Below are 71,587 nucleotides of genomic sequence, written 5' to 3' on the forward strand. Positions count from 1 at the left end.
TACAGGGGGTTGAAGGCAGGATGCAAGTGCGGACTTAACAGTTTAATGAACAGAAGAACTGAATAAATGACAGTACACAAAACATGAGACTAAGACAACTCCAATGTAAACCAAGAACAAGTGATATTACTAACAGAAAATACTAATGCATTGAACAGGTAACTCATGATACTCACAAACACACAATATAATACAAAGACATATCAAAAGATGTAACTGAATGAGAACCAAGAAACTCTAACTACAAACAAAACAACCTAGAGCATGACAGGTTCTCTACAGGTATACGAGTGAAAAACTAGAAGCAGAACATGATGACTAGAGAACATACATACTTACCTGCAGACAGACAATTACCAACAACCCAAATGGTAAAACACAGGACTCAAATACACAGGCCAAGAAACAAATGAGGCATACCTGAAGACCATGATGAGAGGGGCTGCGTACAAGGGAGGGATGTGAAACCATACAATGATGAATTTCAAAATAACAGTACACAAAGGGGAAACCAGGAAATAAACCAAACCAAAACAAGAGGGGTTGTTGAGGGAACCGTAACAAGTAGTGTATATGCAAACAACTACACATATAATAGACTGCAAAGTCATTCTTAATTAGCCATGTTTATGATACATTAATCAGTGAAAACACAGTGTTTTAATTTCATCACAGTTACTGCCAGAGGTGAACATTCTAGATTTAGAAATTTAAACTCCTTCCCAGGATTTTACTCAAGCTTGCTGGATGTTCTAATTAGCACAAGCCAGGTAAAATTAGTGGAATCAACACAATCCAGGAAGCCTGATCAAAATCTCGGTGAGCACTTTTACTTTCTGAACCTGGAATGTCCACCTCTGGTTACTGCCTTACTTTACACATGATAATGTTAAAATTTATTCAGTCTTTTTTCCTTATTCAGTCTTTTTTCAGACATTTTCCTTGTCACCACATAGATATATAAGAACACAATACAAGTCATGTGCAGTATAGAAACCTATTAGACACACCTATAAATACATCCCTAATAAATGGGATACAGTAGCATTGTGGGTAGGTTTAAAGCACTAAGAGAGTTTTAATTGGTCCTGGCTGACGAATATGGTTTGTTGCATTGCTCAGCATACGTGTACTGAGAAATGACTGGACAAGGCATTTCATTCCATTTTACTTTCACTCAAGAAAGATAACCTAGTTTCGAAAGTCTAGAGTAAATTTAGACACATTTTCAATAGACTGAATGAAGAAACAGAATGTGTATTGTATTAATTTACAATGTAAAATTACTTTCCCATTAAAAAACAAAAAACAATAATGTCAGATTTCTAATTGGGTCACAGCACTAAAACAGCATTAGTGAAAGTAGTAAATGATGAGAAAATTATTGAGGAATTGTTCTGAAATTGGTCTCTTTGCAACTGGTCTAAATTGAGTTCATAATATAAATATGTTACTGAAAGACAATATTTTTTTGAAAACAATGACATTTCCTTAATATTTTCTTTATATGATCCTTTCTTTGGTGTACAGCACGGATAAGTCCTTGGACCCATTTCCATTCTCCTTATATGCTGCATCAAATCATTGAAATATCAGCAAGCAAATGGTGAACCTGTAGAGTTGTACAAATGGTAGTTAGACCTATATGTAGTGCCTGATACAGTACATTAACTGAATGGTGAATTATATTCTTACTAAATGGATGAATAGTGTTTAGAGTTTAGAAACAACCAAAATCCTCCTCACAGGTAGTGAACAAAATAGAAACAAGATGTTAAAAGTGATCAGTGCTGTACACCAAGATGGCAGGTAGACATCTTAGTATTTTTCTTGTTGTTCTTGTCTTGACTTCAGTCTCACATTGTCACTAAATCTGCCTTTTTCACTCAAGGACCATGACATCCGATACCCTCCACCAGCAAGATGTTAAGATGTTCACTCAGGGTTTCATCTCGTCACGCTCAGACTACAATATTGCCTTGTTTATGGCTTTGATGCTTCCTGTATCTTGGAATCGCTAGCAGGGTAGATCTCCCCGTGTTGGAATAATCAAGTGCTGGCTTACTGAGCATTTCCAGAGGTGTAGGAGAAAGAAAGTTCTCACTCTTCAAGTGCTCTGCATATGTGAGGATGTCTTCAGCACTGATGGGAAAGCATCGTAGGTGTTGCTTCAGCTGGTCAACAGAACACCAAGAGTGTGCAAAACTGTCATCAAAACGTAGGATAATTACTTCTGAATCTGATACCTAACTTAGTTGATATTTGATTAGTAGGCATTACATTGTGTTATTTCATTGATTTGGGATCTTCATTGCTTTTTCAGTGTTGAAAATATTTAGAATAAACAGAGTAGGTGTGTCCAAAACTTATATATAGCCAAAACACTGAAGTATAGGCTATATATAAAGGCTATATATAATTCAACAACACACACACACACACACACACACACACACACACACACACACACACACACACACACACATATACAAATGTTCTCCTTGTCCTTCTTGCTTGCATTTCTGTTCTCTTTTTATAAAATTGTAACGCCAAAAGCACAGAGAGATCAGAAGACAGACACAAACGCTGAGAAAAGCGAGATTTATTAGGTCCAGAATCATTGTCAGTTTACTTATATGCACAACCAGGGCCATGTTGAAAAAAGAACACACTGAATCAAGGGGGTGTCCACATGGTTATTGGTGTTGAAGCATCATCAATGAATCAACACACTGAATCAAGGGGGTGTCCACATGGTTATTGGTGTTGAAGCATCATCACGTACATCTAATTCTAAGGGCCTAATTCAATGCCCTTACACTGAAATAACTCAATACTAAACACAAACACGGACAACAACAAGCTATATAGAAAACAAGATAAATGAACAAGATAACAAGAATACTAAACCAGAGACAAGTGGTAACACTAATGAGATGCAGAGTTGCAAATAAACAGGCCTGAATAACAGAAATGACAACACAAACACATGGAACTTGAAAACAAAGACATGACTGACAGGTGGACGGGGGCAGGCATGACAAAAATAATTATTCTAAATGATAAATGGTTCTAAATAATTATTATCTTCCCTTTAGTTTCTAATTAATATTTAAGTGTGAATTGTGATTATCTTGATATTTTATGCACAATAACAACATAAAGTTGGATAAAGGGAGTTCTCTTGTTAGGAACAGGTGAAGCAGAAAAGGAGATATATGGGCAAAGGAATGCTATGTGACATAATGCAGCTGTGTGTGTGTGTGTGTGTGTGTGTGTGTGTGTGTGTGTGTGTGTGTGTGTGTGTGTGTGTGTGTGTGTGTGTGTGTGTGTGTGTGTGTGTGTGTGTGTGTGTGTGTGTGTGTCTTGAGAGAGTCTTGTTCAAGTGTTAATGAAGACAGCAGTTAGAAGCAAGCAGACAGAGAGCAATCTGAGGCAGCCCAGATAGAAAGTTTCATTATCTAATTTGTGTGGTGTGTGTGTGTGTGTGTGTGTGTGTGTGGTGTGTGTGTGTGTGTGTGTGTGCATACATCTTGGTCCATTCAGTGAAAAGGAAAACTACCTTACTTATCCAATTTGAGAAATCTCAAAGTGACATGGACAGATATAATAAAATTACCATATTATCCCCAAGTTCCACAGTCATGCTGATAACATACTACTTTGTTTTATTTTAAACAACACAAAGCAGGCGGTGTTTGGGATGTTGAGGTACCATATAGATGACATACCCTCTCTGTACACAGGAGAACATTACAATTCAATAAATGTCCATGAACAGAAGACTGGATTGCAGTTAGATTGCGTCACAGTGCCCTCTGAGATATGATAAAACACAGAAGTGAAAGGTTCCTCTTTCCATGCAGCAAAAAACTCTCTACACCTCAGACTGCACGAGACTGTGGTTAAGAAGGTTGGTGCCTGTCATGAGTCCTTTTAAAACAGATCTGATGTGCACATTTGGAGTCTCAAAGAGATAAGGATGATCAATCAGATGTGCAGATGTGTTTCATGTTTTGATTGAGTTGAGTGATTGGTCAGTAGTAGTAAACTCAATTCTTCGTGAATATCAGACTGAACAACGTCTGGGTCTGAGGTGAGGACTTGTGAGAGAGGAGTGTAGGCATCTCTCTCTATCAATTCAGATAGTAACATTCCCATAGTCAAGTTACCAATTTGCCAGTTGTAACTTTCACCGCAATTGAAATTTGTTCTCCACATTTAACCCATCCATGCAGTGAGAACACACACACACACACACACACACACACACACACACACACACACCCTTCTGGTTCTGCCCTTTTAGCTAGGCTGTAATAATTTAATGCTGGAGTTGCTGTCACACAGGAATGTTTAAGTTTCCTTTGTTCCACATATGATCCCATACAGAGGTAAAATGGCTGCCTGCCTACCTGAGAACTAGTGAGACAAGGAGAGTCAAGCCTTTCCTCATATCCACCCTGGGTCAGCCACCTCCTGCTTAACCAGCTATGGATGTAGGATCAACCCTCTGCTTTGACCCCTCTTACCACCCCAAATTCTCCCCTGCTATGGATGTATCTGCACGGCCCTGGAGTACTATTACTGACAATCAAGAAATCTAGAATAAGAATTACATAGAGAACACATGTATAAAAATGCAATTACTTTTCATTCCCATCATTTATTTGATGTATCTGTCTAATTGTAGTCATGGTGACCGGCGTCGGCCAGAGGAGGATGGGATCCCCCCCCCCCCTGAATCTTGGTTCCTCTCAAGGTTTCTTCCTCTTGCTCTTTGGGAGTTTTTCCTTGCCACTGTCACCTTTGGCTCGTTCACTGGGGACTTGGGGGCTTGGACACGAACACTTGTAAAGTCGCTTTGTGACAACAACTGTTGTAAAAAGCTCTATATAAATAAATTTTGATTGATTGATTGATAATCTCTTGATGTTACATTGTGTCAATACAATAACTGTCAATGCAGTTAGCAGAGAAAATCAGCTAGAGTTTTATAATATTGCTGACACCAGTTCCCTATCAAACATTCAGTCTGTTTTGTATGCTCACTGTGTTAAACCATAAATTAGCCTAGCTGAACGGTAACCCTCGGACAGCTGAGGGAACTTTCTAAAGTATGTTACGTATATTCGCATGATGTACACCGGGCGATGCAATGGAATGTCCTCTTTCTAACACATTTTGTAAGTTTAAGTAGGCTAAATACATTAACAAAAATCCTTTAGCCACACATACACACACACACACACACACAGTAATGTGCACAGGCATCTGTTGACCTGGTAACTTTGCCCATAGTAGCACTGGGCAGGATACTTCTTAACAAAATGAGAATTTTACATGCAGCAGTTACTATGATAAATTAGGAGAGAAATTACACACACACACATACAGACACACACACACACACACACACACACACACACACACACACACACACACACACACACACACACACACACACACACACACACACATACATACAGACACACACACAGTGCAATATGATTATACTTTATAGTGCTGTTCCTCACTATTAACCTCTTTGTTTCTCATAGATATTTCAGTGTAGTAGGGAAACCACAGAATACATAAGGACAAAATAGACCGTTTCCACACATCTCTGATAATTACACTAATGGCCATTGATGCCTTTCTCCCACACACACACACACACACACACACACACAAATACACACATGCATGTATCAATGACAGCTGCTTAAGCTTCTGTGAGGCTTGGTTGTTAATGATTATCACTCTTCAACAATTTTATTTCCTGCAAAAATGCAATTGTTGGCAAGTGATAATCATTAAGAACTGGGTATCACTGAAGATTATGCAGCTGTTTCTGAACCTTTTGAAGAGTGGTGGCATTTTTGCATCAATATATGCATGAGAGTGGAGAGGAGTTGATATTTAGAGAGAACAGATGGATGAATAGAAGGATGGCTGGATGAATGACTTGATGTATGAGTGGATGGATAGATGGGTGGATGGATGGAAGAAAAGATGGAGAGAAGGTCAGATGGATGGATGGACTTATATGGCCAAAATGGTAAGATATCCCTAGTCTTTATTAGTCTGTATTTTCACCATACCTATCATATCCGGACACAAAAATATGGGTCTTTGTTCGATTGCGCATACCTTGGGAGAGTGCGGCTATTGCAAAAGCAGTTCTCCATTCTAAACAACTGTAGGAAGCTACTCACAGAAACGCAAAGTACCAAAGGTAAGGTTTGGTGGAGGAGAGATGCTGGCACTGTTTTTTTAGGGTTTGTGTTCGGCCCCTTAGTTCCAGTGAAGGGTATAATTGTCTTCTACGGGAAGAGAGGGGAGGAGAGATAAGTAAATGTGAGGAGAGGAGAGAAGAGGAGAGGAGGAGAGGGTAGGTGAGGAGAGAAGAGGAGAGGAGGAGAGGTTAGGAAAGCAGAGGAGAGGACAGAGGAGGAGAGGAGATAGGAGGGGAGGAGAGAAGAAAAGAGGAGAGTGTAGGAGAGGAGAGGAGAGCTGAGGAGAGGAGTGGAAAGGGGAGGAGATAGGAGGAGATGGGAGGAGAGGAGCTCACTAGCTGGTTTCACTGCTGCTCCATGCCATGTGCTATATGTAGTGCACATCCACTACAGAAGAACAGGACACTTCCTGCCATCTCCTTCAGCTCACACCTCAGGATCTTTCACACCAGCGGATTACTGGTAATGAAGGCCTTCCTGAGGCCTTCAGAGACTCCACAGCTGAAGAGGAACAGAAGTGTGGACAGAGAAGCGTGGACAGAGAGAGGGAGGGGAAAGGAGAGAGAGGGAGAGATGGAGAGATGGAGAACGAGGGACGAAGAAGAATGAAGTGGGACATGTTGTTCCCTTGTCAAAATCAGGAACTTACAAGAACTCTGTAGAGCGGTCGCAGGCTGAACTTACGCTGTCTCCTAGCAACAAGAGTATGTGTGTGTGTGTGTGTGTGTCTGTGAGAGAGAGAGAGAGAGAGAGAGAGAGAGAGAGAGAGACCAGTTTGCTACAATTAGGTGTCAGGTAACAGAAATGGCATTCAGCCCAACTAACAAAATTACAACAATATAAACATTTGTACACACTGCTAGCATATGAAACATTTGCACAAGCACATTCATACAACTTGCGTATTGTGGGGTCCACCTGCAAATATACACACAAGTATGAGCTCACACACAAGTATGAGCGCGCGCACACACACACACATACACACACACACAAATATGAGCGCACACACACACACGCAAGTATGAGTGCGCACACACACACACAAGCATTTATTGTGTGTATGTTCAAGCAAATATATGTACAAGGCGTAACACGGAATGTGTGACTATTATATATGCGCTCAAGAGAAAATGATATATAGGTATGTTAGAGTTTCACCCAGTGTCAGTCAAGTTCAGCCCCCTCAGACTTTGGAGCAGATGGAATTTACCAGCATTGTAACATAAGACAGCTCAATGGCACCCCCACCATAATACCATCAGGCATTTACTGCTGACACGTTAGGACTCACGCGCACACACACACATACACACAGACGCATGCATGAACACACACACGCACACACACATACCCACACATGCATGCATGAACACACACACGCACAAACTGATCCTTATCAACTTATCATAGAAAAGTTCTTAAATGGTTAGTGCAGCATTCAGAACGAGATATAATATCAGTCTGAATATTGACACTGAATACAGAACACACACATCACAATAGATATACACATACACACTCACACACTTAAATATGTGCTTACCCACACAAATCCTAGTTGTTCACATTTTCCCGTGGCATATTCATATTTTTTACATACATATTTTATAGTCTATGGATAAACTGTTTTTCATGCACACAAACTTCAACAACCAGCGCACACATACACACACAGACATGAAATATCCAACAATGAAGGAAAGAGTAGGAAGGGGGGAATAAATGGGGATGAAAGGTGGAGGGAGGGAAAGAGAGAGAGGAACAGAGAGTGAAGATGGACATTGCTCAAGTAGTATGTGCAGAGCCGGAGTGGCTAATCGGGAGATTCGGGAGGATTCCCGATGGGCCGGCTCATCTCAAGAGGCAGAAATGGCGAGTCAGGAGCAAGACGAAGAAAAATGATAATTTTCAAGGTGGCGATATAAACATTATTTAAGAAGATACTTTAAGTTCCTGAATGTCTACCAGACTGGGTATTTGATTTATTTAATTAAGAATAGAGGTTTTATTGTTAAGTTTACTTCTGTTCTGAACAAAACAGTTGTCTCAAGTTGAGAGAATTTAATTTAATTTGATAGATGTAAATGCACTTTATATAGTGTAACTGTTTACTTTTGCTTTTTTTTTTTTTTTTTTTTTTACAAAGATTTGGGATTTTAAAGGATTTTATCCTGCACTGGTCTGTTGATGTGCAATAAATATCAAAAGTTAAACTGTGACGCGGGAGGCGGCAGACGGACGAGACACAGATCCGCTGGTTCACTCACGGTCACTGTTTATTTTGTACACAGATATTTATTTATTTTATTTATTTTATTTAACCTTTATTTAACCAGAAAAACCTCATTGAGATTAAAAATCTCTTTTTCAAGAGTGTCCTGGCCAAGACAGGCAGCAGTACATTCACAATTTACAATAAAAACAATCATACATAAAGACAATAACAAGTTTTCAATACATCAGAACATAGAATCAAGACAATAAGTCAAATCAATTAATCAGTCAAAACATTTGCAACTAGAAGCATCCACCTCCAAGTTGCTCAACATCCTCTTAAAAGAGCCCAAAGAAACCATTGCGCAAAAGATAGATAGAAAGAAAGATATTGCACAATAGCGCACGTAGAACATTTAAACAGGCACGGCAACGTGTAGACTTTAGACAACGACGAGCACAGGACACTGCGCAAGCGCACATAAAATAGACAAACCACATAAGCCCCACGTAATTACGAGACAAGCCACAGGTGAGGCGGATTATCACAAGACACAACCACACCCACGGAGATCCACAGACGAGTACACGTGGACAACGTAAACACACGCCCAAAAGGGAGGGGCCAGGGTCCTCAACGTGACATAAACACCTTTCTGATCTACTCATTTCAATTGACTGTGAAAACTGCTTTTTCAAAAAATCCTTATTCATTGGCATATAACTTTTTTTTTACTGTAATGCAAATAGTTACTTTCCCTGGTAACGAGTTACTTTTATTATAGAGTAATTCATTTACTAACTTTTTTGAACAAGTAGTGAGTAACTATAATTACGTTTTTAAAGTAACGTTCCCAACACTGTATATGTGATGTATATGAGTATGATCATACATCTATGTGTTTGCTTCTTCATGTACATATAAGTATATTGTAATTGTAACTGTGTGTGTGTGTGTGTGTGTGTGTGTGTGTGTGTGTGTGTGTGTGTGTGTGTGTGTGTGTGTGTGTGTGTATTGAGAATGGCAGCTAAAGCAGAAGTAGCAAATCTTCAGGTGGCTGGGTTGAGTAGGGTACTGAGTTAGGGGTTGAGTATGGTACTGAGTTAGGGGTTAAGTATGGTACTGAGTTTGGGGTTGAGTAGGGTACTGAGTTAGGGGTTGAGTAGGGTACTGAGTTTGGGGTTGAGTAGGGTACAGAGTTTGGGGTTGAGTATGGTACTGAGTTAGGGGTTAAGTATGGTACTGAGTTTGGGGTTGAGTAGGGTACTGAGTTTGGGGTTGAGTAGGGTACTGATTTAGGGGTTGAGTATGGTATTAAGCAGTGTTACTTTTGTCAGCAATTTTTTGTCAGTCTTTTGACAAATATTTTTAGTTTTCATCATAATTTAGTCATAATTTAGGTTTTTAGTTTTAGATTTAAAATATAAAGGTGTAAAATTGAAATGTAAATGCTTTTTCTTTAGTTCCTTTGAATTATGTAAGTCATTACATGAAAGTAAACATTTGTAAAACATTTGAAAGACCAATAGACTCAGATACACTATATTGCCAAAAGTATTCGCTCACCTTCCTTGACTCACATTTGAGCTTGAGTGACATCCCATTCCTAATCCATAGGGTTCAATATGACGTTGGTCCACCCTTTGCAGCTAGAACAGCTTCAACTCTTCTGGGAATGCTGTCCACAAGGTTTAGGAGTGTGTTTTTTATCATTCTTCCAGAAGCCCATTTGTGAGGTCAGATACACATACATACTCGTCCATCAGATTGCCAGATGGAGAAGCGTGATTCTTCACTCTAGAGAATGTGCCTCCACTGCTCTAGAGTCCAGTGGTGATGTGCTTTACACCACTACATCCGACACTTTGCATTGCACTTGGTGATGTATGGCTTGGATGCAACTGCTCGACCATGGAAAATCATTCATGGAAGCTCTCTGTGCACTGTTCTTGAGCTAATCTGAAGGCCACATGAAGTTTGGATGTGTGATAGAAATGCAGAATCTGCTCTTGCAGAGAAGTATTTTTAAGAACATAGCATGCGACTGAAAGAGGAAATTTGAGGTCATCCTTTGGGTCAAGGAGACTAGACAGAGAGAAGGCGAGAGTGAAGACATGTTCCAGGCTGGTGGCATGTTCCATGTTCCAGACGGACAGCAGGCCCAGCAGAACATGCTCCCCTGAGAGTGCAGAATTTATTCTTACAATCCCTTGTTTAGCATTCATATATTTAATCCTGACATTTAATGACAACTACATCATCTGACTGTAGTTGTGCTGACAATGTTTCACATGACCGACCAGCCCTTACTGTATAAAAGGGTTGGAGGTTTGAACAATAAACTAGAGTGATTTGGTAAAGTAACCATCTTGTGTGTGTGTTGCTTTTGCTAACTATCACTCTCCGAGCTCGTATATTTTCTTACAGAGAGACCCCGGTTGTGACAGAATTTCCACGACAGATGTCTGTACTCTGAAGAAAGCTGGCGACCTCTTTGCACTATGCGCTTCAGCATCCGCTGACCCCGCTCTGTCCGTTTACGTGGCCGACCACTTCGTGGCTGAGTTGGCTCCCTAACACTTCCATTTTGTTATAATACAATGATTGGAACACCTGATTCCAAGGTAACTTTTGGATTATAGTGTATAACAAACAACATTATCATAATTTACCTGCCCTTGCTTATTGAGCATAACAAAATATTGATGACAAGTAGTCCTGCTCTGCCTGAAAAATTTATGCATTGTTCAAAACAAATTGAATATTACATTCTTCATAAAAATGGGAACCGTGAAAGCAGCAGTGGCACTTTCCAGGGTCATGATGATCAAACGCAGATGCCTGGAGTTAGCTAGCTAGTTTCTCTGGTCCAGATACACTGCCCTGCACATTATAGGGTTCACCTGCTTCCCACATACCTGATCCGACTAATCTCATCATCAGCACCACCTTGCTGAGGTAATACGAGCGTTTTACCTCAGGACATGCTCTAAAATGTACAGGGTAGTGTGCCTTGAGGACTAGGATTAAGAAAGGCTAAGCTAGCATTTGCAGCAGTAAAGCTATAATGGTGGCTGATGTCCAACCCCATGTGATGCTTTCTTCTAAACACAAATGCTAAACTGGGAAAAACACTTTGCCCTGCATGACATTAAATCATGAGTAACGACACAACAGGCTAGTATGGTATAATAATCCTGGGTTTAGATCAAATTTGTGGAAATGTGCATTTGATTGGATCTCTACTGAGTTTGCACTGCCTCTCCATATACGCTGAAGTAGTTATGATTGAGTTTTCCTTACCGGTCCCTGCCTGCCTTTCACAAAACTAAATCAGCTCTGATTGGATATTGGCCCTGCTAAACATTTTCTTCTCGTTTTTATTCACTGACGAAAGTGTAATTTCCTCATATTTTTTATCCTTTTATGTACTTTTTATTTAGTTATCGTCTTGTTTTTGTCATGAAAAAGGTTTGTTGATGAAACCTATGATGAAAAGAGGGGTAGGGGACTATGTAGTGGACGAGAGGGGGGGACTGGGTAGGGGACTATGTAGTGGACGAGAGGGGGGGACTGGGTAGGGGACTATGTAGTGGACGAGAGGGGGGGACTGGGTAGGGGACTATGTAGTGGACGAGAGGGGGGGACTGGGTAGGGGACTATGTAGTGGACGAGAGGGGGGGACTGGGTAGGGGACTATGTAGTGGACGAGAGGGGGGGACTGGGTAGGGGACTATGTAGTGGACGAGAGGGGGGGACTGGGTAGGGGACTATGTAGTGGACGAGAGGGGGGGACTGGGTAGGAGTGGTGTTGGCTTTACACTGCAGGTTCCTCCTCTCCCTCTGTGCCCTGCTACATCAAGCTCCTCTAGCCCCACTCACACGCACAGACGTGCACTCACGCACCCACACACACACATCCACACACACTGCCTACGCAGCAGACCTCCCGCTGCCTCCACATGGCCACCAGCGTCAGCGTCAGCTCCTACACCCACGCCAACTGTGCAGTCACTCCGCACTCCACACCGGCTGCGTTAGCAAGGCACAACGTGGTGGGACAGGTCAGCAAGTTCCACAAGTCGTGTCCCACAGCCATGTCCCGCAGCCATGTCCCGCAGCCATGTCCCACAGCCTTGTACGACAGATATATCCTAACTCTGCATTCTGCATCCATATCACTTGCAGAGACGGCAGAGAATCATTGTACCTAACAGAATCATTGACTTAATATGTTGCTGTATCCTCAGCCTGTAAATCCTCTGCCCACATTAAGAAATATTTCTTAAGGCAGTTTGGTTTAAGAATGTGTTCACAAACGTGGCTTGTTTGTGTCACCTCTCTGAAAAAAATGGTCGCTCTGGACTTGTAAATATCCTTCTTTTGTCTTTGGACATATTTTAGGCCTTTTCCCTGGTGTCTTGTTGACGAGGTGTGAAGAACGCACCTGCTATGGCGAATGAAGCAGCTTTTTTTCTGCAGTGTATTTAAACACCGCTGCGTTTAGAAGGTGGCTGTGATGCGGAGAGAGAAATAACTCTCAGCACGATTCCAGATTCATTCGTGCCTCCTCTGGGTTCAGGTGTTTCCACAGAGTCACCAGGAGAAGAGGGACATGATGTCATCTTGCACACTCGCATACACACACATGCATGTGCACATACACACACATGCACACGCATACACAAACATACGCGCACGCTCACACGCATGCCCGCACAGTGAGCGGGATGAAAGCACTAACTGGGTGATCTTTTAGGTAATTTCCACCTCAGAGACTCTCAGAGCGTGTAAAGACTGTGTTCCACTAATGAGAGGGCGGAGCCTTCAGGTTGCTAAGGGCCTGCTTCTGGAGCTTTTCGTGAGGCTTCTTAAGTAAACACCGCTAAATATAACACACCAGCACCTCTCCACAACACTGTATATAGAGATGATGACCCATGGCACACCAATGACAAGCTCTAGAACTTGAGATGTCACCATCTCAGCAGGCTTGAGGTAAGACAGGAGGCCTGAAGACAATGAGACATTCATACTGGTCGTGTATTCATTAGTCAAATCTACAATGAATACAATTGACATTTAAGGTCCCACTGAATGAAATTTGCTGTTCATTGTAAGTAAACATATACTTTTAAGCACCACCTACAATTCACCATCCCATAGAATACCTGCACTATGAAGTAAACATGACATTTATTCCACTGTACACATACATTATGCAGCACGTAGGACACGCATGTGCAAACGACGATGGTACATTGGTAACACGGAATTCTCATCTAGCATTCTGGTGTGGTACAAAAATGTCCAAAGCGATATTGTGGAAAAAACGCGAGCCGATAGCTGCAGAAATGACCCGCGAAGGAGTTCTGGTCTGCAGCCCAGAAGCACTCCTGTTGCTCACTGTAATAGTGAGAGAAGTTGTGCATAGTAACAGTTTGGCCAGAGTTGTCCTCACAACAACCGTCTCTGCAGAGTCCTGAACCTTAGAAGCAACCCAGCATCCTTCAGGATCTGGCTCAGTCAGTGAAGAGCAGCTCCTGGGCCCCAGCACACAGCAGCAGGTAAAGATCTCAGGATCAGCGAGCAGAGCTGACACTGGCTCTGCTGGTTCAGGCTGTGTTTAAGGTACATCCCAACTTGTGATATAGACAAACGTGCAGGTATCTGCAGGTCTGTACCACCTCCAGGTTCCTCTCTCTGGATCATAGCAGGAGCTTGAAGAGACTTCCTGTTGTCGACTTTCAGGCTGGAGATACCTGAGCTGGTGCCACTCCACAATGGTGATGTTCATCAGGCTCCTGTGCTCACCTCTTCATCTGCCTCTGGAATGAGAAGTTTCCACTGTAGAGCATCAATGCTTCCCATGGTCGGCTCAGACACAGAATTCACACAGAGACCTGTTATCAGTCTGTGATTCTGTGATTCTGTGATTCAAAACATGAGGACAGGTTTCTCTAGAGACACATTTAGAGGCCTACGGGGACGACTCACGTAAAAGGGGAGGGAGGGGATTATTCTGAGAATGGTTCCCTTAAAAAATGCAAAAATAATATAAAAATAAATATTATTATTATTATTATTATTATTATTATTATTATTATTATTATTATTATTAGTGTTATTACAAATATAATTCACTTGCATTTATGATTGTAACTTGTCAAGGGTATTTAAATCAGACCTCAAGAAAAATATTGAACAAAGAGGCTTATAATGTGAATGCACTCTATTAGGAGTGCAGTGCAGACTATAAACTGGACGCCTTAAACAACCTAAGTTAAATGCATTAGGAGCATTTAAATCACCAAGATTCTGTAATCTACTTGTTTCATGTCAAAATTATTTGAACGAACACCACTAATCATAACTGATGCATAAATCTATGATAGGAAAATGCAATGTTGAAAGAGATGGTCCAAAAATACAGTTACTTACACATTAACATGTTTGATAGTTGTGGCAATGCAATGTAACTAAATACAGTACATACCATTAGCTAGCAATAATATTAGCTGGCTAACTGACATAGCTTATCACCTGTATCTTTGAGTTGCATGTATGTATGAAAGGTGTTAAACAAATAAAGATTATTATTATTATTATTATTATTATTATTATTATTATTATTATTATTATCTATGACATTGTATTTTAGTTTATATGTTCAATAGATAATGTTAGCTGGAATCACTAAACAAACTGCAACAGAACATTCAACATTACTAACTCTCAGTAGCTGTCACGGAACGACAGGCCCCCCTGCTGGTCGCCCCAGACGCAGACCCCTCCCACATGGTAGTGTGTGTGTGTGTGTGTGTGTGTGTGTGTGTGTGTGTGTGTGTGTGTGTGTGTGTGTGTGTGTGTGTGTGTGTGTGTGTGCGTGAGTTGTGTGCAGGTTGACCCAGGTGGTGGATGGTGGTTTTTCTGGACCTTTTGTGCGGTGACCGAAGTCTGGAAGAGCCTCTCCCTCTAGGGCAGGGCCCCCCAGATGTTTGGGGACCATGGGGCTCCGGTCTGAAGAGCTCCTCCTGAAGATGAAGATCCTCCCTCCTGCCTGGGGTGACCAGGAGACCCTTGTGGCTATTCCCCAGCCTGTGATGGGGGTGCCATGGGCCTCGGTCTCTGGTGCTCATGAGATTGGGTGGAGGAGTCCACCTTGCTATGAGAGGCCCTAGGAAGGGCTGACTCCCCAGGAGGCTGGGGTGACCTTTTGCGGAAGGCAGGACTCACTCGTCTGTGGTGTGTCCACTTGTCTCCTCCAGGAGCTGACCCTTAGGTAGTTCCGGGAGGTGATGTAGCCATGCCCCAGGGAGGTAACCTGCACACACAGACACCACGGACGAGTGAGGAGCCGTATGATTGGGTCCTATGATCCGTCTCACCTGAGGGTCGTTTGTTTGTCTATACATGTCTTGTCTTTGCAGCAGTTGACTGCTGGTCATTATATCCTTCATTTGCATTGTGTCACGAGTTTTTGGTTTGCACACTTTCTTCATTAAACCCATTAAACCCTCCTTTTCCTTCTCCTTTTCAAATGTGTTAACAGGTTGAGATATTTTGCCACACGTGTAACATTAGCCACTTCAACCAAACGTGTTCTCTGACACTTATGGATTAGCTGTGATTGAATGGCCATTCAATCAATCTAACTTAACCTATGTGTGTGGTAGATTACAGGATCCGTCATCCTGACATGTGAGCACTAAGGAAACTGTAGAGAATCTATAACCATGTTTACCTGGGTTCTGAGGTGATTCAGGTATAGTATTGTGAGCAGTACAATTGTGTGGCCTTTAAGAGTTCTTTGAATTGGCCACTGGACACTAGACAGGATGTCCTCCACAGTCCGCGGTCCCTGTCTAGTCTCAGACTCTGGATATAGATGTTGTTGTATTACGGGTCCACACAGACACTGAGTATTTTGGAGCTGATACAGTAAGGACTGGGAAGAAGATGGTTTGAGGAGAGAAGATGAATGAGGAGATGCCTTGGGGAGTGGAGGTGAGGTGTTCTGCAGAGCGGGGGGTCAAGGACAAAGTCAGAGACTTTTTTAAAGTCTGGCTCTTCATCAAATCATTGTCCCCTGTCATTTTTAGACACTGTTCAGTGTTGTGCATGGGAAGTGGTGCATATTGTTGAACGCCACCACACTGTCAGCACAGAGATGCAGTCAGCCATGCCCTCAGTGTCATCTGCATAGGTTACTCCAGATAGTTCCTGTCCCAGAGCATCACAAAAGGCTCAGCAGACCACTTCCTCACGGTTCTGGTCGCCACTGGATGTCTCTGTTCTACAGGTTTCTGTGAGGTGCCCAAGGTTACAATCTAATTTTCAGAAGTATGAACAGAAGGAAACATAAGTATGGCTAAAATCGCCAAATATCAGACAGTGGTAGAGCATTTTGTTTGATAAACCTCACAAAATAAGCACACTGTATGAGCGCTTTTACAGAGAGAAACAGGTTTGTACTTTTGTCCATACTGCGGAAACGGAATAACAGGGCTCTAGTTAACAGTGCCCTCTGGTGGCCAGCTCACAACAGCTGCAGTATACAGGGCCTGATTCTTCAGTCTACAAAAAAGCTAATACTGTTACACCACCACACTCCACCAGCTCACTACAAATGCATGCACGCCCCATTGTCTTAGTACACGCCCTTAGAACCCCCCCCCCCCCCCCCCCACACACACACACACACACACATGCACAAACATATTCTAATGTATCTGTGCACTCAACTTCAGTAGCATTCCTGCTGAAAAAGAGATCACTTTCTACCCAGAACCCCCTGCTGTTTGCTTAGGTCCGAGAGTTGGGTCATGTGTATTTTCAGGGAAGAAAACATGGAGGGATACCAAGGACATGGTTTTGAAAATGTCCTACTAGGCTAATAGTAAAAACAAAAAACACACATTTTTCTACAATCGATAGTTGGCCCTGCCCTTCCAAAAGACAGAGGACAGTAGTGTGTGAGTGTGTGTATAGTAATTTGTCTGACAGGGCAGCAAGGTGACAGGAACTTTTTTAACTCTGTGGTAAAAAAAAAAAAAAAACTTGCGCAGTCAGCCATTCACCCAGCTAAACGCACCCAAACGGGTCACACACACAGTCATACACACACCAAACGGGTGTCCTACAGAAGGGTCACGCACACAGACATACACACACAAAATTTTAATTTATTCATCAGACATATTAATTAGTTCCTCTGCTGAGCTATAGTCGCCCTTGTAAAGTAAGTGAAGACATTTTAGGGTCGGTCTATAAATGAATAAGCTCTATTAAAAGGACTCATCTAACTACAAATCAATCATCCTTCAGCCAGCTATTATATGGATTCTAAAGAGCTTATTTCTGACCCTTGTCCTTGAGATGTATGAGTTTAGATTCAACCCTGCTCTAGGAGATCTACTACCCTGCAGAGGCAGTAGCCTGAACATAAAAGTGATGATGCCGGTAAACCATTGATGTCTGGATCCAGTTGCTCTACTGAACTGATGAGCCTTGTGTGATTGGTCTCCGGCACCAGCCACAAAGGACAAAGGCTGTAAATCCCACTCCATCACATGAGCAGCGATGTCATTCGCTGGAAGAGTGATTGGCTGTTGTCTGAGTTCTACAGCCATTGGCTCTGTCTGACAAGGGGATTCTGCAATCTGGAATTTAAACCAATGACCAGAATAATTAAAGTATATAATAGACAGATCAATTAGTCTATAACAGACAGAACATTTACAGTCTACAACAGACAGAACAATTAGAATATAACAGATAGAACATTTACAGTCTATAATAGACAGAACAATTAGTCCATAACAGAACAATTACAGTCTATAACAGACAGAACATTTACAGTCTACAACAGACAGAACAATTAGAATATAACAGATAGAACATTTGCAGTCTATAATAGACAGAACAATTAGTCAATAACAAAACAATTAGTCTATAACAGACCGAACAATTACAGTCTACAACAGACAGAACCATTAGCCTATGACAAATAAAACATTTACAGTCTATAATAGACAGAACAATTAGTCAATAACAAAACAATTAGTCTATAACAGACCAAACAATTACAGTCTATAACAGACGGAACAGTTACAGCCTACAACAGACTGAACAATTTGACTATAATGGATAGAACATTGACAGTCTATAATAGACAGAACAATTAGTCTATAACAGACAGAACAGTTACAGTCTATAACAGTTATAACACAGCCAGACCAACATACTACACTACACACTAACAAAATGTATACACTAAATTGTGTACTAGAGAACAAATGATACAACAATGCTCATTGGAAACCAAAATCATTAACCCACTAAGGGCTGTATTCAAAATCACACTGAAAATCAAAGTAAACATTTTTATCACAGGCTGATCCATTTTACTTTAATTCCATCAATCAATAACGTGACAGTATGGCCTCAATGTGCCTGTACACACTTCAAACATGTTCGGGCTTGCTCCTGATGAAATGGTGGATAGAGTCCTGGGGGACCTGGACCCAGACCTGGATGAGGGCACCACTGAGCTCCTGGACAGTCTATGGGCATCGGATGCACTGCTACATAACATTCTAAAGCTTCTTAGTTGGATTCAAGTGTGGGGAATGTGAGGGCCAGTCATCAATGCCAGGAACAGCCTACACACTTCAGACCACATGAGCATGTCTGAAATCTTTGCAGTGAAAGGGGCTCACATTGGTGTCTTTATATGGGTAGAATTTACATGCTCTCCCTGCATCTATGTGGAAGTTTACGGGGTATCCGGTTTCCTCCCACAGTCCAAAAACAAGGAGTTTAGTCAAGTGACTATCCTAAATAAACTGTCTATGTATATGACTAAATATGTGTGTGTGTGTGTGTGTGTGTGTGTGTGTGTGTGTGTGTGTGTGTGTGTGTGTGTGTGTGTGTGTGTGTGTGTGTGTGTGTGTGTGTGTGTGTGTGTGAATGTTTGCCTGCCCAATGTTGCGAATACATATGTTAGTTTATGGATTATGAACGGGGCACCATCCTGATTCCTCAGGATCCAGTATTGTGATAACAGAGATAGGTGGAAGATTACCATCAATCAAAATATGTATTTACCGCCGTGACCAGATTAATGAACAAATATGACAATTTATTAAATGGTAAATATGACAATTGATATAAAGCAGGGGTACTCAACTGGCGGACCGCGGTCCGGATCCGGACCCGAACGCAGTCCTGTCCGGACCCAATCTCATTCCTGATTAACTGGATACGGACCAAAACAAAACCGTAGCATTTATTTCAGGGCTATTGAAAAAACACTCCGTCACGAGTGTTACGTTTGCCACCCCCGCTCAACAACTTACGTTCGCCACCCCGCTCAACAACAAGCCTGCCTGGTTGACGCTTCGCGAGCGGCGCGAGGGTCCGCCCGGCGAAAATGACGTAATCGCTGTGGCTCCGCTCCGCGTGTGCGCGAGTGTCTCGCGCGCTGTCGGTTCGAGAGGTCGTGCATCTCTCGAATTTTGTAACTTTGCGCCGCGCTTCAGCGCAATGAACAAAGTCACGTTTTCAGGGTTCATACACCTTTATAAGGTGGAATTAAAGCTCTTGTACGTCACTTTCAAGGTCCATTTCAATATTTCCCAGCATGTTAAACATAATTAAGTTAAATATTTATACATATACTCGAAATAATTCGCTTTTTATCACATTATTTAATGGTTGTTTATTTAAAAAACGCCCAATCTTCACGTCTTCACGTTCTCTCATGTTTCGTCCTGGAATTACAAGAGGCTCGTATTTGTTAACCTAATACAAGAGAATATTCAGTCAGACAGCTATTTGTTGTGAAACCAAGTAGTTACAATTTCAAGCATTTTAAAGTACTTTAACCTAAATTCCAGCACTTTTCAAACCTGAAACATATAGCAACATTAAAATTGGTCAGGTAAATGTTCATTCCCCTGTTTTGAGGGGTGTTTCTACCACATATCGTTTCGGACAAAACGCCTATCGTTTCAGAACACTGCAGTGACGCTCGCGAAAGTACCTCAGGGCACAGGTATCTGCCAAAATTGGACCGCGGACAAATTTAGTTGAGTACGCCTGATATAAAGGATAGCATATGTGTCACGTTGAGGACCCCGGCCCCTCCCTTTTGGGCGTGAGTCAACGTTGTCCACGTGCTTTGTCTGCGTCAGTGTATATACGTGGTTAGGGTTTTGTCGTGTGATAAGTCTCACCTGTGAATCGTCTCGTGATCACGTGGGGCTAATGTGGTTTGTCTATTTAACGTGCGCTCGCGCAGTGTCCTGTGCTCGTCGTTGTCTAAAGTCTACACGTTGCTGTGTGAGAGTTTCTGTTATCTGTGCGCTATTGCGCAATCATTGTCTGAATTAAAAGTGACGTCAGTCATAAAGGAAGGATTCTGTGTCTCGTCCTTCGCCGACCCACGAACGTCACAGAACGACGAGCCGTTCGAGACACCAACCAAAATGCCAGGCTACAAGGGGAAGCCGAAGAAGGGCAATAAGCCCAGTAAGCGGCATGACCGCTCTTCGTCTTCTCTCCCATGCCACGAAGCTCCGCCGACTCGGACGCAGCTCATGGGGGACCCGGAGTGCTCCTACCTGCTCTGCGCGGCTCGGGAGACCACTATTCCCGAGCTGAAGGAGGAGTACTACCGGATTGCGGTCCGAGTGTGGCGAGAGCGGCACCCCGCACCTTCCCGGGAAGGCTCGCCCGTAAGAGTGATCGTCCCGGAGTTCTACCAGGCATCGCCACCAGAGGGCGAGCTTGGAGCGGAGGAGAACCCACCGACGCAGGAACAGCTGGAGCGGGATCTCGTCTGCGCATTCCAGATGGCCGCGGCTCGGAGGACGCAGGACCCCGAGTTGGCGAAGGAGCTCCGCGAAGGGGTGGTGCGGATTTGACGTGAGCGCCAGCGACGCCCCCCTCCAGCACGCGCCCGCTCGCCTCTGAGGGTGGACTCCTGCATCTTCAGTGCTACGGAGTCCACCCCAGAGAGCGAATTCGGGGAGAGAGACTCCGAGGAGGAGTCAGAGGAGGAGGAGGATTACCCTCCATCCATCTACTCCGTTCCCACCGTGGACTATGTTGGGGAGGGGGAGGAGGAAGAGGAGTACCCTCCCTCCGTCTACACCGACACCACCGTAGACTACGGCGAAGAGGAGGAGGAGACAGAGGAGGAGGACTACCTCCCTCCGCCTGTGGGTCTCTATCCCAAGGACCAGGAGGGTGAGGAGGAGCGGGACCATTACCCTCCGTCGGAGGATGACAGGTCCACGGTGGAGTATGGCGCCGAGGACTATTCCCCGTCCGTGGGATCGGGGATATCAGAGAGCGACTCCTACACGGAGGACGAGGAGGAGAGCCTTCCCTCCTCCGTGAGAACCGTCAAAGGGAGGAGGAGTCCTGGAGAGACCGCGTCCTCCGGACCTTCCAGGGCCAGCCCCATGGACTGTTCCCGGGGTGAGAGCCCGGCTGAGTCCATGGAAGGGGTCCTGGAGAGCGAGGAGGAGCTGAGGGACTGTGAGGAGGAGCTTCCTCGCGCTGCGCCTGGCAAGCCCGCAAGCTACGCTGCACCAGGCGCGTCCGCAGGTGTGGCTGGAGAAGCGCCCCTCTCCCTACCAGGGGCTCTTGCCCCTGCGGGTGGGTGTCCACGAGCCTGAGGGGGACCCTCCCGGTCGTGAGGAGAGAGAGAAGGAGGGGAATTCCTCCCCGCGTCACGAGGCCACGCCCACGCTGGAAGAACTGGAGCAGGACCCGGTGTGTGCTGCTCAGCTTGCCGCGGCTCGTAAGAATCTGGAGACATTTACACCTGTCTCCTTCCCGCGCCCTCTCGCCTCCGAGGGTGGAAACCTGTGTCGCGGGCGCCACCTCATCGACCCTGGAGAGCGAGTTTGGGGAGGGGGACTCAGAGGAGGAGCAGGAGGAGAACTACCCTCCGTCATTGTACTCCGCCCCTACCATGGACTACGGTGGGGGAGAGGAGGACTACCCTCCATCCGTGGGCGAAACCTCCACCGTGGACTACAGCGGGGAGGTGGACCCGGCTCCCTCGGTCTACTCCGTCCCTACCGTGGATTATGGGGAGTGCGACGAGGAGGAAGAGGACTACCCTCCCTCCGTGGGCTCTTCTTCCGCAGACGACCACGGTGAGGGCGAAGGGGAATATCCCCCCTCCTTATACTCCGCTCCCACCGCCAACTACGGGGAAGGTGAGGAGGACTACCCTCCGTCCGTGTGCTCGGGCGTGTCCGAGTACACGGACAGTGAGCCTTACACGGAGGACGAGGGTAGCCCGGTGGCATCGGAACGCTCCGTGAGGACCGTTAAAGGGAGAACCAGCCCGGCGGTGAGCGCATCCTCGGACCCATACGAGGGGAGCCCTATGGACTGCTCTCGGGGGGAGAGTCCGGCCGCTCCGATGAGCTGGAGCTTGGGCAGTGAGGAGGAAGAGGAGATGGAAGCCGAGGAAGAAGGCCACACTGCCCGGTCCAGAGCATGGTCGCAGAGCGAAGGAGGAGGTCCCTACGACCTACCAGGAGGGGAGAACAGCCGCGCTGCACCGGGCACGTCCGCCAGCCGCGCTGCACCTGGCATGTCCGCCAGCCGCGCTGCACCCGGCGGAGGGTTCGCAGCGAGGGCAGGAGGGGGACTGCCCACCGCAGCACCTGCAGCTCCCGACCTCTCCCCTCTCATCGCTCTCCTCCTGGCGCGTAGCCTGGCGCCTGTTACGTGTTTGTATGTCCCAGTGTTTGTGAGTCTTCCCGTGTGTATACCAAACCCATTTTTCCCGTTTGTTCCTCTATGTGCTAACGTTCCTGTGTGTATGTTTGTGAATGTCCCGTTCAACCTGTCTAACGTCTTTTCCCTGGTCTTCCCAGGGAGGGTGTGCTAGGCAATTCGTGACGGACGCTTCGCCAAGGGCAGTCACCTCCCAGACGCAGGACTGAGCACGTCGGATCCGCCCATCGTCGAGGGTTCGGGGCACTCGGTCCTGTTGGCACCCCGGGATGGGTAGTGCCCTTGGAGGAGGCGTCTGTCACGTTGAGGACCTCGGCCCCTCCCTTTTGGGCGTGTGTTGACGTAGTCTACGTGCATCGTCTGCGTCTATGAATATCCGTGGTTATGGCATGTCGTGTGAATAATCAGTATCACCTGTGACTCGTCTCATAATCACGTGGGGCTAATGTGGTTTGTCTATTTAATGTGCGCTCACACAGTGTCCTGTGTTCGTCGTTGTCTAATGTTTACACGTGCGCTATATTGCGCAATACTTGTTAAAATTAAAAGTGACGTCGACAAAAAGAAGGATCTGTGTCTCATCCTTCCCTTCTCCGCCGCGCGTCACAATTATTAAACAACAACAGCAAATAATCAGCAATTATTGACGGTCATGGAATTTAAATGGATTGTAGATGTTTAGAAAGAAAGTAGGATAGTATGAAGAGAAGATCCGGGCATAGATTACTAGTAACAGCTATTGCTAAATCGGACTGGCAACCCCAAAACAGCACGTGAACTCTGTGTCTTACTGTGACGTAGCCCGGCACGTCCGTGCGTGTGTCCGGGGGAAGGAAGGCGTGTCGACCGACGCGCATTCAATATGTTCGTTCACTCCTGAGGTGGCTGGGTCAGCGGAGTCTGTCTTTCAAGACGGCTCGAAGCGCTAAGACCTAGCGGTGACGTCACAGTCGTGGCTGGAGGGTCGCAGTACACTTGAGGAGATGTACTTCGAAGTTAAACTAAAGTTAATTTCTATCGGCCAAACAGAAATAACTCCAATTTAACTAAGAAAGGAAGATGAGCTTGACTTTAAAACGATGAAACCAAAAGTAAGTTTGACAACGACACAGACTAAATAAAACACTTTCTCGAGAAATAAATTATAACGAAGATCTTCTAGAAGTTGGGTAAAGTTCGAACTTAATTGCGGTCTCTTGGCATCACTCCAACTCCTTCATTCACTTCTCCAGGGACACCTTTTAAGCAACATTTAGGGGCGTGACTGTAGTTCCCCATGAGTTGCTACTCTGGTGATCATTGGACTCTGATTCCTGAATATGCATAATCTCTGCCTGGACAGGAGGTAATCCGAGAAAGGAGAGAGAGAGAGAGGAGAAGGGAAAAGAGGGAGAGAAGGGGGGTTTGTGACCCTGCCCGTCTCTCATAGATTTAGAGACAAAAGCAGACTATTACAATTTCAAGACAATTGGAATTCTCTGATTCCTAAATAAATTGACTTGTATGCTTTGCCTAAATAAGTATTAACTTGATTCTACCAGCCTATACCTTGAGCCATTCTTAATTTCTACTTCTGGACGCTAAATGACACATAATGCACAGACAGGTATGAATGAATATGAGGTCACAAAAGCACATACAAACATGGTTACATTTTGTAAGTGACACAACTTAATACATGTATGTATATGCCTACTATAGCACATTACATGTTGATACTCGGATATATACATATAAATCTTAATTAGACATTACACTGGACTACAAGTGTATTGATAGATCTCAAATAATGTAGCACATGGATATGAGAATATGCAGGTTTCTATGACCTTAACCCACAGAACTTAATGGGCATGCATATCTAAACAGCATAACACACAAGAATATATATATGCATGCATGCCTTAACAATACAATTTAAAGCTACAAAGATAGGTGTATCTAACTACTGAAATTATAGTAATACATGGATATGCATCAATGTGGTGTGATTATATAACCACAGAGATTCTGATAACATTACTTAATGCTGAATACATTAAAGATCACGATTGGTTTCTTTATATCAACCACAGATCACATAATGTTCAATTCAGAGGTACTTTGTCCTGGTGCCTGAAGGCTGGGAAGCTGGATATTGGTTCCATGCATACTTGTCCTTTCCTTGGGTGAAAGGTAGTCATGTTTGGTGTCTCTAGACTGCATCCGCCGAGCTGGTTCCTGTAGGCTGAATTCCAATTCCGTGTACAGTTCAGATTTGGAGTTACAAGGATTTCTGAAATATTGCACCTTTAGTTCTGGGTCTTAACACAAGAATTCAAGGTGTTATAAAATGGGGTCAAACCTTGGGGAATCAGATAGGCCTGTGATTTAGGTTTATGAGTGTAGGCCTTTCCGGCTCCACGTTAAGGGTCTTTGTTTTACTCTCAGACGATCAGATAAGTTAAGTCTTCCTAAGCTTTTTGGAGAGGAGAGCCATTAGGAGTAGGAATTCCTTGGTGATTGTTACCGAGCGAAGGACCAGTGTTTATGTTTACATACACTTAAAGAGCTGTGGATGGGTTAGTCTCTTGCCTTCCAAGGTGAAAGTAATCCACTTTGTGAATTTGCAATGTCTTTGGCTGTCTCCACTACACCAATGACAACTGGTGATCTGTTCTGGGTGTTGCCCTCTCTCCCTGCCCTGGCACCCAGTTCAGTCCCACAATGGGCTGAGGTACATATATAACTTCAAATAATCCATCAGAATAGATAAGGTGATGATAACTGTGACCTCACAAAGCCACTCCCCTTTTGCAGACTGTATTGTGACCTCACAAAGCCAATCCCTTTTTGGGGACTGTATTGCTGCTGACTCTCCATTGCACCTGTGGTCACTTTCATTTACACCAAATTCACAATTGCTTACACTTCCCTGATCGACGTCCCTGAAGCTTAACAGACAGAGTTGTACTGCAATTATTTTGTGTCTTCACTATTAGTAGGGTATATGCATTCTTAGCAAAATAAAAGCTGGTTAACCATTTTTCTGCTGTGGTCTCATTTTAAGCCAGTCATAAGCCCACTGCTGGAACACAGTAACACTGATGTTGCTTAACCAACCCTCGTAGGATTGTACAAGCAGTGTTGTACAAGCAGTGAGAATCTAAACACAGGACATACTATTCAGCAGGTTTCACAAGTGCTCCGACTACAGTATCTACTGTCGCAAGCAGGGAAAGCAATACTCTTACAAGGATACAAGGATGCTTCTCTCTCTCTCTCTCTCTCTCTCTCTCTCTCTCTCTCTCTCTCTGTTTCTCTCTCTCCCTCTCAGCTAATTCCTCACCTTTCCACTCACCTTCATGTGTTTGCGTACGAGATAAGCACAGAGCTTCCTTCACACTGACTCCACCCCTCGTCCTCCCATGGAGGCATCGAGGCACGAAGGTCCAAGTTCCCTTCTGTCGCTAGCTTCCCTAACCGGCCTTCATCAGCTGGGGCAGCTGCGGACTGGCCTGGTAACTGTCTGGGATATCAATGCACTTAGAGCAGGACCTGTGCACGCCGTCCAGACAAGACATGCAGCCCCGTACAAACAGCTGAGCATTTGGACCAAGAAACCTACAAGAATCACAAGTTGCATTTGATGATAAAGTGTATACTTCATGCTAAAATCATAATGTTATCTTAACATATTTAAACATATAGAAAATGACTATATTGTAAGGTACCGTATGTGTGAGTCAACCTTCCTCAGGACCAGTGACATAACTTGCTCCATCACCCTTTATATCGACACTGCCTATTTTTATTACCATGTCACCCTACACATCATCATCATCATTATCATCATCATATCGCACTGTTCAGTTCTGCGTCTGGTTTTCCTCATCCTCTGTGGTCCCACACCCTCACCCACTGTCACCCTCCATTACACATGATGAGATATAATGGAGGTGTGTGTGTGTGTGTGTGTGTGTGTGTGTGTGTGTGTGTGTGTGTGTGTGTGTGTGTGTGTGTGTGTGTGTGTGTGTTGTGTGTGTGTGTGTGTGTGTGTGTTCTCTGAGGTAAAATCAGTGTTCATTTGACTTGGAGGGCCTCACAACATGCTCAGAAAAGCACCAGAGAGACAGTGATGAATGACTGAATGATTTAATCACCACTTAATCCAGCCGACCAAATACAAATACAACTGTCCGATCAATTACAGTGATACCCTCATACAACCCAGTGATAACAATGCTGCACACAGCTTTTTCTCCAGTTCGCGGTAGTGCAGGTAAACAGCGCCCCCTTGTGAAAGAGAAACAGTAGAAAAGTTGTCTTTTAAAAAACATCATGCAGAGCAGAGTAAAAAAAGACATACATTTCAAAATGAGGTTTGAGAATTGTACTTCTATTAAAAAACTGCATTTCAGTGTGGTTGGTGAGACTGCCTTATTGATATTCTACCAGTCCGTGATACCTACCTGTCCTATTATAACTGTGCCTGCCACATCGGACGAACTGAAATACATTACCCAGAATACCTCCGTATTGACCCCCCCCCTCCCCCCGGCGTTTGGACTCGCCGTCCTACTGATGGATATCACCTGTTGCTCACCCTATATATTTTGGGAACAAGTAGTCATTCCTTGCTGAGTATTTGTTGAGAAGCATGCGTATTTTCTTTACGTTTGCCCGTCTCGGTTTTTCTGGATCCTTGCCTTGTAGATTATGTCTCAAGTTTGGTGCTCTGGTGTTCCGATCCTATTTTACATTTTCGTTCTGGATTGTTTCTGGACCCTGTTGTTGGTAATAGTGGTGGCAAAAGTGGGGCTTTTGTATGGAGTCAAATTAGGGTCTTTAATAGTGACGAAAAAAATAATAATATCGCAAATATAAGATTAGCATTTTGCATTTTACGTTCCTAATTTGTTTCTGCAATACTTTCCCTCTTTTGCGTTTCTTTCTTTTCTTTGCGTTTCACATTTTATGTTGCTGCTTTTTTTTTGCAATACTTTCTCCCTTTTGCGTTTCTTTCTTTTGTTTGCGCGTCACTGCTTTTCTTTGCGTCTCGCATTTTACGTTCATAATTTTTTTTGCGCTTCTCTCTTTTCTTTGCTCCGGTTTTACCCTCTGTGTGGGGGCCGGGAAAGAGGCGTGGCCAAGAGCGAAAGGCGTGCTGTGAACGTTCAGCGTCATCAGTTGAACCGACACACAGCGCGGCAATTTAGTTACTGGTATCATGGCAGACGGTCGCCCAGCTGGACCACAGGTATATGCGTGCAGACATAGACATCAGGTGCTAAAGCACCACCAACTCTGCCCTTTATCAACGAGTGCCCTTTTAAAACTTCGTTTAAAAAATATATATTATTATTATTATTATTATTATTATTATTAACATTTTACTGAGGTCGGTTTGAAATGATCTTTTGAAAACCTGAGCGAACAAAAACAATGCCCTGAAATGCGCCACCACCTCGCACACACCCGAACTCTCTGCACTGCAGCAGCAGTTCAGCGAGTGGAAGGAAGCTGAACTGACGCTGAACGTTCACAGCACGCCTTTCGCTCTTGGCCACGCCTCTTTCCCGGCCCCCACACAGAGGGTAAAACCGGAGCAAAGAAAAGAGAGAAGCGCAAAAAAAAATTATGAACGTAAAATGCGAGACGCAAAGAAAAGCAGTGACGCGCAAAGAAAAGAAAGAAACGCAAAAGTGAGAAAGTATTGCAAAAAAAAGCAGCAACATAAAATGTGAAATGCAAAGAAAAGAAAGAAACGCAAAAGAGGGAAAGTATTGCAGAAACAAATTAGGAACGTAAAATGCAAAATGCTAATCTTATATTTGCGATATAATTTTTTTTTTCGTCACCATTAAAGACCCTAATTTGACTCCATACTTTTGGGAGATCGAAGATTCGGAAAATGATTCGATCTTGTGAAACGTTCGAATCATCACAGACCACAGTGACATCTAGTGGGCAACCAGGGCCTAAATCCACAACTTCTTAACAGAAGTAGAAGTAATGTGTTTTTAATGAAAAATGACATGAAATATTCCCCCATAGCATATTGTGTCCCTAAATAAATTTTAGTCATGAAACAGAACAGGGTTGTTTTAATAATGTCATTAAGATGTATTTTTCATTATGATACACTGTTAGTCAGTAGATTGATATAACTGACATTATTCATTTTACATTGCAAGGTAGGGAAATGCTTGTGTAATCCTTTTTTATTAAACATTACAAGTAATTAGTAAACGTTCTGATCTCAGACCAGCTGCTTGAACTTAGGTGCGGACTAAAAGAAACGTATCGAAACTGCGTGACGTAACGAATCCCGTTTTTTTGGAACAGTCACGTGACTTTCCCATTTTGATACGGACCTCGAAACAGTGTTTCAGAACCGTGATTCAAATTAATCGATTCAGTTCGATTCCGCGTTTCGAGTTTGACATCACTATTGGTAAGCCTCTGTATATTAAATCATGTCCAACATCTGGGAGTGTTTGCTATTCTATCTGGTCGTGACACTGTCATGCTTTTAAATATAAATACTAAATAATTTATTCATAATATAATAGTATACAGAATTGTACTCACATGGGAGTTTTTCAGGGATTTCAGGGATATGGCCTTTTCATAAAATTTCACATAAAATCAAATGTGCAAAAACCATGAATCGTATGATGCTTCTGATTAAATTATTAAACCATTTAGCAAGCATATCTCAAAGACAATGTTTTTAACATTTATTTAGATTTGCACACAAACACTGTGATGCTAATAAAATAATTGCATCCGTCAGTAATAAAGCTCGTGCTCCCGACCCTGCTGGCTTGAGCGCAGATTCTCCATCTGCCCCTTCCTCTTTGACAGCGCTTCCAAACACCACCAGTCATGAATGGCCGGAGGAAAAGTGAGCGTCTGAAGGAAGTCTGGCAGAGGACTCGCTCCCAAATGACATGCAATAACTGACAAGGCAGAAGTCAAAGCTTAAAATTAAAGTATGAAAATCGCAGCATGAATATTACACTCTTGCACGAAAAAAAGAAAAAACAAATTAAACCCATGCTTATCTTAATGCCTAATTATTGTGCATATTTGTGCATTGTGCATATTTATGTGCATATTTATATATCTATAAAATTGAAATGTGTACCTAAAATGAAGGTTCGCATGCGTCTCTGTCTTCTCAGTGCCATCTCAGCCCCCTTGTGGCAACTCTTAACGACTTATGAGTCCTCTGGAGCAGTCTTAACTTTTCGGGAGAGTAAGAGTGATTCTTATACTTATATAGTTTTGATAACAGGCACTTACACTTAACTCTGTGAGTAGGAGCAAATCTAAGAATTTTTCAGCACTTAAGTCTAAAATTCCACTCTAAGAAGTTTGATAAATACGGGCCCTGATCTAGAGCACAAACAAAAGTCACTCAAATTTGCTTTGACAACATAGGATTTGTGTGTCCACACATCCCCGAAAAAAAGCAGAGTTGTCACATTAAGGCGCAAAAATGACTTTGACTGACAATTTACAATGTGAATGTAGCTGCTTCAAAATCATCTAAAAAGGTGAGCTTCTGAACAAAAATACTGGATATTCAAACCTTTTTAGCTCCAGAATCACTGCGACAATAATCAGTCACTTCTTACAACTGTGATTGGCCAGGTAGTATTCATGCTGTGCAGTGATTGGCTAGATAGAGGAGGGCGATGTACTGAGTTAAACTACAACACAGTCACTAGAGCTGCCTCAACAAGCCAAATACAGGATTACAGCTGCATGTATGAACATCACACACTAATAATGGAGTCAGACTGTGTTGTGGTGTTTTATGTGAGCAATGTTGTGTGTGTGTGTGTGTGTGTGTGTGTGTGTGTGTGTGTGTGTGTTTCCCCAGGATCTGGTGTAGGAGTAGACACAATGCACACGGACGTCAGATACAGTGTGTAAGCCACTGGAGAGTCACTACTGTACTGAGCAAGTCCGGGGCAGCTGTACACAAGCAGAGAAGCACACGGCATGCAGCCCTGGACACTACATACAGCAGGAACGTTGGTGTAATGTACATGCTGTAAACTCTCAGTCATACTGTGGCACTTTTTAAATTTACTGGGTAATAAGAGCTGCCACACTCTGACCCAACAGACCGTGTGTGTGTGTGTGTGTGTGTGTGTGTGTGTGTGTGTGTGTGTGTGTGTGTGTGTGTGTGTGTGTGTGTGTGTGTGTGTGTGTGTGTGTGTGTGTGTGTGTTTGGAGGTACAGCCCTTAAAGACACTGTACGTGATGTGTGTACTGCTGGTACCTACTCAAATGGCTCTCTTCAAACCTGTCAGCCACATCCAAAGTAAGTTCACTTGTCTACTGTCACTGAATTATTACAGTGATCAGTTGTGAATTTTCCAGTGCTGAGTAGTTTAGAGCTATGGTATGCTGGGTGTTCACGGACTCTATGATATAGAGGACTACAACTACAGTGTAAATACAGTAATGAGTGAAGAGAGAAACAGGATCATCAGAGATGCAGCTTGTAGTGTAGAAACTGATCCCATCAATGATTTCGGAACCAGTACAGGCAGAAATCTTCGTTATACTTCATACAATTTGCATTCAATATTACTTCATTATACTTTTGATTTCACTCTGACAGATGTGAAGATTTTGGTCTTGTAGAAAAAAAGCCAGGAACCTGTTCTACTGATGCTGAATGTGGAAAGCAAACCTCTTATTCTGTAATAGCTACAATCCTATTTGGGGTTGGTGTGGTGATGGTGGTGGTGGTGGCAGTATTCATGGTTCTTAAAAAGACGCATAAGCCCGTCCAACATGCAGGTGTGTGTGTGCCACCTGTGGCGACCCGGCCCCCCAACCGTGACACCTTCAAGTAGCAGAAAAGAGCTTACACAATTCAGTTTCCCACAATTACATAATTAGATAAACTGACATGACACAAAATATACAATTTTCAAAATCATTTATTGCAGCCACTTCTCATTGGCTACAGAATTTCATCAACTTTAATAAAATATTTACTTTGCAGTTCAGATTTCCTGACAATAACAACACAACTTTGAAATCCAACTAAAGAACAAAATCATTCTTCTCAGAACTTTACTGGCCTCTAAAAAGAACCAGGTTTGTGCACTTCTGATGCAGCTTCTGTTTCTGCAGCAAGGAAGAATGTATCCATAATTATCCATAATGTATCAAAGTATCCATAATTTATTAAATTAAACTATTTGTGTTTTTCTGTATAAAACATGATTACACCATATTCTGTGCTGTCCTTTAATGCTTACTGTGGTGCAGTTTATGTACCTCTATATGACTGCAGCTGATGCTCCAGTTCAGAGTTTATCAGGTCTTTCTCTGAAAGTTGTTGCAGCAAAGTCTTGCAGAGAGACTTTGCTCTTTTTTCTCTGTCTTTGGCATTTTTTGCCTTCTTCCTGAGCCTTTCCAAGTCTTCTCCTAGCTTGGATACCTGATTGCTGCGAACGGAATCTTGGTCATCTTTTTGATAGGTATGTTCCTGCAAAAAATGACAGTATGATCAAGAATACTTGATCATTAGTTGTAAATGCCAAGCTTAAAAGCAGCTCTCAGAAAGAGGTCTAATAAATGATAAAAATTCTTGTTTGAAGTTCTAATTCTGGTGTCTGCCAATCTTTGATGCAGATCTGAGCACTGTCATGGACGAAGCAAAGGTTAGTGATGGGCTAACCATTGCTCCATCTAGTTGCTGACAATAAAACACAACCCTTACCACACATATGTATGAAGTACTTGGTTCACTGCATTGAAGGGGTCTCAGGGCACATGCACTGTTATGGCTCCTTCTCTTAGCTGGTAGCTTTTGCTGACAGAAATATGAAATAACATCCTTAAGTTGTATGATAACATGGATGACACCAGCAAAAATATTAATAGTTGAAAACACGGTAAAAATGTTAGGAATACTACCTGCAAATGGGGTGGAAGGTTGAAAATCTGCAGCACTGCTCCTTCTCTAACATGTGCCCTCTTCAGTGTACGGTTGATATCAGTGGGCAAGCAGTGAGCACTGCATATCCTTTCTGTAGATGACGGTCCTCTCAGACGTCCACACTTTTTGACCCACAAATTGTACAGCTGATATTTTCTTTGTTTGTTGGGAAATCTGTGTAGAAAAATGGCATTGATTAAAAAAAAACCCTGTATTAACCTGTTCATTAAAAAAATAATTATGGCAAATTTAATTGACTTAAATTTTCATTCGGTTTCATTATTTATTCAGTTTGTGTGAGAGAGTATCTATGGGACATAATGCCAACTGGACTGAACATCGTCCACACAACATTAATGAGCAAGCACACAACCAAAATAAAAATGTTTTTTAAACCTTAATCTAATCACTTAACAAGTACAACACAACATGACTATGATTAATCAAGGGGGTTGGAACTCCTGAAGATTAAATGAAACCTCCTAACCGGCAAGTTTAACTTTGGTTAAAGTTTTCTATCTATTCATGTTTTATATGGGAATATTTAGGCTATATTAATGACATTAACAAAGTTCCGATAGTCAGAGAAATGCTAATGATTGGAGTGACCCAGTATGTGAATTTAAAAACGTCAGTTTCTGAGATAGCGTTCAAATGTACAAAGTAAGTTGCCATTTTTTCACGTTTGGAGCACGACTGCAGCTCTGACTACACCAGGGAAGTCCAGACCATCTGGTCTCAGAGGAAACGTTGTTAGCATGCAACAACGTTCCCCCTGAAACTGCTGATATAAACCAATAAGTCATTATGTAAAACCACCTGCCTAATATGATCCCGCACATTAAAGTGAAATGTGAGATGCTAGCAGCCAGAGCACACATGATCCATATCTCACCACCAGTTCTAATATGTGCATGGACTCCACTGTGGAAGGTGGTACCACGATATTTACAGCAGATCCTTTAAAGTCCTGTAAGTTGAGACATGGGGCCTCCACAAATCAGACATGTTTCACCACATCCCACAGATGCTCGATCGAGATCAGGGGAATTTGGGGGCAAAGTCAACACATTTGTCATGTGCCTCAGACTGTTCCTGAACAGTTGTTTTTTCAGTGTGTCAGGACATACTGTGTTGCTGAAAGAGGCCACTGTTTGGGAACTGTCTGAGGAACATAACCAACATGACCCGTTAGGGAATACTATGCTATGAAGGGATATACAGGACTGTGGCAATGTTTAGGTCAGTGGTACAAGTCAATGTAACATCCACATGAATGCCAGGACCCAATGTTATCCAGCAAGACACTGTCAGATCACCTCTGCCTCCTCTGGGTTGACTTCTTCCTAAGAGTGCATCCTGATACCATCTCTTCCCCAGACAGCCACATGATGTTTGATGTGGTTCATCAAACGGAGAGCCCATCTCACATTGCTCCATGGGTCCAGTTCTGATGCGCACACCAGATGCCCACTGTATGCACTTTCAATGGTAGACAGGGTTCAGTGTGGACACACAGACCCATATACAGCGATTTGTGCAATGTGTTCTGACAGTTTTCTTTCATAGGCAGCATTTTCAGCAATTTGTGCTGCTGTAGCTCTTCTATGGGATCAGACTGAACCCATGGCCTGTTTCACTCTTTGTCTTTCCCTGGACCACTTTTGGTAGGTACTAACCACTGCACACCAGGAACCCTCTAGGAGACCTGCTGTTTGGAAGATGCTCTGACCTAATTGTGTAGCATTGGCCCTCAGATACTTACACTTGCACATTTCCCCCAAGCTTCTAGCACAAGAACCCTAGCTGCCTAATCCCATGCCTTAACTTAGCACTGAGATATTGAATTGAGATATAATGAAATTCAATTTAATTCACCTGTCAGTGATTTTAAAGCTGTGGCTGATCGTTGTGTGTGATGTAAGTAAACTAACAGTGTATGACTCACGAGGCAATATCAAAAACCTAATTCTCATGTGGGAAGTTCCCCAGAGTGACAGGAATGCCGTGTTCCCATCAAATGTGCTTTTGCTGTGTTTACGGAGTACACAATTTAAAGTAACTAGTTTTCACTTAATAGCAGATAGAATAGAATAGAATTAGAATAGAATAGAAACAGCCTTTATTGTCCCACAGAGGGGAAATTTAGGTGTAACAGTGTAGTGTACAGTGTAACAGGTGTAACAGTAGTGTACAGTGTAACAAGTGTAACAGTCCTGGGTCCACCGTCTGTACTTTGCATCATTCCTGTCTGTGATGAGGCCAATTGTGGCAAAGATGTCAGAGAACTTCTGCAGATGGCAGCATGGGGAGTTGATGGAGAAGTCTGCAGTGTAGAGGGTTCTTGTGGGGCCCCCGTACTGCAGACCGGCCTGTCAGAGACACAGCCCTGTGTCCTCACGTACTGTGGACAGTCAGTGAGGTAGTCCAGTATCCACTGGGACAAGTGGTGGTCCACTCCTAACAGCTCCAGCTTGGCCCTCAGAGGTCCTGGCTGTATGGTGTTGAAAGCAGTGGAGAAATCAAAGAACATGATCCTCACAGTGCTACCAGGCTTCTCCAGGTTGGTCAGAGCTCAGTGCAGGAGGTAGATAATGGCATCATCCACCCATCCACAGGTAGATGACATACTTTAGATAGTAAATCTTTCACTTTTATCATGTGTTTTTCCTAATGCATTAAAAACGTAACTGGTGAAGTCTCTGTTTAAAAATAAAACCTTGGAAGCAACTGTGCTAAATAATTACAGACCTATCTCAAATCTACTGTTTATTGGGAAAATAACTGCAGAATGGTCTTTAAGCAACTTACGGATTTACAATCCACAAGTGGTTATAAATTTTTGTCAGGATTTGACCTACTCATAGGTACTGAGTACTGAGTAGTACTGAGACTGCTCTGATTAAGGTAATTAATTACATTAATTTGAACACACATTCGGGGAAGCTGTCTGTTATGTTCCTGCTTGACCTTACTGCAACCTTTGATACTGTAGACCATAACTTTCTTATAGACTAGAAAAGTGGGTTGGTCTCTCAGGAACAGTCCTAAAATGGTTCAGTAATTACCTGCAAGGCAGGAATTATTTTGCTGAAATTGAAAATAAGGTTTCTGAAACAGTTCCAGTGACTTGTGGTGTTCCACAAGGTTTGATTCTCAGGTCATTCCTATTTAATTTATACATGCTTCCACTTGAACAAATCATACGAGATCCTCTGCTATTGTACCATAGCTACACAGATGACACTCTACTACTTTGCCCTTTCACCAGACAACTACAGTCCCTGTTACTCTCTCTGTAAGTGCCTTATGAACACATCACTAACTGGGTGGATCAAAACGTTCTACAGTTGAATAATGATAATACAAAAAATATTTGTATTTGATAATAGCAACGGAGTAGCAATGAAATAGATACCTACTTAGACTTCTAATCTCTACACTCTAAAGAGCTAGCTCGTAACCTAGGCGTACCAATAGCCTCTGATCTCAGTTTTAGCAATCACTTAAAGTCAGTTCCTAAGTCAGTGTTTTATGATCTTAAGAACATCAATAAAAAAACAAAAAGAGATTTGTTGACTAAATCAGATTTTGAGAAACTCAAACTCATCCATGCTTTTGTCTCTAGCAGGGTTGATTACTATAATGGCCCCCTAGCAGGACTTCCAAAAAAAGATAATCAAACAGCTACAGCTGCTTCAAAATGCAGCTGCTAGAGTTCTCACTAAGAGCAAAAATAAGTGATCACATCACCACATTCTTAATTTCTTACACTGTCTACCAGTACACTACAGGATAGACTTCAAGGTATTAATATAGGCCTATAAATCACTTAATGATGTAGCAGTGTGTTTATCTGATATGCTGCAGAGTTATGAGCTGAGCAGAAATCTTTGGTAATTAGTAACTAACTACAGTCCTGCTAACTAGTTGGAAAAGACCATTTAGGGGTTTCCACCAGTGATTTTAAAGCTGTGGCTGATCATTGTCTGTGATGTAAGTGAACTAACAATGTGTGACTCATGAGGCAATATCAAAAACCTCATTTTCATGTGGGAAGTTACCCAGAGTCACAAGAATGCCATATTCCCATCAAATGTGCTTTTGCTCTGTTTACGGAGTACAGAATTAAAAGTAACTAATTTTCACTTAATAGCAGATAGAATAGAATAGAATAGAATAGAATAGAATAGAATAGAATAGAATGTCTATTGCCTTTATTGTCCCACAGAGGGGAAATTTAGGTGTAACAGTGTACAGTGTACCGTGTAACAGGTGTAACAGTCCACAAAGTCCTGGGTCCACCGTCTGTACTTTGCATCATTCTTGTCTTTGATGAGGCTAACTGTGGCAAAGACGTCAGAAAACTTCTGCAGATGGCAGCATGGGGAGTTGATGGAGAAGTCTGCAGTGTAGAGGGTCCTTGTGGGGCCCCCGTACTGCAGACCGGCCTGTCAGAGACACAGCCCTGTGTCCTCACGTACTGTGGATGGTCAGTGAGGTATAGTGCAGTATCCACTGGGACAAGTGGTGGTCCAGTCCTGACAGCTTCAGCTTGACCCTCAGAGGTCCTGGCTGTATGGTGTTGAAAGTACACTGACATAAATTCTTCTATTGAAATATATCATAACAGGGAAAGACCTGCATACAGAAATGCTTCTGAATTGCATCACTTTCCTACTGTTCTACACAGAGCACAAGATAGGCTTTTAATTATATTTCATTATTTTCTGATTCTTGCATCTCATGCTATATCTAAACAAACATCCCCAACCCAAATATTTACTTGGATATTATAGAAAGGGTTATACAAGACATACAAGATAAAGTTGTAACACAGAATAACTCATTTGTGTGTGCATTAGCATTTGAAGCTTCTTTTGAAATTAAGCTTCATATTCATGTCTCATTCTGTTTGTAGTTCTCATTTCATGCTCTCCCTGAGATATCTTAGACCATATTCATGAAATTCAATGTCCAGCTTTTAATGTAGAGCGTGTGCTTCCTCCTAGTGGCTTGAAACATATACAACTGCCAACCTTATTTCAGAAGATGTCAAAAACAAACTACTTTACACATTGTCTGATCTATACAGACTACTTTCCCCTTGGGGGAAAAAAAAAAACAGCCAGCAGCCAGACACACAGCTGGAACGAGCCAGTTCAAGCCGGAATAATCTGGAACGAGAAGCAGACATTTCAAATACTACAAAGGAGTTCAGTACATTGACATAAATGCAAGATTAAAGAAAGGAGAAATATTAACTGTCCTCATGTCCCCAGTGTAGCCGTGCCTGAATCCTCACATAAACTGAGGCCATCATCTTTACTCCTAATTGTTTCTGCCACTAAGGCACATGTTTACTGGGCTAATTTGCCTGTAATCTGCCCATCTTAAATTCCTCCTAATGGGCTGCTTTGAACTTTTTTTGAGAATTAGTTTCATGTTCTTCCATAATTCCTGCACTGGGCAAAACACCATGTCACCCCCGTAGTTCCATTAAAGAGGGGAGTAATTACAGATGAAGAGGTTCTACTGTAGATGTGTGTTCATTTGCACTGGATACACTGCACAATCATTCCGTCTTTTTCTGTGATTCTGTACCTGATGAGTGATGTTTACCTTCAGTGATGGGACACAGTTTCCTGCAATATTGTTTCATCATACTCAGTGAAGAATTTAGACCATGGTTTCTTGGCTTTTTCTTATTTCGAACCCCCAGTTCCAGGGATTTATCCAGTCCTGATTCATTGATGGATTTTAAATGCAACCATCCCCTGTCTTAATAACAGTAGTCTCACCACTGCTGCTTTCAATTTAAATTTAATTTAACTTAATTCAGAATTCCAGAGTTCAGTTCCAACTAATCTGTTTTAGAGTGCCATATTTGATGTTCATATTTGGCCTGTGTCAGAGAAACCTCGGCACTGCAAACTGTAATTTAGCACCTGTGAGTTGTAATCTACAACTTGACCAGCAGATGTCTCCCTTGAAGAGGAAATGCAGCAGGAAAGACGTTTGCTTGGATGCCCACAAACGTAAAATACCCGAATGTATTTCACAAACGTTAACTATGCTTCAGTTAAATGTGCATTGTGTTGTGATTGTGTCATCTCTGGGGAGTGCCCAATAGCAATGCACTATGGGACAGTTTACCTCTGGACATTGGCAGACAGAAAATTAACAAAATCCAGAAGAATCATGTGTCACATAATGGAAGGAAATAATGGACTACTGATATTTAATCATTCTCTGCTCTCTCTCTCTCCTTCCCTCCACCCTCTGTCTCTTTCTGAATTATAAAGATCGTAGCTTTTACCAGTCAGATCAGATATGCCAGTGTCTAGTAACCAGTAAGATATGTATTTATGCACCAACTAAACGTTTTCCCACACTCATTTGTGGAGTAATGCTGGCTCAACTAAAAAGAACAGAACTTCGTCATTTAATTCAAATTCATACAAAATAGCCACTGAAAAATCTACATGATATAAACCGCCTGTGGGTATTTGTTATTTTTATTAAAGTTTTAATTTTACCTTGATTGTTATTGAACAATTATATATGATTTTTAAATAATAAACCACTGTCTTACATGCGTATTTACAATATAAGTAAACTGCTGAAACATATGCGTGACATATTTGATGACGCATTTATCCGATATTCAGTGTAGCAGGTACTGCAGCTTTAAGCGAGCTCTCCAAGGTAAGTAGGAAGGCAGGCGTGTACGAGAACGCGCAGCTTGTGCGCGCACCCGCGTTCCGTGTGTGGATATTCAGTTTTTTAAGAAATTGCGAGCTGGTCTTCGAAACTAGAATACAACACAGCAACGCCGGCATTGCATCAGGCTCCAGGCAAGTATATCGTAATAAAATGTCTATATTAGCCTTCAGTTTAACAACCTCTGAGAGAGACACGATACAAAGGGGTTTCTCTCCAGAAAAATGACCGGCTCGAAGTAGACAGGCCCGCGAGTGCCGTATCTCGAGACGGGCGCAGGATACCAGCGGAACTTCACGTCTTTCATTCGTTCCTTCGCCCGGATTTTGATCATTTTTTCAGCTTACAAATCGCATGTTCATTGTTGGAACTTTTACGTGCTGGACCCTCTCGACACACGAACGTTAAAAACAGCCTAGAGTGGCCGGCCGGCAACGGAAGCTGGTTCCTCTGCGGTGTCTCTTAGCTCTGCTCGCCGGTCACTGGCGCAGTCTCCGCCGCCAGCGGGACACGGGGACAGCCCGGTGCTGCGGTCCCTCACTACGGGCTCGGAGGGGTTCTGGAGGCTAGCGAGCTGCAAAACACGAAATGTAAACGAAACAAGGAAAGGTTATAACGCCACACTGTGCGGTGTAACACTTTGATGGAGTTGCTACGCCTATTGCTGCGACCGTAACGTGAACGTTGTAAGTAGCGGGTGGATGTGCCGCTCAAGCCGGGCAGCTCCGCCTAATCGAGAGAGGGTGGTTCCGAATAACACCGCAAACGTTGCAGCTACTGCGACGTTAATGTTAAAGAGCTTCGTTTTATTAAACCGTTGGGGTGGTCAGCGTAATTATAAAGTGTTTATAAATTTGTGAAACGTTGTCACGTTTTTATTTTTGTGGCATTTTTCGTCCCCCCCCCCCCCGTACCCAGTCCGTGTGACTGGCGAACGGGGCTGTAAATTGCCGTCGCTAATTCTGGATTCAAAACAAACAGATTGGCGGGTTGAGCGTCGCTCACGTGACCGCTACACCTGCGGCGCCGTGCGCGCGACGAGACCGACGCTGACGGGCTGAACGCGTCGTCACGGTTGTCGAAGCGGACGGTTTTCGTTCAAAACGGTTGTTTCTAGACGTGTGCTCGGTTTAGTCGCCTTATAGTCGTGGTTTCTGACAGCTCAGTGTTTTATTGTGTCCGTTGCGTTGATGGTGAATTGTTTAAAGTTAGTGACACGAAGCAAAAACTGCATTAATGCTTTTATCAAAGCAGTTTCATGCCCTCAGAACTGCCATATTATACAACTTCACGTATGAAACTAAAGGTTAGATTCTTTTGAGATTAAAATGTTAGTTATTTTATTGTTGAATATTATCTGTAAAAACTGCCATTTTACATCCTAAAAACAAACACTGATCAGTTTAGCTAACAAACTTTTCTTCGATTTCTCTTTTCAGAATGTGATCAGCTCGCTGGCCCCCCCATGCCCCTCCCCCCCTTCTGCCCTCCTCTATCATTCTATAATGTTCCTAAAGACGGTTCCTCCCGTGGTGGCAGTTCACTCTGAATGGATGTCTGGTAAGAGCTTCAACTTACCGCTCTGTTTCAATGACAGCACCTCAGACAGCGACTCCGCCTCTGCCAGCGGAGCTACTATCCCCCACAAGGTCCAGATGATCATCGACAGTCTCCGAAGCACTCAGTCCTCAGACATGAGCGACAACCCCCGGGCCCCCCTCGATTTGCAGAGGCACGCTGGCCGCAAGCTCAAACCTTGCCACGCAGGGGCTCGAGCGAGGCCCTCTAGGCCAGAAGCAGGTGGCGGCCAGCTTCATCCCGCTGGTCTAGATGCAAGCGACGGTTCTGACAGTGACGATTCTGTGGACAGAGGGATCGAGGAGGCCATCCAAGAGTACTTGAAGGAGAAAGTGGACCACAAGCGTAGAGGAGAGGCGACGACCAGCCCTGTCCAGGGCCCCAAAGTCCAACGGAGAGACTTCGGTGTTCCAGATGCCTCTGCACAGCTAATGCTCTCCGATGCCACCAAAGTGCTAACTGCTAGTAACCACATCCAGAAAGGTTCAAAAGCTGACCAGCCGTTAGCGGCCTTAAAGAAGAAAAAGAAGAAGCCAAGCAAAGAGAATCCCGACGCTGCCAAAACCTCCTCAGAGGTACAGAAGGCCCCCTCTTCCTGTTCACTGCTCGCAGGCCAAATGTCACCTCCCCTTAGAGTTAACGTGGAAGATGAGGAGCTGCTGGACTCCAGCAGCGACGACGGCATTGAGGAGGCCATCCAGAGGTTCCAGCGGGAGCAGAAGGACTGCCATGAGGGCTCGTGGCCTCCACACCCAAAGGAGGAGTCGGACTCCAGCAGCGACGACGGCATCGAGGAGGCCATCTGGCACTACCAGCGGGAAAAAGAGAAGAAAAGCAAGATCCACCCAAAGCCGAGTCCCCCGGCTGCCACAGCAAGGGGCAAAGTGCCCGCCACACCCCCTGCCGATCACGCCATCATCCAGCCACTAAAGAAACCGCCCAAGAAGAGCAGCAACGGCGGGAAGAAAAGTGCTCCCGGGGACAGAGAAGTTAAGTGCCCCTCGCCGAAAGACTTGGCTGAAAATCGCTCCCTCGACACCACCGAAGGTGGAGCCAACGAGGCATCGGCCGAGCACCCGGCGCGGCCCACCCTCTCCGTCAACACCACCGCAGAACTGATGTGTGCGGAGGCCATCTTGGACATCTCCAAGACGGTCATGCCCGCTGCGTTCGAACCCGACCCGCGCTCGCCCGGGAGCGGCGTGGCGGGCGGCCCGGTGCCGCCCGACGGGAGGAGCGACGACAGCTCCGTGGACAGCGAGGACGGCATCGAGCAAGAGATCCAGAAGTTTCTGGAGCTCAAAGCCAAGATGCACGAACCATCAATTCTGGCAGCTGTCCCCTCCGCCTGCTCCGGGGGACTCGTGGGTGCAAAAGCATCGCCGAAGAAAAAAGACGAGGACGATCAGAGCAAAATGTTGAGGTTGTCACTCTCCCGGAAAAGGAAACGCAAAGAGGAAGACGATACGGGAGAAACCGCTCAACGTATATTTGAGGAGGAGTCTCAGCCTAAGTCCGTAGGTCAGGATTTTTCTCCCATTATATCACAAACACTCAACCCAATCACAGTGAAACACATCAAGCAGAACTCACCCCTGTACAGAGTTCCGGACGGATCCATGAACGAGGAGAAGGGATCTAGCTATGGTTGTGCCAGCCCATCTAGTGCACCGAGGCCACTCATTGGCTCCGAGAGAAATTACAGCAGCGACAAGAGCAGCTCGCTGGACAGCGATGAAGATCTGGACGCAGCGATTAAAGACCTGCTGAAGACAAAGAAAAAGGTAAAAAAGAAGGTGAGAGACATGAAACTTAAGGCGCGGAAGAACCCCAAGGGCACACAACCCCTCCCAACTCTGGAAACTTCTAAGAAACAGAAACCTGCCGTGGAGTTAAAGATCCTCCCAGCCAAACCCTGTGCTCCAAAATACATCAAAGAACCGGGCGGTCTTACTGGACACGACAGAGGCGCCAAAGGTCTAAAGCCAACGCAGGCCGCTAAGAAGCCCAAAGCTCCCATACAGGGCACGCAGCTAGACCAGGAAGCGGCTCCTGGAAGCAAGATGGCGGCTGACCCTCAGCAGGCTGAGGAAAGCAGCTCGGTGGACAGCGATGACAGCATCGAGCAGGAGATCCGTCGGTTCCTGGCTGAAAAGGCGAAGGGGTCGGTCACACTGGCGGCCGACGTTAACGAGGAAGCTGTGTACTCCGGCCATGCCGTGATGACGGAGAGGGACGTTAAGGTGGAGGAGCAGCTGACGCCTGCTGGGGTCTCGTGGGCGGTTCAGGGATTTGCCCGACACCCAGCGGAGCAGCGAATGCAGGAGATAGCCGGGCCTCCGGGCACCCGTTGCATCGCAGGAGACACGAGCGCGGCCGGACCGTTGGCGAGGACCTCGGACGGGCCGAGAGAGAGCAGCACAGACACCGGGAAGGACGGGCCGTCCCTGCTGGAAGCGCCCAAGGACAGAAGGACGGCAGAGCCGGAGGCCCAGTGCCACACCCAGCACCAGAACCTCTTTCTGATGAAGCCTGAAACCTACAGCATGGCTGAGGTTCGGGAAGGCCCTTCCACTCCCTTAGAGTTCACAGACTTGCCAAGTAGCCTTCAGAACCGGAGCCGGATCCCCCTGAGGGAGGTGATCAGCGCCGTGTGCCCCTCGCCACCTCCGTCTGCCAGATCCCCGCTCACCTCCCCGTCCCAGACGCACACGGCTGGCGGCGGAGAGCGGTTGCATGCGGCAACCCTCGCAAACAGGACAGATCTGCTCTACCCGTACAGTCGGGTAAAGAGAGGACAATGGGACCAGATGCCACGCCTCCTCCCCAATTCTCCTCCCCCTCCCTCCCAGCCCGCCCACCCACCTTCCATCACTAGACACTTGCCCTCCAATGCCCCTCGCTGGTCCCCGCACCCGTCCCCCAGCCCGTCCCACCTGTCCTGCCTGCCCCTGCCCCCCGCCCTGTCCCAGCCCCGCCTCGGGGCCAGTGTGGTGCGCCTCAGGCGGGACCAGGCCGCCGGAGTCCCGCCCCCAGCACGCAAGACACACCCCCTGCAGCTCAGAAACAGACAGGAGGAGAGGGAAAGGAGTGAGGGGGGAGGGGCGGAGAGCGAGCAGGTGCAGAAGTGCGTAGATGAGACAGATGTAGAGTCAGGTGAGGAGAGGAGGGCAGGACAGCAGAGGACAGATAAGATACAGCAGCCGTCCAGACAGTGAGTACAGACTAGACATCACACACTCTCCCTCTCTCTCTCTCTCTCTCCCTCTCCCTCCCTCTCTCTCCCTCTCTCTCCCTCCCTCCCCAACTTCCATGCACCCGCAGCACATTTCTTTCAACAGGTCCACACATTAGCTCCACCCAGGCAGGCGTGATTGTGTAGGAGTGGCGGCGGAAGCCTCATTTCTGTGCCGCCTGACGTTTCCTGTGGGCGGGCGGAGCTCTCTGATAAACCCCCTCGATCTGTTGGCTGACTCTCACATCCAGCTGTGCTCCTGCAATCTTGTGTTTGTTTCTCCGTTATGGGTCTATGGAATGGTGTTCTACATACATATATATATATATATATATATATGTATATATATATATATGTATGTATATATGTATGTTTGTATATGTGTGTGTTTGTACATTTCTGAATATATTTAAATGCACTTGTGATGTCATCAGGACTGGACTTTTGTTAGAATTTTCTGAATGAAATCCAAAAGGTCTGTTTCCTTTCATTTTTAGGTACCCGTTTCATTTATTTTCTTGTGAACGGCAAACGGTGACATCGTAGAGTAATTTAAAAAATGCTTCTTCAGAACGTGTGGGATTAAAGTGCTGAGAAGCAGGCCAAGGGCGGGCTTCTGCGGCTCTAAAACCCCTCTTTTAGTTTGCCCCTCAGAAAGCGATGAAAAAATAAAAACTATCAGAATAAAGATCTGTCCATCACAATGAGTGTACTGTTTAACATGCTGCGAGAAGGGGGTGGGGTGATCACATACATTTCTGTCTTTTCAGGAACTGAGAGCAGTTATTTTGGTGAGTAAGTGTCTTTAGTAGAGAACTGAAACATTCCTGTGTGTGCGCGTGCGTACGTTTGTGTGTGTGTGTGTGTGACCTCAGTCAGCCCACCTGATGTTTCAGCTTCTCCCTGCAGGCTGAAGTCGGGGTGCTCACCTCAGCCTAACATGGCCACCACCTCCTCACACACACACACACAGGTCAGCGGTACACCTCCCGCTAGCTACTGGGCAGGGTCAGTACCAGTGTGAGGGTCAGAGCCCCCCCCTGCCGTGACCCCGTGTGTGTGTGGTCGACAACGCAGCTCAGGCTCCAGCATTAGCATGCTGACATCTTCACTCTGTTACCACATCCCGTTTAGCTCTTAAGGTGTTAATTAAGCCATTCGTGAGAGTGCTCAGAAGCAGCACGTGGCTTTAAGGGAGGTGGGGAGGGACGGTCCTACCTCAGCAACTCTGCAGGGCTGCACTCGCATCTCGTATCAGTGTGAGCAGGATGCAGGGAGCCCTCATGTTCAAGCTCGCTCCAGCACCCAGAACCACTGCGCTGAGCCGAGCTTCTTCTCCGGCTCGGTAGTGACGGGAAGGCGTGTTCTGGATTGGGCGTTTTTCTTTTTCAACGCGTTTTTATTTTCCTGTTGTTAATCTTGGTATGCATCTGCTAACGACCCATTTGGTCGCGTTTAACCCAGACAGGCGGCCTGAGCGGGATGGGCGTTACTCGAGGGTCTTTTTTGTTTTGCCAACAGTGCTTTTCTTCTTTAAGTACTCTTTGTATTGTGGTACATGCTGTCATTGCCATGTTCTGTATATGTATTTTTTTTTTTCTGATAATGTACGGAGTCATAAGAATGTTTACCAGTGCGTACAATGGAAAAAAGGATCGGCAGCTTTTTTTTAAATATTCCCCACCAACACACAATCTACTGGTTAAAAATTTGCCTCTCTTGTTCTTGCTTTTCTAACACACACACTTGCACTCTCTTCCCTACAACACTTACATGTGCACTACATCCAGTGTTCTCTGCCTGCCATCTTACCCATCCGTTGAATGACTCCTATTTCTTTCTGCGTGAGGAGGCGTGTCTTCTCTTTGGGTCCACGTGCGCAGAGATGATCTGTTAGCCACGCTGGCTCGGGCGCTTTTGAAACGTTTTGGAAGTGGAGGAGGAGAGCTTTACTTCACCTTACTTAAAGGCTGGATACTCCAACTTTATCATAAAAATTGTATTACGCACACATGCACTTAAGAGTGTATTAAACAACTTTCAAAACACCTGCTTGTGTGTCCTGCTCTCAGGTGTGTGTGTCAGTGTGAGTGTGTGTGTGTAGGACTGTACTGTGACTCAAAACACTTTTTAATGCTGCTTTGCCCTCTAATATGAAGGACAGTGTGTGACAATTTTGGTACCCTGAGATTCCTAGCATTCCTGGTTATGCATAAACTGCGTAGAGTACATGAGTGTGTGTGTGTGTGAGAGAGAGGGTGTGAGCATATTTGTGATGTGTTAGTGGTTATAACTAGAAGGCATAACTCCATTTACATGGAGGCTTGCTTCCGTTTTTATCAAAGTTACATGGGTTAAGCTGAATTTTAACCATTAAGCTTTCCGCACAGTGAACCCAGTACTACAGCTGTGTGTGTGTGTGTGTTACTCCAGCAGGTCTTTGTCCACCTGCATTGATCCAGGTGAGCTGCTGAGTCCCTATATCGCCCTGGATACAGACCAAAGGAGGCACAAATTCAGACACATACAACAGGTACACACACCTGCGCATTCTAAATAAAACAGGTACACACACAAATGCACAATCTAAATAAAAACTGGTACGCACACACACAAGCATGTTCTAAATAAAACTAGTACATACTCAAACATGGCTCACCCTCTAGTTAGTGATGAGTTGCCCTCTAGTGGTCATTGGCTGCAGTTCTTGTATGCGTTCAGATTCTGGGGTGCTGTTTACTGGCCTTTGCCCACTTTACGAGAAACACTTATCTGAGTTTTTGTTAGCGGTTTTTCACACCTGAGCAGCCTAAATACTCCAGCAAATCTGCCACGTCCAAGAAACCTGGAGTGGCTCTACACCTACAAGCAAGTCTCCACTGGGTCAGTGTTCAACAACCAAATCTACAGCCAGCTAATGACCCACCAGCCAAACCAGATCTGGCCAGCAGTGTTTGTCAGAGACTGAGCAGTAATTACCAGGGTGGAATGTGGCTGCAGTCTGCAGTTATAGTGAGGAAAATAAGTATTTGAACACCCTGTGACTTTGCAAGTTCTCCCACGTAGAAATCATGCAGGGATCTGAAATTTTCATCTTAAGTGCATGTCCACCTAAAAAAAAATCTAGAAATCAGAATAATAATAATAATTTGAGTTACTGCTGCAAATTGTATTTGGTATTTATTAATAAGTGCACTTATATAAAAAAAAAAGATGTTGCTCAATACTGAGTAGCCACCAGGTTGATACTTTTAAGCCCTATACCTTACAAGATAACCTTCACTTTACCTCCCTATTGGAGAGAACCTTCCAGATGTATCTGAGCCCAGAATGTCCGGCGTCTGGACCTAAGCAGTGGGTAAACTCTGGTGTGTACACTGTGTTCCATGAGTGAGATGTGTGTGTTCCACAGGGCCCAAGGGTGGTGAAAGGTGTGAAGCGAAAGCTGCAGTTCGTGGTCACGACACTCCGGTAAACTCACCCTCTCCTGGATGGCACTGGATGGTCTGTCCTCTCGCCCCTCACACAACCCCAAAACACACCCCATTTACACTGGAGTCAGAGGAGTCACTGTGGTGTTCTCATAAGATTAAGGGTTAAGAGCCCAGCGCTTAAAGAGGGGTGTTAATTTGTAATAATTTATGGGCCAACGCACAACATAATGCTATACAAGACATTGTAGCTTTTTCTCAGGAAGAAGAAAAACACTTGGAGGAACACAAACAGGTGTTTCAGTTTCCCATTTAATTACGTTTGGGGGAAAAAAACAACTACAAATGTTTTGAGATTGTAGTTTTAATGTTCAGTGACTGGTTTCTGTGTTTTCTTTTGTCTATGTTTTTGACAATATCACTTTGAAAATATTTGGTTATGTAGACCTAGTGCCATCTTCATCGTTAAAACATTTTTCTTACCACATATTTTTCTTATAACATTTTCATTACTACTACTGATAGTGAAATTATATTATTATTAATTATATTAAGATAAAATTATTATTGTATAATTGTGAATTATTGTTATTACTATATGTCACAAGCGTTGTCAACGGGACACGATGAGCATCAATTTTTGTTAATGTTGATCAATAAAGTTTTCTCTTTGAACAAGTGGTTTTGTGGTACTTGTAGTCCAAATTGTTGTATTCACTGAGTACGGCCTACGAGTGCAGATCGCTCTGAAACAACACTACCCAGAAGTCTAGTTGCTTGACCTTCAGTGGGAGGAGACGGGGAAACGCGAGCATGGCTGCGGGGATACGAACGAAAGGTGAAATGCAATAAAGTCTTCCGTTAAACATTATATTTGTCACCTGTGATTTTACACTTTTATCGCATTCACTTAAAATACCTCATGTGTGATCTAAATTCTATGATGATCGACCAATTAAGTACCCTTGTCGGATATAAATACGTTTCGTTAGGCAGATGGTGCTACCGGTAGCATGTCAGTAGTACGTCTGCATTATGTCTGTGGTTAAGTTGTGCTGTTTCACGCTTCTTCTCTCTTGTGCACGTTTGTTAGCGATGTACAGCCTGGTGAAGCGACGCTTGCTCGGCTCGGTGTTTTCCTGCCACAGCCAGCCCCGCTTTACCGCAGCAGCCAGCCCTGTGCCCGCGCAACACAGCAAAGAAGCAGGTGTGGAGATCGATAGATCTCTCTATCTCTCTATATTTCTATATCACACGTTTGACACACAAACATTTAAGAACCGCCCCGAGTGGTCTTGTTTCTCCAACTCTACCAGAGGTCTGACAGTTTCTGTGTTCTGTAGTGATGGTGTAGCTGTCCAATAGTGGGCCAGTTAACACACACATACACACACCCTAGTGTTTGCATAAGCCGGACATACTTGGTGTTTAAATGATTATTAAAAGCATATTTCCCTTTGGTCAAAATCGGGTGACTCTGAGAGGCCAATAAGAGTTGTTGGCATACACAGGACGGAGAGTGGCAGTCAGTAAACTGATTCCGTGGTACTAATGTTGACCTTAAATACAGCTGCATTTCCTACTGTTTGCCCACTCTTACACCTACCATTTTGTCAGTTAACCCAAAGCTGAATCTTCATCCACAGTTAGCTAAAGCACTTCTAATAAGTCATTACTTCCAGCACTTTGTGTCATTATGATCAGCACACAGAAGAGGAATCAAATCTCTCCGTCATCCATACATGTTTCTGACCTGACAAGTTCTCTGTCTTATTTGGCTTTTTCCCACTGTCACATGAGATTATTTGTGATCAATGGCAAAGGTGCAAATATTATTTGGATGTTAAAAGTGGTAACTGTGGGTGTGGTAGGTCTTCCATCACCTGTTGTGTGTTTGCATGCAGAAGTGAACGAGAAGATCTTGAACTTTCCACTGACCCAGCCAGACTTCTTCTGCCTGTCCGAGCTGTTCAGCGTGAAGGACCTGTTTGAGGCCCGCGTGCACATCGGACACAAGAAAGGCTGCAGACACAGGTGGGTCGAGCACACGATTTAGCACTCCCGAACTGGGAGGGGGGAAAAGAGTCATTGATTAATATGGTGGAATATCAAATCTACCCTCCACCTCCACCCAGGCTGATGGAGCCGTACCTGTTCGGCTCCCGCTTGGGCGTGGACATCATCGACCTGGAGCAGACTGCGGAGCACCTGCAGAGGGCGCTCAACTTCACGGCGCACGTGGCGTACCGCGGCGGCATCGTGCTCTTCGTGAGCCGCCAGCGGCAGTCGGCGCACCTGGTGGAGGTGACGGCGCGGGAGTGCGGCGAATACGCGCACACGCGCTACTGGCAGGGCGGCCTGCTCACCAACGCCTCCGTGCAGTACGGGGCGGGACTTCGCCTGCCCGACCTCGTGGTCTTCCTGTCCACGCTCAACAACGTCTTCCAGACGCACGTGGCCGTCCGCGACGCCGCCAAGATGAACATCCCGACGGTGGGCGTGGTGGACTCCAACTGCAACCCCTGCCTCATCACTTTCCCAGTGCCTGGCAACGATGACACGCCCGTCGCCATGGAGCTGTACTGTCGCCTGTTCAAGATGGCCATTAATAGGGCGAAGGACAAAAGGAAACAGATGGAGCTCCTGAAAGGCATATGAGAGGGTGTGCGTGTTGCGTGTGAACACAGGAAGGTGAACATCTAGACCAGCGTTCCTAAACTGTACAGTGTGTAGGCTCCCCAGGACTGGGAATAGGAAATCTAGGCTGTCATTGGCTGATGGAGCTAAACCCCACCCCCTAGTTACCCTTTTGGATGTCTAATCCTTCCAAAAGCAAGATGGTCAGGTCGAAGTGAGAACTATCAGACTGTAACCCGTCTTACCTCTTCACTTTAAGTTCAGGTGTGGAGTGTGAAATATACAGTCTATGTATTTAGTTATACACAGATTGTATATTGTATATACATTCTGATTTTAATATGAATGAATGTATGAGATGACATCTCGTGGAAAAAAGCTACCTTGGCAGACTAAAGAGAAACAAATATTGCAGTAATTTGGACATGTTTATGGCTCTTACAAGCCGATACTGATATTTTGGCTGACATTGTTTCCTTATTTGAATAAAGAATTCGTTTACTCCCATGTACTTTCTTGTGTGTGTTTTTGAGGGAGGGAGAGAGAGAGAGAGACATGAGTGTGACCGGCTGGTTCTTGCAATCCGTTGCGATGACCAGGACGCGTTGTGTAAATTAATTTTGTTTGTACTTAAAATATGGGAAGAGATTAGTCTCAAAACTCCTTACAAATGTGTAAATGAAAATCCACAAATTACACATATATAACAAATACATTTCACTGTTCACAAATAAATACATTTCATTTTGTGTCTCACAACCTGAAATTTGTACAAACACTGTTCAACTTACTGTTCAATACATCACAGTTTGTATGTGAAACTGAATATGTTTCATTTGTATTTACTTGCATATTTTTTTAAGCTTAAGTCTCAAATAAAATTTGTGGCTCACTTTGTTTTTTTGTTCATTTTCTCTCGCGTATTTTGGGTTTTGAGACTTTCGCATTTCTGCACCCGATCCACACAAATGCACCACTCCATTCACGAAGGTGGCAACAAGTGAACAAGCCGCCACAAGGGGGCGGTGTTTAGTTTCACTGTGGTTGTGAATGGGGGCGCTCCCAGCTTACAACTCTGCCACAACCAGTCTGGCTGTGTTCGAAATAGTCTACTACATACTACTGGCGTACTGATCAAGCACCAAATCAGTATGTCGTATGCAGTATGTGACCAAAATGAAAATTTCCAGTACGCAAAACATACCCGGATGACCTACTACTTCCGCAAAATATTCCAGTACGCGAACAGAGCTATCTTTGTGGTGTACTGCACAGGCCCGTTGACAGTCTTGCTGGGGCCCGGGACAAGAAAGTTTCATGTACCCCCCCCTGCCGCGCACATCATTTCAATTTTCTCTGTAGCAGACAATCCTTGGTCATATAGTATATAATATAGCCACACATCAAAGCTGTTTCTGACAGCTGATTGGTTGCGAGGCGCGAGGGTTCGCGGCGAAAATAAGGTAATCGCTGTGGCTCCGCCCGTGCGCGAGGGCCTCACGCGCTATTGATTCGCAGGGTCGTGCACCTCTCGACTTTTTTTAACTTTGCGCACGCCGCGCTTCAGCGCAATGAACAAAGTCATGTTTGCAGGATTCATACACCTTTATAAGGTGGAATTAAAGCACTTGTACGTCCCTTTAAATGTCCATTTCAATATTTTCCAGCACGTTAAACTTAATTATTAAGTTAAATATTTATACATATACTCAAAATGATTAGAAATAATTCACTTTTTATCACATTATTTAATGGATGTTTATTTTCAAAACGCCCAATATTAACTTCTTCACGTTCTCTCGTGTTTCGTCCTGCAATTACAAGAGTCTCGTATTTGTTAACGTAATACAAGATACAAATACAATACAAATACTGTTCAGTCAGACATATATTGTTGTGAAACGAAGTAGTTACAATTTCAAGCATTTTCAAGTACTTTAGCCTATATTCCAGCACTTTTCAAACCTGGAACACAATGCAACTTTAAAATTCGTCAACTTTAAAATTCGTTCCTCTCTTTTCTGCGCTCCAGATTTCTGTATTTACTTTAACTATCCACCACTGTATTTCCCGCTGTTGGGCGGGTACCAGCCGGCTACGGTCGGTGCTGGATCAAACCGTTTTTCAGTGGGAGGCGGGGGTGTATGCACTTAATGGAAAATATGCAGATAGGTAAAAAACATATATATTTTAGCCATTGAGCTTATTTTGAGTACAGAATTTTATATTAATGACAGATTTCAAGATTATTTAAAAATTATAGACTTTAAATAAAAAATAAATTGCTGGGCTCTTTGATGGGCCCCCCTGGCCCTGGGGCCCGGGACAAAAGACCCGGTTGTCCCCCCCTGTCGACGGGGCTGGTACTGCATCCCATCATGCAACGCTACGTTCACGTGATCCCGTAGTGTGCTTTGCTTTGGTCGCATACTGGAAACTGTACTGCATTTACTACGAGGGCCAGTATGCAGTATCCAGTATATACTGAGTCCAGTATGTAGTAGTCTATTTCGAACAGAGCCCTTGGCTGTGTTCACGGACGTAATTTGGGGGGGACGGGGGGGACATGTCCCCCCCACTTTTTCAAAAGCCGGTTTTGGTCCCCCCCAGTTTTTACGGTTAAAACCAAATATTTAAATAGCGACGAATCCATGTCCCCCCCACTTTTGAAATCAAAATTACGTCCATGGCTGTGTTCAAAATAGCCTACTACATACTACTGGCATACTGATCAAGCACCAAATCAGTATGCCGTATGCAGTATGTGACCAAAATGAAAATTTCCAGTACGCGAAACATACCCGGATGACCTACTAGATTTGATATAAATTAATCATGCTGATAAACTATATCTCTTGTACCATTTCACACAGTAACATTTGAACTATCTGTACCTCCTTTAACACTGAGAACACAGGGGGAACAGTTTTTACCAGATACTGGGAAAAGTGATTCCCCTTGTAGAATAACTGCTGGAGATGAGATAAAATACAGAAATGGTGATGATTATTTATATATGTGCAGAGGTGGGACCAAGTCAGTGTTTTGCAAGTCTCAAGTAAGTCCAAGTCTTTGTCCTCAAGTCCCGAGTCAAGTCTCAAGCAAAGACAGTCAACTCAAGTCAAGTCTCGAGTCAAGACAGGCAACAGTCAAGTCAAGTCCCAAGTCTGAAACTTGGAATTTCAAGTCCTTTTTTTTTTTTTTTACCAATGTTGCAGGTATATTTTAAATGTAAATAATAGACATATGTTCTTTTTAAAATCTGTATTCTCCTCAAATCTTGATAAAACATGTGCAACTGAAAACACGAAGTATAAAAAAAATTTAAATTACACCTCTTTATTGCACAGTTCAATTTGTTAAAATTAGCTGCAAAAATATTCATACTTTAAACTACAATTTTCCAGAAATAAATATTCTGTGAAAAAGTCATAAGTAGAACTCCATGTTCAAATAAAAAGTGCTGATATTTTCACAGTACAATACAAAGAACCATAACAGCATTTTTCCCTCTCTTCTCTTATCTGGTTTCTTGGAGAACATGTGTGTCCATGTGTGAGTGACACAAGACAAACAAATATAAGAACTGAACAATTAACAGGAATCAGGAATGCAACTTTAGACATTTCAGTAAACTATTCTGCATTGCATTTGTCTGTATGTCATTTGTGCACGATGAGGCCGTAGAATGTAAGTAAGTAAAAAGTAAGTAAAATACATTTATATAGCACTTTTCACAGGCACAAGCCACAAAGTGCTTTACAACGGAAAATAACATAAAATAAATCAAAGACACAAAAACACACACTATAAAACAGAAATAAAATACAGTGTACAAGGTCAACGGCTGCAACCTCCACCACTAACTAAACGCCTGCGTAAAAAGGAAAGTCTTTAGCTGTTTTTTAAAAGTATCTACAGTGTCAGCTGATCTTAAATGTGGAGGAAGTGTGTTCCACAGTTTTGGAGCAACCACCTTAAATGCTCGGTCTCCACGAGTCTTTAGACATGAGCGTGGCACAGACAGTAAACTCAGGTTGTTTGACCTGAGTAATCGTGATGAAGTGTAGGGGTGGAGCAGGTCAGCGACATACACAGGAGCTGTGTTGTGTAGTGCTCTGTATGTTAAAGTTAAAATCTTGAACTGGATCCTGAATTCTACAGGAAGCCAGTGTAAAGATTTTTAAATGGGTGTTATGTGAGACCGTCTGCTTGACTTGGTCAGTAACCTCGCTGCAGCGTTTTGAATTATCTGTAAACGATAAATGATGTCCCCATAGCTGAAAACTCGCTCCACTTTTGTCAATATATTTTTTTCTCGACGTAGATGTCTTCAAATACACAATCCATGCTGAGATAGAACTGGATATGATGGTGACAGAGAGAGGCTCTCTTCCCCGACTTCAGATACAGAACCCAGGGTTGCCAACCCTCACGCATTGAGCGTGAGACACACGCATTTGACCGTCTTCACACGCTCTCACGCCACACATCTGATTTCTCACGCCGAAAAAAAAATCTAGTTTATTTACCTCTGATCCTTATCTATGATTCAATGAGTTACTAGTTCGCTCTGGCACCAACCACTGGCGATCGATCGCGATATAATACTTAATTTGTGTCCATTTTACATTTGCCCGGTAACAATTCACGTTCGCTGACCCCCCCATTTGATTGGTTGTGCTGCAGCTCATGCACACACACACACACACACGTACAGAGTGTGGAAAAGCAGAGGACCGGTCTGCGTCAGAAGGACGGAAATGAAATTAATGGGGCGCACTTTATAAATATTAATATGCGTTTTAAAATTTAGATTTGGGGTGAAAAAATCAAGTCTTTGCAAGTAAACAGGTTCAAGTCCAATTCAAGTCCCAAGTTATTGGTGTAAAAGTCCAAGTCAAGTCTAAGTCTCTGAATATTTTTTCAAGTCAAGTCAAAAGTCTTAATATTAATGACTCGAGTCCCCACCATGTGTATAATCAATTCATTCAGTAACATTTATTCATCCTGTACCTCCTTTAACACTGAGAACACAGGGGGAACAGTTTTTACCAGAGACTGGAACATTTGGTTTCCCCTTGTAGAATAAAGCTGGAGTGTATTTAAGGTACATTATTGATGCTGATAAACTGATTACCATTTCCCTCAGTAACTTTAATACTATCTGCATCACATTTACATTGAGAATACAAGGGGGAACACATTTTACCAGAGCCCCAGAAAAAAGGTATGTTCTTTATTCTTGGTTCATTCAGTTTTTTTTGTTGTTGCACTGATCCTTCATGAAGTGTGTATTCAACCCGAGCAAAATTAAAAGCAATGTCCACTGTAATAGATTACACTTGTTATAAACTGAATGCACTGTTATGTAAGTTCATCAGTTCAGTCATTTTACTCTACCAACTTCCTTGTTTTAACATTAAATATGAGAGTGTTGCTAGAAGGATAAAGATGGCTGTAGTTAACACTTACTTTAAGAAAAAGGAAGAGCACAGGGTAACATAAGAGTGGTGGAAGATGCACACAGGTCGACTATATCCTCTGTAGGAGACGAAACCTGAAAGAGGTTAGTGATTGCAAGGTGTTACCAGGGGAGAGTGTAGCTAAACAGCATAGGATGGTGATATGTAGGATGGTTTTGGAGGTGAAGAAGAGGAAGAGAGTGAGAGCGGAACCTAAGATCAGGATGTGGAAGGTAAAGGATGAGGACTGTGGTGTAAAATTCAGGGATGAGGTGAGGCAGGTACTGGGTAATGGTGGTGGTGTTCTGGATACCTGGGATGAGACTTGAGGGATGAGTGAGGGATGTGGCTAGGAAGGTACTTGGTGTGACCTCAGGACAGAGGAAGATAGACATGGAGTCGTGGTGGTGGAATGAGGAAGTTCAGGAAAGTTTGAGAGGAAATTTCAACTAGAAATTGATTAGTAGCCTAACCATTGACTAAATGACATGAACAAGGACACATTCATTTCTTTTAAAAATATAATAGCAAACTATGCACCATTTATGTTAAATATTTTGAAACAGTTACAGTGCAACAAACTTATAAATAATAATACAGCCCTAAAATTACTATTCAGTTCCATTAACAATGGCAATAATTGAAAGTGTTTCAATGAAAATGAAAGTGCTTCAAGAACTGCAAAACAATGAGACATCAATAAAGTATAAGCAAATACAGTTTACTGCAGAAAACTTCTTTCCCCTTCCGTTATTTCTTCCTTTTTGGACAGGATTTGGATTAGCAGAGCCTTTCCCTTTGAATGACCCTTTGGATTGGCCATAAAAGAGTGGGGAAAAAACGTGTTGGTGCAGAGGTAGTGGCAGCTGATGCTGAGGATCTATCTGGTGAGAAGGAGGCTGTGGCAGATGGAGGGAAACTGACTTGTCCAGAGTTGGTGTAGGTGGCAGCTGGAGAAGATGAGGATTTGGCTAGTGTTCTGGCCTGCTGACTAGAGGAGGTGGTGGCTTGTGCAGATGAGGTGGAGATTGGAACAGAGGAGGATTTTGCTTGCCTTTTGATTTTTCGGGCCTGTTGAACCAGTTTGTTTGCCTCCTTTGAGGACTGCGTCCTTGCTGCCTCACTGAGCCTCTTCTGCTTTAGTGCCTGTTCATTCTCTTTTTTTTCTGTAAATGTAACAGGTGGTTTTGGAATGATGAAAGGCAGGATCACCTCAAGGGCTGGTCAATGGTCATAGTTGAGGCTGTCCAGTCTCTGGCTTTAAGCGTGGACTTGATCACGGCTAGGCTCTCATAAGTTTCCACATTCATGCAGCACCTGTCATCTTCAAGGATATCATCCATCAGATTGAATGACCCCTCCACCAAGGGGCCTGTGAAAATGGACAGAAGAGCTTTAACTAGCTTGCACAGGATTGGATACCTCACATCTCTCTCTGCATTTCTCAAGGAAGCAACATGGCTCCACCAGTCTACATCGACTCGACAGTCCTCTTCGATGTAGCTCTGTACACAAAGAAGCATATCCACATCCATCTGGTAGGCCCGGCATTCATCTACCAGCTGACCAAACTCTTCTGGAGGGGCAACATTCGGCAAGGCCTCTCCTAATGCAGTCAAAGCTCCAATGACCGCATCGGATTGAATTAGAGATGGAGTAAGAGCAGAGAGAGATGTTAATATCGTGTTATCCAGGGGAAGGTTTCTTAGCAGAAACTCTGCGGACCTCATATATCCTTCTCTGAGATAGTCATAGATATGTCCAACCCATACCTTCCTCTCCATACGAGCTTTGTTCATTGCAGCATAGCAAAATTGTCCAACAGAGAGCCTTGTTTGGCAGTTGCAAATCCCTTCTCTGTACATCAAACTTGAGAATCTCTTTGTGACTCAGTGGGACATCCTTTGATCTCATAAATTTGCTCAGCAGCTCTCTTACAAGGGCCACCATTTCCACATGAACCAAATGCACCATTGGCTTTTCATGTTGAAACTTTTTGACAAATCTCTGAAATGTTGGAAGGACCCCTGCAAATATAAAAGACAATATCATTTCCACAACCAGTGTTGAGAGTATGATTATACTATGTGGTATGATAATGCATTGAAAATACAATGTATGACTAAATAATAATACAAATGAATTTAGTTCAAGCTAAATATGAATAGATTGCTTTTATCCAAAATGATAGTCATACTGCTCAATAAATGGGATTACCCTTTGATATATTCCAATATACATTTTTGGCGTAAGCTCAATTTCAAATATTAATGAGAAGATGAATCAAAACATTTTTCTCTCTGACACAATGGGGGGAAAAAATCAAGCATCAGTCTGCCTACTATTAATGTGTTTTTGGGTTTTGCATCCTCTAATACAGCATGCTGATTTGGACAATAACATTTTGAGACTACGATGATGTATTCTTCAGTCAGTCTTATTTACTTATTCACTTTCATCTACAGGAGTAAGGATACTGTTGCCTTGCTACATAGTATACATTTATATATATAGCTATATAAAACAACTCGGATATGCCGGTGGACTGCAACCACATATTACTAGTTTGACTAGTCATAAAATACCTCTGTACAAGTCGATCATGACCGTCATTCTTTCAAACTCTGTAATGAGCACAGAGATTCATCCCTTTCAATCTTGGTTAACCTGTGTTCCTGATCGAGATACTGCTGCCTGCTCTTGCTGAAGAACTTGTATTCTGGCCTTTTCCTCAACTGTGAGCTCATGTCTCTCAAACACTTGATACAGAAGCCTTCCGTAGCACACGCACGCACACACACACACAGAGCCTCATGCATTTGTAGATGTATAGACACTTAATATCCTCCTGAATAACACCTAGCCATTCTAAACTATATAAAAAAAATTGTGCATTATTAGGTCTACATCCCACAAGGGCTAAAAGAAAATCAAAAAAATTTAGACACTTTAAAATTTGTTATTAAAAATGTTGGTGTTACCTGTATTTGTGCTCTTCATGTGGATCCAGCACATGATAGTAGTGCACCACTAGCACATCCAGGAGCTCGTTCACCCTGTTGCACACCTCCAGCATTTGAATAAATCGGTTACTAATGGGCCTTATCAAGCTCTTTGGGGGACGATGGAGTAAGGTTTGAAATTGTGAGAAAATCTCTTTCTGTTTGGGCGACTTCTCCATGTCATAATAAAGATCGGAACACAGTTGTCCAGTAAAATACTAGTCACTTGTCCCCACTCCAGCCCATATGACTGCAGAACATCTTTCAGTTCCTGCATCAATGCTGGGGCATTTGCTCTGTTTACTTTTTTGCTGGCAAGGTGCTGCGTTTTTACACTGCCTGCACCCCCGTTATAAAATCGGACCAGAATATTAAGAATTTTGTCCATCCGTTTGTCCGTGGCCTCATCGATACTGAGAGAAAACATGGCATTCTTTAGCTTCTCTGACAGACGTTTCTTGGCGAGATGCCGTGTGTGATAAGGTAACTCTGGCGAGATGCCGTGTGTGATAAGGTAACTCTGGCGAGATGCCGTGTGTGATAAGGTAACTCTGGCGAGATGCCGTGTGTGATAAGGTAACTTGCATGCTGCCTCGAGACCGACAAATGCATGAGGGCTGGTTTATCCTCCGCAAATTTCTGACACAAAGTAACGAGAGGTTGAGCAGTGGTGAACAATAAGTCAAGCTCGACAATGAAGGAGCACAAGCGAATTTTTAAACCTGATACGCGATCCGTCATTGAGGGTCGGATATCCGTTGTGGCTGTTGCTCCCGGTAAACGTGAGGAGTGTTGTACTGCTCGGACAGCTGCTTGATGATGAGGGTCTAATTCATGCCGTGACAGCACTTTGTCCCCACTTGTTCCATATAAAAGTTTCCTTGCACACAAAGTGCAGAAGCATACTCCTGGTTGCCGGAGCTTTTGACATCAGCTTCCAAAGGGCTTTTCATCCCTGTCCACCTCCTCTATCCAAGACCAGTGCCAGGTAGTGATGGGACATCTGAAGCTACGCTTCGAAGCGTGTACCGAGTAAAAAGGGGCGTGTCCGATGAAGCCCCGCTTCGGAGCTTGTGTTAGATTGAGCAAAATCACGTGATCAGCAACAAACGAGGCCTCGCATTACATCGGCCACGTCATTGCTTCAGTTTGCGTATCGTTTTTCTAAATAAATGCGCTATGAACCCTGTTGCTTCGTGTTGTAGAAGGTGGTTAAATTAAAAATCTGGAACGTTCTAAATTCTTTTTGTTTGATCAGGATGTACATCAGATTCACACATCAAAAACAGACTAAAAACCATTGGAAGAGGCAAACCTTATTTGTAATGTTAAAAACATTTTACATTTGGTAGACACCCTTATCCAGAGCAACTTACATTTTATCTCATTTTTATATAAGTGAACAATTGAGGGTTAAGGGGCGCCTCAGTCATGGCCTCAGGTCTGGGAATCGAACCCACGACCCTCCGGTTACAAGACCAGTTCCCTAATCACTTCCCTTCCCTAACCACCAGGCCATGACTACCAAACCAGATCTAGAACCCCCAAGAAGCAATTATTTTAAACACATTCTGTTTTTTTTATCAGTTTCTAACTCAAAATATTCAGTCTGCCTCAACAACCACGTAATTCCCAATATAGTAAAGTACAACATATCATTTTAATAATTAAAACATGACAATTAAGTATGATTTAATTGATTCTCCTGTTACTAAACATGAGTTTGATGGAAACTTTGTGACAATATTGCATTTACAAATTGTTGAAAGTATGATCCAACTGAATGACGAGGCTGTTACAGTTTCACCAGCAGATGTCACTAGTGAGTGATGAATGAAGCCTCGAGTAATGAACCTTTTTGCAAAGCAAAGGGTTGGAAAGCTTCATTGCTTCAAGAGGCTTCATTTGCCCATCACTAGTGCCAGGGGCGTCGCCTGGGGTGGGCTTCCGGGGCTTCAGCCCCGAATGATTATCGAGTAGCCCCGAACCTTTTCGCTCAGCTGTACTATTAATGAGGAGGCCAATGCTGCTGTGAGAATAGGAAATCTCTTAACGCCAATCATAGTGCCACTTCAAGGATAAAGTTCCGCCTTTCAGGAGAAACAGCCAATCAGCTCGCTGGTTTTGCGGGCGCGGAGGAGAGCCCACCCCCACCCCCGTGGGGGAGCGCACATGCGCTCTAGCCATTTTTGGCAGCAGGTTGCAGGTAGCTGACGGTTTTAATGGATATACGGCGTTTTTTCAAGGAGAAAGGTAACGGTAGTTAACTATGTGAACTATGATGACATTGTTTGTGGAGCTATCTGATAGCTGGTTAAAAGCACACAGATCAAACCCACTGTGTGCTTAATAAAATGCAGCTTGTCACTAGTCAGCTTCAGAATTAGCTTCTTTTTAAATTTTTTTAGCTAACCTAGTTAGTTAAACTATCTAGCTAGTTAACCTAGATAGCTTAGGTAGTGGTGGTTTGAGGGGAAAAAAGAGCAGAGGAGAGGAGAACAGACAACAGGAGAGGAGAGAAGAGAGAACAGGAGATGAGAACAGAGTAGAACTGGAGAGGAGAGGAGATGGGAGAAGACAATACAAGCGGTATGGAAAACAATGCCTAATAAACACATTATTAATAAAATACACATGTTTTTAGTACGAAGACTAGCAAAATAATGCCAGATGTAATTTGTTTTAGCACAGTCAGACCTGCTTGTGTTTACTAGCTCAGCTGACATACCAGCGATCCGATTGGTCCATTCTGATGACGTCTCAACCGTGCCACCTCTCGCGAGCCAAAGTGTTATTACGCCTGCCGAATATATACATACGCCTTGCCAGGCACTAGTCTTTACATTAAACGCTGCGAACAAAAAAAGTACTGTATTTTGAGCGGCGAAACTTTTTTTTTAAAACCTCAACATAACTCGTTGTTTTTATGAGCTGAAGCGTGTTTGGTTCGGAAAGCGCTGAGCGGAATTCTTTTTCTGAAGGACTTTTCGATGTTCACCTTACGGCCTATCTCTCTTGACTTGTCACTCGTGGGATACAAACGGAGATATAATTAATATGGCATTAGTATGGACAAGGCTTTCCCAGTTCGTGACTACTTGTATTAATAAGTGACACAGCTGCTGTATGTTTTCGTAGTCCGGTCCGGATTTTCTGGGACAAGTTGGTTTTTTTTCTGATCTCCGCTGCATACCGTCAGACCGCACCAGCTGGCCCAGTCCGCGGGCCGGTCCAACTCGTTCATGTGTTTACAGGCTCAGTCCGCGGCCGCGCTGAGCAGGTTAGTGTGACTGGAGCGGGGGAGATAATAACACCGTTAAACAGCAGCGTGACTACGGGCCGGGGACGCAGTGCGCGGCAATGGCTCCTCCACGGGCCGAATTAAACCATAGGCGGCCGGCGGCCCACCAACCCATCGGCCCACCGGGGAAATCCTCGGTAGTAATGTATGCCAGTCCGCCCCTGGTGCCCAGCGTTAGTGATAGGTCATACCAGTCCTTTATTATTCAATACCAAGTAAAAACCTGGCTGACATTACTGTAACGATATCAGTCATCTAATAATCGTCATGCAGTCAAAATTCTATTTTTATTTTATTTCTATTTTAATTCTATTCTATCCAGAAATCTTGCTCTTAACTAATATTCAAAATATGCGTTAACTGACCTGCACTATTTTCATTATACAATTTCTATATGTTTTCTACATTTTATTAGTATGCAGGGCGCCTGTTCAATCTGATGAACATATAAACCCATGAAATCGATCTTTTAATGAACAGAATCAGAATGTCAGAGTCCAAAGTACCAAGACTTAACTACACGCCTATCATGTTGTAATGAACTACGGTCGTTCTGTCTAAATGAATCTGCAGATAAAAGCATCAGCACTTGTTAAAAGCTCTTCTGCTCTTTCACAGACGTGGCCGGAAACTGAACGCTGCTCCGAGGGTGATCTTTTGTCCCAGCTAACACACTCAGAGGTACTCTGTATTTTTAAAACGTGCCTTTTTTGGTGTCATGTGTTTGGTGTGTGTTAAACCGTGTTGTCGCCCGATGAGACCCTAGCTGTACGCGGGCAAACAGAGATGGGCTCGTGATCGACCCTACCTCACTGCACAGAGGATCAGGGTTATGGAACTGGGCCAGATGAACCCTGACCACGTCTGTCTGAGTTTCTGCATGTACTAATTAACCAGTAGAAACCTGCTTGCACACTTCCATTACACGCTTAAATAAACCACGTGCAGTTATGTACCACATGCATGTTCCACTATTGGTTTTGTCTTTTACACTGACAGGACCCAGACGCATAAGTTTGGCAGCTTTACCAGAAAAACTGGGGCATGATTAACACCGATACATCGCATTGGTGCTAATCATGGTCTCTCTCTCTCTCTCTCTCTCTCTCTCACACACACACACACACACACACACAGTGGGTTTATGGCACATTAACGGCAGTCTGTAGATCTTAGTGGGGCTCCCTCAACCAGGACACCTTGTTTGGGTTAGACATGAACAGGCAGGTCCGAACCATTACAACCATGCAGGACCAGCTTGGCTAGTTTAAAATCCCATGACCCATCTCTATGGCAGCGTCTACTTCAGTGCCTACGTTTCCAGTCAGAACTCTTGACTGCGTATTTGGGTCTTCCACCTCTCCTGTACAGTCCTCGAATGTGAATGTGGATTAATAAGTGAGGTTGTTTGTGGTTTTATCATTGTTGTGACGACTGTCTCATAGCTTGTGTCGTTATTCCCTCCCGTGTTACCTCACAGAGCACAGGGAGGCATTATGACGCAGAGCTGAAAGAAAAAAGAGTGTGAACACGGAACAACCAGGCCTTCTGAACCTGGACAATGGTACAAAGAGCTGGAAAAGACAAACATGAAAGTTTAAGCACTGGCCATAGTAGCAGTATCAACTTTGTTGCACAGTTTTACAATGGATGTTAGCAATTAAGAGACAACCACCATTAATACCGTGTTAAAATCATGCTTGTGTTGCAAATACAATATTCAGTTACTCTTTTTAGTGTTATATACTGTATATATTTAGTGACAAACTAATTGGTCTTGGTTGTAGTAATGTGTTCTTAAATAATTGCTGAATAAAATTTGTTTTGAGTTACATACGGATCTGTATTAGTTGTATGTACGCACTTTCCATGGGTCCCCGGGATACTGACAGATCTGTCAGAGGTAGAAGTTAAAGTGTGACGCTCTCAACACGTGTTGACATGGCTGGACTCTGTGGTGAGTTGTGTCGTCTGGCACATTTAAGGTCTTGAGTGCCACCTGCTGGAAATGTTGCTACACTGCAGTGTGTAGGGGCGAGGGCTCTCATGACAGAAGAGCAGCGCGGGTTATTTTGACTAAAACAACCCTCCTGAAGAAAAATAAAGGAATGGCCTCTGGTGTAGGAAGACTGAAAAGGTTCAAATAAGTAATGTCGCATGTACCTGACCAGTCCACAGGCTGTACGTGGTGAAAGATGAAGTGTTGCTGAAAACAGAATTCTACAAACTGCCATTTTCTGCTAACGTGACATGAATGTCCTGATCTATCTAAACACTCCTGCGTGTTCGTGGCTTTGTTGGCATTATGTAAATACTGTAGACCTCACCGCTCAGCACACACCCTGCCTCACTGAGGCAGCCAATGAGATCAGCGGTCATTATAATATTAAAGTTGCGTATTAAATGACTGGTGATCTCCATATATGGACTTTCAAAGATTAACGAACGAATATGCTGCCAAATTAAAGAGATACGTGGGGTTGTTAGGGGATTAGGAGACACATAGTATGCAGGTGTACCTATAACACTGCCATTTGAGAAAGGCATCTTAGATACTGATATCTGATCAAATTACAAAACGAAGCCATCCTTACTATTGCCTTTAAGGACCATATTAAAAGGACAGTTCTGTGAGAAATGTGTTGTTGCGCATTAAGAGTTTAATTAGAATCTTACTTGAGGTCAAAGAATCCTTACCTGGGACAGGTGGCATTGGTGAGAAAATGGAACCCAGTGGTGTAGTATATACACACACACACGGATTATACAAACCTATTTAAACACACTCTGACCTTATACATACACACAGGCCCCGCCTCACTGACTAACACATCCTAGATTGGTTGCATGTCGTCCCACCAGGTGAATGTTTACTGATTCCATGAGTGAACTACCCCCCCCCCCCCCACACACACACAAAAAATACACTTATTGTCAGAAACAAAGACCTATCAAAATAAATGACCTACCACAGGAATGCTAATACATGGAGAAAATGTCTCCCTTTGAAATATCAGAAGTGTACGTTCTCCATACAAACATTCATGCTCACACACTCCAGGACTGTCCAAATGATATTGACTGCTTACTCACAGACAGCATACACTGAGTAAAAACCTCAAACCAATGGAGCCCACATCCAGAGTGAAAATTAACCACACCAGATAATCCAGAGTGCAGAATTAGATTATCACTTATTCAGACAGTTTTCTGGACAGGACCTTTCGTTGCACATAGTGCTTCCCCTGAAACATTATTGGTCTTGGACACTAACCCAAAGCATTGATAGTGTGTGAGTTAATGCTATAGGGGTTAACCACTGAGCCCCTCTGAGACTCCTCCTGCCTCAGAGACTCCTCCTCTCCTGCTGATACCCCACCCACAATCTCAACCACTCCTGCTGAAACCCCACCCACAATCTGAGTCACTCCTGCTGAAACCCCACCATCAATCTCAACAACTCCTGCTGAAACCCCACCCACAATTTCATCTGCTACTGCTGAGCAGTTTCAAAGAGATGAAAGGAGGTATGAAAAATGTTTCTTCACTGAACAGGAAGCTCTTCCTTCACATCTGTGGGAACCGTCCTGTCCTTGAAGTCTCTCTTGTTTTTAAAGTCCCTTTTGTCTTTGAAGTCCTGTTTGTCTCTGAAGTGCCTTTAAGGCAACTACTCTGTGTCATCATTGGAAAACCTTGGTACTAGTGCAGCGTATTAGCAGGGACCAGCTGATCAGTATTGGTGAACATGGGCTTTGCCTCCAGGAAGAAAGGGAAAGATGGAAAGATAACCATCACAGGACTCTCACAAGCTTCCACAGCTAAAGAACCCCCTCTCCATCTCTCTCTCTCTCACTATACTCCTCACATACCACCATACTGCGGCGATTTTATTCCTGTCAGAGAAATCTCAGTTGACTTCCTGAGTATATTGCTCTGAGCCTGCCACCTCCACTGTGATCTCTCTCTCTCTCTCTCTCTCTCTCTCTCTCTCTCTCTCTCTCACCAGTCTCCTCCCCCTCCCTCAGGAGTACTTGGTATCAGAGATCTCCTTCCACAGGAGCGTCTTCAGGTTGCTGAGCACGAGCGAGTGATGCACCTCCATCTGCGAGGCCAGGCCGCTCAACGTGGCGCACGTGCGCAGCTGACGCTCCAGATCCTCACGCAGGTCGCCGGGGGCGCCAAACAGCAGGAAGTCGGCCAGCAGGGCGCACGCCTTGGCCAGGTTGGGCCGCACCACCTCCGTGTTGCACCGGCGGGCCAGCCGGTCGCACGTGGCCGCGCAGTCCCGTCCGAACGTGCAGTCCTCGCTGCCCCGGCACGTGCGGCCACGCAGGAAGGCCCGCACGGCCGCCTCCGAGGCCACGCCCCCCAGGTCGGCCAGCTTGCAGTCGTAGCTGGCGCTGTAGCCCACGGCACGGCCCCCGCCGTCGCACATGTACAGGCTGCCGTAGGCGCCGTGGAAGGCCTCCTCCACGAACTCCAGCAGGCCGATGGCGATGCGCGCCCGACGGGGCCAGGCCGGCGCCAGCCAGCGGTTCAGGGCGCGGGCCATCGCGTCGGGCACCAGCGGCCGGGCCCACGCCGGTACCTCCAGCCTGAAGAGGGCGCCGTGCGCCACTCGCTCCGTCACGTACAGGTGGCCACAGTGGCCCAGCAGGCGGGGCGCGTGCTCCTTGTCCTGCAGGGCCAGCAGCAGGACAAACTCGTTCACATGCAGCAGAGCCCATGCCGCCTTCGCCTCGGCCAGAGACACGCGGCCGTCCTGGTTCACGTCGGCCAGCGAGACCACGCGAGACACCAGAGAGGCCAGAGACGCCTGCTCGCCCAGACTGTCCTACAAGCAGAGGGGGGGGGGGGGGGTTGGAGAAGTTAAAGGATGACAACAACATAAGCTGACAGAGAAGGAAATGGATGTTATGAAATGAAACAGCTTAAACACACATTTCGCATCTTGTGGTGACTTCTTTCACATATTTGAATTCATTGCAATATTACATTAAGTATATAACAGAAGCGATATAAAAGATATGCAACACAGAAGATTTGCTTTGTACCTTTTGTGCTTGATCGAGTTTCAAGGAATTGTTAATTCATTATCTATGCTACTCATGTAAACCCCCGCCCACACTGCATGGGCTATGAAACCACAGAACTGGCACATACACTCTCGCCTTCTAAACACGACCGCTAATGAAGCAGTTTCGCAGGGAAAGGTTTCTCTGGTGATGAAGTGCTAACTGGTTGTCCAGTTGGAAAAAAACTGGCCTGTCCATACAGTCTGTGCATGTGTGTATATGAAGGCATGCATGTGTTTGTGTGTGTGTGTGCATTCACCATTATTTTTAGCTGTGTGCCTTCCTCTTTATTATCACACTTCTGTTCATAACACCCTCTCACTTCTTTCTAATAAACTCACTGCCCCTCAGTGTTTTTCTCAGTCTCTCTCAGGTCAGTGTGGGATGACTGTATGAAACAGAATATGGCCAGAACATTGAAAATGTTTAAATTTTTAACTTCACTTAATAAGAATAGTAACAGTTTTAGTGACATCTACAAATTAATTAAGACAGTAATAAGATAATCAAAATAATAAATATAATAAAAAGCTGATACAAACGGATTTAGCAAAGAGGACTGTGTGTAAAGGTTGGTGTGCACGTGTGTGTAAAGGTTTGTGTGTATGTGTGTGTAAAGGTTGGTGTGCATGTGTGTGTATAGGTTGGTGTGCACGTATGTGTAAAGGTTTGTGTGCATGTGTGTGTAAAGGTTGGTGTGCATGTGTGTGTATAGGTTGGTGTGCACGTGTGTGTAAAGGTTTGTGTGTATGTGTGTGTAAAGGTTGGTGTGCATGTGTGTGTAAAGGTTGGTGTGCACGTGTGTGTGTAAAGGTTGGTGTGCACGTGTGTGTAAAGCTTGGTGTGCACGTGTGTGTGTAAATGTTGGTGTGCATGTGTGTCTAGGGGTGATTTAGGTGTGGAAGTATGAATGAGGAGAGGTTGCCAAATGTTGCTACATGTTCTGCATTAAGGTTTGTTGTGTGCTGTGCTCTAAGAAAACTGTGTCATATTATTGACATTTTAGATTATGTTTTGTATTTTAGTGTGAAAATGACACATAGGGTTTTTAATTGTTCACAGTAAAGTGCGTACTATTTCTTTCCTCTTTAGGCAGCCAAGCATTTCATAGTCCTAATGTTGCAAATAGTAATTTTACTTTGCTTTATAATCTGGTTTTAGAATTGGTAGTGAAGCAGTGCTGGTGTGTATCAGTGCTGGTGTGTGGTAGTGTTGGTGTGTGGTAATGCTGGTGTGTGGTGATGTTGTGTGTGTTGTAGTGCTGGTGTGTGGTAGTGTTGGTGTGTGGTAGTGTTGGTGTGTGGTAGTGCTGGTGTGTGGTAGTGTTGGTGTGTGGTAGTGTTGGTGTGTGGTAGTGCTGGTGTGTGGTAGTGTTGGTGTGTGGTAATGCTGGTGTGTGGTGATGCTGTATGTGTGGTAGTGCTGGTGTGTATCAGTGCTGGTGTGTTGTCATGTTGGGTGTGTGGTAGTGTTGGTGTGTATCAGTGCTGGTATTCAGCAATGCTGGTGTGTGGTAGTGTTGGTGTGTGGTAGTGTTTGGTGTGTGGTAGTTCTGGTGTGTATCAGTGCTGGTGTGTGTTGGTGTTGAGTATGTGGTAGTGCTGGTGTGTATCAGTGCTGGGTGTGTGATACTGTTGGTGTGTGGTAGTGCTGGTGTGTATCAGTGCTGGTGTGTGGTAGTGTTGGTGTGTGGTAATGCTGGTGTGTGGTGATGTTGTGTGTGTGGTAGTGCTGGTGTGCATCTTTGTGCCTATAAATGCTGTGTGTCTCTGGGACTGGTCTCTAAATGCATCCAGAAACTTAGGGATCTTTTATGTGTTTATTGATAATGGAAATCTACTTAGTTCTGCCCTTCAGGCATTGGTGGGTGTTTTCCTTTGGGGTTTTAGCACCATTCTAAATGCAGGACATGCGTTGGATGTTTGTCCCACCTGGTGTAGCTGTGAGTGGAACCATGCTTCACTTCCACACTGTAATGGGCTGTATTATACTATCAAATCATCTGGAGCAAATTGAAATTGGTACACCAATGTTGTAGAGTTCCTCTTTTACTGCATATAGAGCACTGTGAGCTTTTTCCTTTGGTGCATTCACTGCCTTGCTGAAACTCCATGATGCGGTAATAATGAGGCAGAAGTGTAGGTGTGCTCTGCCTAAAATGAACTGGGGTGAACTGGGGTGAACTGGTGTCTGTGTTCCTGACATCCATGCTTCAGTTAGAAGATCATGATGTTTGTCTTTTTTTGGTTTACTGCCAGGGCCCAGTTCTGTCAGTAGTTCTGAGCCAGGGCCCAGTTCTTTCAGTAGTTCTCTGACAGGCCCCAGTTCTGTCAGTAGTTATCTGCCAAGGCCCAGTTCTGTCAGTAGTTATCTGCCAAGGCCCAGTTCTGTCAGTAGTTATCTGCCAGGCCGAGTTCTGTCAGTAGTTATCTGCCAAGGCCCAGTTCTGTCAGTAGTTATCTGCCAGGCCCAGTTCTGTCAGTAGTTCTCTGCCAGGCCCCAGTTCTGTCAGTAGTTATCTGCCAGGCCCAGTTCTGTCAGTAGTTCTCTGCCAGGCCCAGTTCTGTCAGTAGTTCTCTGCCAGGCCCCAGTTCTGTCAGTAATTCTCTGCCAGGCCCTAATTCTGTCAGTAGTTATCTGCCAAGGCCCAGTTCTGTCAGTAGTTCTCTGCCAGGGCCCAGTTCTGGTAGCTCTCCAGCAGGTCCAGCTGCTGCTGTGACCCTTATGTAGTGGGTGACAGCAGCACCAGGCCATCAGCATAGAGCAATAACCTCCCTGCCTGTGTAAATACTGAATAGGGCCTCGCTACTGTTTCCAGAGTGAAGAAACTGGTTCACTGGCAATCCACATCCCACATTTGTTTCCCACATTCGCTGATTTAATAGCGTCATAAACCCCCTACACCACTTTGTTCAAAGTTTAGTATAGTACTTCATGCCAGATAGAATCAAAATTCCTTTCTGAAATGAACAAAACATGCAGTTTTGATAGACGTGTATTGATTGGGGTGTGTGGAGTGTAAATGTGATGAGCTGTAAAGTGGTTTGGAAAGATGCCAGTCAGACTCTTACTCAGGACATTGTGTTCATTACAGAAGGTCAAACGTCTTGCATTTAAAATGCTAGTAATGTCTTCACTCTTGAGAACTCGGGTTATAAGCCCCTGGCTCCAGACATCAGGAAAACTGTCAATTCTTCCTGGGTGTTACTGGGTAATTGGGTGGGTTTGGGTTTCTCCAGAAGTCTGTATTTCTTGTCAGATTGTAATGTGAATTTGTTTTCAAAATGCTGTGCTGAGATTTAACCATTTTGCAAAGTTTTAGGGCTCAAGTTAAACCATGTTGTGAATGTTAGAATGTTCCTGTCTTTCTGAATGTTAGAATGTTCCTGTCTTTCTGAATGTTGAATGTTAGAATGTTCCTGTCTTTCTGAATGTTGAATGTGTCTTTTAGAACTTTTTATGTTAAAAGTTTTCACAGAATGTTCTTCTTTAAGTACTTTAAGCTTTAAGTTAGATAATATACAGTTTGTGTCAAACTTTTTTGTCAAAAAATCATCAATCAGGTATAAATAATTCCAAATAATTAAATTTAGTTATTGGAGTATTTGTCTTGTGGGTTTGTTTAAGTTTGTCCTTTATCTGATCTGCAGGAGGAGGGGTTATAGTGACTGGGGGCAGGGCTGCTGTAGCTGGAGGTGGGACTGTTTGGCTTGGGGGCGGGACTGTTGTAGCTGGGAGAGACTTTCTGCTTCTCTGTGTTTGTGTAGAGTGGTGGAGCAGCTGATTAGTCTCTCTGTCTCTCTTTTGAGGGGACACACGACAGTTGTACTCTCTTCTGAAAGACGCACAGTCTTTCTGTGACTTTGCTAAACTCTTCCACAGTTCGTTGACATCACTGAAGCCCCTCTCACACCCCCCCCCCCCCCCCCGCTTTGCAGAGGGCATCATATGCAAATTCAGCA

The 71,587-nt window shown here is 44.1% G+C and overlaps 4 protein-coding genes and 1 long non-coding RNA gene across 9 annotated transcripts in view; 4 read left to right on the plus strand and 1 right to left on the minus strand.

The window, feature by feature from the left end:
• The first annotated feature begins 31,002 nt into the window (after positions 1 to 31,002).
• LOC143482389 (tumor necrosis factor receptor superfamily member 5-like) lies at positions 31,003 to 32,217 on the plus strand. Its single transcript, XM_076980731.1, has 4 exons — positions 31,003 to 31,032; positions 31,115 to 31,289; positions 31,456 to 31,543; positions 31,847 to 32,217. The coding sequence occupies exons 1-4, from the start codon at positions 31,003 to 31,005 to the stop codon at positions 32,082 to 32,084; spliced, it is 531 nt and encodes a 176-aa protein (XP_076836846.1). The 3' UTR covers positions 32,085 to 32,217.
• A 7,663-nt stretch (positions 32,218 to 39,880) lies between these two features.
• Positions 39,881 to 48,721, plus strand: ppp1r26 (protein phosphatase 1, regulatory subunit 26). 4 transcript variants are annotated; one of them, XM_076979494.1, is made up of 4 exons: positions 39,881 to 40,035; positions 41,341 to 44,693; positions 47,148 to 47,247; positions 48,127 to 48,721. In XM_076979494.1, exons 2-4 carry the CDS (start codon positions 41,407 to 41,409, stop codon positions 48,187 to 48,189), a joined length of 3,450 nt encoding a protein of 1,149 aa, XP_076835609.1. In that variant the 5' UTR covers positions 39,881 to 40,035; positions 41,341 to 41,406; the 3' UTR covers positions 48,190 to 48,721. The 4 variants fall into 4 exon arrangements, with proteins under 4 accessions (XP_076835609.1, XP_076835607.1, XP_076835608.1 ...); XM_076979492.1 differs by lacking the exon at positions 39,881 to 40,035 and adding an exon at positions 40,958 to 41,207; XM_076979493.1 differs by lacking the exon at positions 39,881 to 40,035 and adding an exon at positions 40,958 to 41,207 and having other exon boundaries at positions 47,151 to 47,247.
• A 127-nt stretch (positions 48,722 to 48,848) lies between these two features.
• Positions 48,849 to 51,542, plus strand: mrps2 (mitochondrial ribosomal protein S2). The gene is made up of 4 exons (XM_076979496.1): positions 48,849 to 48,983; positions 49,239 to 49,352; positions 50,050 to 50,179; positions 50,281 to 51,542. The coding sequence occupies exons 1-4, from the start codon at positions 48,959 to 48,961 to the stop codon at positions 50,801 to 50,803; spliced, it is 792 nt and encodes a 263-aa protein (XP_076835611.1). The 5' UTR covers positions 48,849 to 48,958; the 3' UTR covers positions 50,804 to 51,542.
• Positions 51,543 to 61,317: 9,775 nt separating this feature from the next.
• LOC143482315 (uncharacterized) lies at positions 61,318 to 64,373 on the plus strand. Of its 2 annotated transcripts, none has more exons than XR_013122198.1 (3): positions 61,318 to 61,502; positions 63,169 to 63,231; positions 64,031 to 64,373. It is a non-coding gene; the product is annotated as an uncharacterized LOC143482315 (long non-coding RNA). The 2 variants fall into 2 exon arrangements; XR_013122197.1 differs by lacking the exon at positions 61,318 to 61,502 and adding an exon at positions 62,053 to 62,529.
• An 800-nt stretch (positions 64,374 to 65,173) lies between these two features.
• dipk1b (divergent protein kinase domain 1B) overlaps positions 65,174 to 71,587 on the minus strand; it is an 11,196-nt gene continuing 4,782 nt past the window's right edge. The window contains exon 5 of the mRNA XM_076980635.1: positions 65,174 to 67,384. Within this exon, the coding sequence (XP_076836750.1) occupies positions 66,572 to 67,384 (813 nt within the window). The 3' untranslated portion in view covers positions 65,174 to 66,571. The remainder of the gene's footprint in view (positions 67,385 to 71,587) is intronic.

The sequence above is a fragment of the Brachyhypopomus gauderio genome, chromosome 18 (assembly GCF_052324685.1).
Source record: "Brachyhypopomus gauderio isolate BG-103 chromosome 18, BGAUD_0.2, whole genome shotgun sequence".
NCBI lineage: Eukaryota > Metazoa > Chordata > Actinopteri > Gymnotiformes > Hypopomidae > Brachyhypopomus > Brachyhypopomus gauderio.

Bases quoted from the DNA above. Each gene is read 5' to 3' on its own strand.
- LOC143482389 (XM_076980731.1), top strand. From the start codon at position 31,003: ATGGAGTCAGACTGTGTTGTGGTGTTTTAT. The intron at 31,290-31,455 runs GTGGCACTTTTT...GTGTGTTTGGAG, and splicing joins TGTAAACTCTCAGTCATACT to GTACAGCCCTTAAAGACACT. The intron at 31,544-31,846 runs GTAAGTTCACTT...TCACTCTGACAG, and splicing joins ACCTGTCAGCCACATCCAAA to ATGTGAAGATTTTGGTCTTG.
- ppp1r26 (XM_076979492.1), top strand. From the start codon at position 41,160: ATGCCCTCAGAACTGCCATATTATACAACTTCACGTATGAAACTAAAG. The intron at 41,208-41,340 runs GTTAGATTCTTT...TTCTCTTTTCAG, and splicing joins CTTCACGTATGAAACTAAAG to AATGTGATCAGCTCGCTGGC. The intron at 47,248-48,126 runs GTACACACACCT...TGTGTTCCACAG, and splicing joins AATTCAGACACATACAACAG to GGCCCAAGGGTGGTGAAAGG.
- mrps2 (XM_076979496.1), top strand. From the start codon at position 48,959: ATGGCTGCGGGGATACGAACGAAAG. The intron at 48,984-49,238 runs GTGAAATGCAAT...CACGTTTGTTAG, and splicing joins TGCGGGGATACGAACGAAAG to CGATGTACAGCCTGGTGAAG. The intron at 50,180-50,280 runs GTGGGTCGAGCA...ACCTCCACCCAG, and splicing joins AAGAAAGGCTGCAGACACAG to GCTGATGGAGCCGTACCTGT.